This window comes from Mirounga angustirostris, unplaced genomic scaffold, assembly GCF_029215605.1.
Source record: "Mirounga angustirostris isolate CCGP_5_RB_7025 unplaced genomic scaffold, mMirAng1.0.hap1 SCAF_7, whole genome shotgun sequence".
NCBI classification, from domain to species: domain Eukaryota; kingdom Metazoa; phylum Chordata; class Mammalia; order Carnivora; family Phocidae; genus Mirounga; species Mirounga angustirostris.
This window is the reverse complement of record NW_026991715.1, coordinates 2,933,065-3,005,153: the sequence shown is the minus strand read 5'-3', so window position 1 is coordinate 3,005,153 and position 72,089 is coordinate 2,933,065. Positions and strand designations below refer to the sequence as shown.

Sequence of the window (72,089 nt, the reverse complement as noted above, 5' to 3'; positions counted from 1 at the left end):
GAACCACCCTGCGGGCCAGGCCACCAGACCTGCAGGTCCCTCCCCACTCAGAGGCGCCTCTGTTTGGGAGGATCTGGGTGGGTTTGCACACCTGCCCACTGTGCCCCTTGCCTTTCCTCTTCCTGTGCTCGAAGTTCTCGCACTGACGTTTAAGTTCATCAGTGAAGGAGGAACCCTAACCCCCGCCCCCACCCACCGCCCCAGCAACAGCAGAGGCCCAGCCCCAGGCGCTGTCACCTCCAGGACCTGCAAGCAGCACACCGTGACTTCCCGCACGTTCCCGGGGGGCTGCAGCTACAGGGCCCAGAAGACCCCAGCAGCAACCCAGGGTGAGAGGGGCGGGGCCAACTGCCTGCTGATTGGCCAGGATGAGAGGGGCGGGGCCAGCTGCCTGGTGACTGGCCAGGATGGGAGGGGTGGAGACAGCTGCGTGGTGACTGGCCAGGGTGAGAGGGGCGGGGCAAGCTGCCTGGTGAATGGCCAGAATGAGAGGGGCGGGGACAGCTGCCTGGTGATTGGCCATGATGAGAGGGGCGGGGCCAGCTCCCTGATGATAGGCCAGGATGAGAGGGGCGGGGCCAGCTGCCTGGTGACTGGAAAGGGTGAGAGGGGCGGGGACGGCTACTTGGTGACTGGCCAGGGTGAGAGGGGCAGGGACAGCTGCCTGCTGATTGGCCAGGATGAGAGGGGCGGGGACAGCCGCCTGGTGATTGGCCAGGATGGGAGGGGCGGGGAAAGCTGCGGGCTGATTGGCCAGGATGGGAGGGGCGGGGACAGTTGCCTGGTGACTGGTCAGGATGAGAGGGGCGGGGACAGCTGCCTGGAGAGGGGTCAGGATGAGAGGGGCGGGGACAGCCGCCTGGTGATTGGCCAGGGTGAGAGGGGCGGGCACAGCCGCCTGGTGATTGGCCAGGGTGAGAGGGGCGGGGACAGCCGCCTGGTGATTGGCCAGGGTGAGAGGGGCGGGGACAGCCGCCTGGTGACAGGCCAGGCTCAGAGGGGCGGGGCCAGCTGCCTGGTGATTGGCCAGGATGAGAGGGGCGGGGACAGCCACCTGGTGATTGGCCAGGATGAGAGGGGCGGGGACAGCCGCCTGGTGATTGGCCAGGGTGAGAGGGGCGGGGACAGCCGCCTGGTGATTGGGCAGGATGAGAGGGGCGGGGCCAGCTGCCTGGTGACTGGCCAGGATGGGAGGGGCGGGGACAGCTGCTTGCTGATTGGCCAGGCTGAGAGGGGCGGGGACGGCTGCCTGGTGACTGGCCAGGGTGAGAGGGGCGGGGACGGCTGCCTGGTGATTGGCCAGGGTGAGAGGGGCGGGGACGGCTGCCTGGTGACTGGCCAGGGTGAGAGGGGCGGGGACAGCTGCCTGGTGACTGGCCAGGATGGGAGGGGCGGGGACAGCCGCCTGGTGATTGGCCAGGCTGAGAGGGGCGGGGACAGCCGCCTGCTGATTGGCCAGGGTGAGAGGGGCGGGGACAGCTGCCTGGAGACGGGCCAGGATGGGAGGGGCGGGGACAGCCGCCTGGTGATTGGCCAGGATGAGAGGGGCGGGGACAGCAGCCTGGAGCCTGGCCAGGATGGGAGGGGCGGGGACAGCCGCCTGCTGATTGGCCAGGGTGAGAGGGGCGGGGACAGCTGCCTGGAGACGGGCCAGGATGGGAGGGGTGGGGACAGCTGCCTGGTGACTGGCCAGGATGGGAGGGGCGGGGACAGCTGCCTGGTGACTGGCCCGGATGGGAGGGGCGGGGACAGCTGCCTGCTGATTGGCCAGGCTGAGAGGGGCGGGGACGGCTGCCTGGAGAGTGGCCAGGATGGGAGGGGCGGGGACAGCTGCCTGCTGATTGGCCAGGCTGAGAGGGGCGGGGACAGCTGCCTGGAGAGTGGCCAGTGTGAGAGGGGCGGGGACAGCTGCCCGGTGATTGGCCAGTGTGAGAGGGGCGGGGACAGCTGCCTGGTGATTGGCCAGGATGAGAGTCACGGGGACAGCTGCCTGATGATTGGCAAGCAAAAAAGGGGCGGAGACAGCCGCCTGGTGATTGGCAAGGAAGAGCGGGACGGAGAAAGCTGCCTGCTGATTGGTGAGGGAGAGTGGGGCGGCGACAGCCGAATGGTGATTGGCCAGCGAAAGCGGGGAGAGGACAACTGCCCGGCTCCTGCCAGTGGGTGAGGGCGGGGACAGCCGCCTGCTCTTCGGGCAGGGACCGCAGGTGAAGAAGGCTGCCTGGTGACGGGCCAGGGATTGGGGGGCGGGGACATCGCCTCCTGCTCCGCCAGGGCCTGGTGGTGACTTAGGGGTCCTGGTGCAAGCAGTCACCAAAGCCAGGACCCCAGCGCTCCGGGGGGAGCGAGGGCTCCACCTCTGCGCCCCGCCCGTCCCCGGGGCGCCCGACCGCACACACGCAGCCAGGAGAAGCCCGGCCTCCCTCACTGTGCCGTGCATGCCGGCCCACGTCCCTGCTCCAACCCACGGTTTGCAGAATAGAGCCCACGCTCGTTAACAGGACACCGTGACCCACACGGAGAGCCGCCGACCCCCCTGCGCCCCTGCAGACGCTCCCCAGGCGGAGGCCGCCTGCCCAGCCCACTCCCCGCCCTCTGACACCCGCCCACACGCATCGTGGGCGCCCCGCCCCACGCTCTCCCTCGCTGGTCCCAGAGGCCGCCTCTGCCTGTCCACTCAGCATCCCTGCCTGGTCCAGCCGAGCTGGCTGCAAGCTTTGTGCACCAGGCCCCGAGCACCGCACCCCATACTGCCTTCCCAGAATGTGAGCCCAGAGGATGCAGACCGTGCACGGGACGCAGAAACCTCCCCCTGCCTCCTGGCAACGCACCGTGACCACGTACTTGGCTCCCAAGCGGTGCCCCCATTGCCAAACAGGGAAGAAGTGGCCGCATGGACCCTCCCACCCCAACACAGGCAGTGACTCTGTAAGACGCTTGGAAGATCAGGCCACGGAGCACAAAGAACCACCCAAACCAGAAAAGTAGGGCATCTGTACCCAGACGTGGGAAATTTTAGGCTACTACCCAGGCGCAAATCCCCCACTCCGGTAGAGGGTCCAGGTGTGGGGTGTCTGTGAAGGGAAATGCCGTTCCCTCTGTTGGGGTCTTACTCCCCAATGTCAGTGATTCAGGGCTGGATGCCAAGACCTGGCTGGTGCTTGCCGCCATCCAGAGGGCAGTACCCATGGTGGGTCACTGTGCCCAGATGCTGGTGCTTCCATGGCCTGCAGGCCTCTGGCCTGGGCTGGCTTCAGCCTGATGTCTTGGCTACACACCACCTGGGCAGCCTTTTATCATTTGGGGTATTTTCTCCTGAGTGAGCAAAGGATGCCAAGGCTAAAGACAAGAGGAAGACCAGCAGCTGGGAGAGCTCTCCATGGGAATCAAAGCCATCGATAAACTTTGAAAGAATGAGGTGAAAGCAAACCAGTTTCTTTTCATTAGATTTGTGGAGCAGCTGTAATTTGAATATAAATAATTAATTAGTACAACTTAACCACAGTTTTAATTATGTGTTCTGATCTATAATGTAAACAAGTCTGCTTTACGATAGCTTTATTGATTTTTACTTCATGCAACATTTTTCACATCTTGGTGGGTAAACTTCACCAAACCCATTAATAAACCATTGATTGTTATTTGTAAAGGGCAACTTCCTCATTTAAGTTTGGAACTGGAAAGAATAAAATTTCTAATATAGCCACTGTTATAGTTTAAAAGCTGATGTTTCCAAAAGCATGTGTGGAGACCTGCTCTGCTAGACTGGAAACCAGCAGCTGTTACGAGGAAAGAAAGTGCTGGGAATATGTCAACTTTCTTCTCGTGTGTTGAAATGTAAAATCATGATATCTGTATGACTGCTGATGGATTGTTGTTGCAAAGTATTATCATGGCATATGAACTATTGTTAGGGGGTGAAGAGAAACAATGTTTCCTAATATAAGTCCTCTGAAAATGTCCACATTGTACATAGATATTAGTATAGTGTGATTTTTTCTTTTTTGTTTTTTTATTATGTTATGTTAATCACCATACATTACATCATTAGTTTTTGATGTAGTGTTCCATGATTCATTGTTTGCGTATAACACCCAGTGCTCCATTCAATACGTGCCCTCTTTAATACCCATCACAGGGCTAACCCATCCCCCTCCCCCTCCCCTCTAGAACCCTCAGTTTGTTTCTCAGAATCCATAGTCTCTCATGGTTCGTCTCCCCCTCTGATTCCCTCCCCTTCATTTTTCCCTTCCTAGTATCTTCTTGGTTTTTTTTTTTTTAAGATTGAAAATTAAATCTTACTATCTACAAAAAAATAGATGAATGGATAAAGAACAGGTGGTATATATACACAATGGAATATTACTCAGCCAAAAAAGGGATGAGATCTTGCCATTTGAAACAACATAGATGGACCCAGAGGGTATAAACTTAAGTGAAATAGGTCAGACAGAGAAAGACAAATACCATAGGATTTTACTCCATTGTGGAATCTGCAAAGCAAAGCAGATGAATAAACAACCAAACAAAAAGCAGAAATAGACTTATAAATATAGAGAACAAACTGATGGTTGCCAGAGGGGAAGCGAGGGGGGCATGGGAGAAATGGGTGAAGGGGGGTGGGAGACACAAGCTTCCCCTAATGGGATGAACACGTCATGGGGATGAAAGGCACATCATAGGGAATGTGGTCAATGGTATTGTAACAGTGTTTTGGGTGACAGATGATAGTTACACTTCTGATGAGTATAGGACAAGGTAAAAACTTGTCCAATCACTATAATGTTCACCTGAAGCTAACAAAATATTGTGTGTCAACTATGCTTCAATAAAAAAAAAAAAATGAGTCAGAAAGTATATGTATAAAACAGAATTGCGTTTGTCTGAGACTTACAGAAACCCAAATGCAATCCAACTGCAATTAGCCTCACTCAGCCTGTCTAGAGGCTGAAGGTAACTCTGGGCTCTTGGGGACACCCCACTCTTCACTTCTGTGATAATTTTACTTCCAGTTCCCTTTTTTGCTGATTTCTGTTTCACTTTCCTTTGCCAGCTTTTTCCTGTGTGCCCCTTTGGTTGGGGTGACCACATGCTCTTCTCTTCATGGTCCTCATGGGGAAGCCCATCTATCCCCCAGCTTTATTTAGCACCTCTCTGCTCATTACTCTTCTCTCCCCTGAGCTCCAGACCCTTTGTATCTGCTCTGGGAGGAGACAGCTCCATCTGGCAGCTCACTCTTTCAAGAAGTAATTAATGGAAGCTTCCTGTGTGCCTGTGGGGAACAAATATGGAAGGTTCCTGAACACATTCCTTTTTTTTTTTTTTAATTAGTTTCAGGGGAAGATTTAGTAATACATCAGTTGCATGTAACACTCAGTGCTCATTCCATCAAGTGCCCTCCTTAATGCCCATCGCCCAGTTACTCCATCCCCCCACCCACCTCCTCTCCAGCAACCCTGTTTGATCCCTAGTTAAGAGTCTCTTATGGTTTGCCTCCCTGTTTTATTCTCATTTTCTTTTTCCTTTTCCCTTACCCTATGTTCATTGGTTTTGTTTCTTAAATTCCACATATGAGAGAAATCATATAGTATTTGTCTTTCTCCGACTGACTTATTCATGTAGCATAATACCCTCCAGATCCATCCACGTTGCTGCAAATGGCAAGATTTCATTCTTTTTGGTGGGTGAGTGATATTCCATTTTATATATATACCACATCTTCTTTATCCAGACTTCTAAAAGACCCAATTTCACATCCCACTGCTTATAATACTTTGCAGTAGACTCCTTAAGAAGACACCCTCCCCTCAGCCATATTTTCAACTACATCACAGCAGATTCAAGTCTCCACACCTCCTCCTTTCCAAACAGTGGTTGCTTTTCTACTTTTAGACTTGCAGCATTTATATTCTTAGATCCTTAGATTGATTTCTTGGGTGATCAGAATGATCTGATAACTATGTAACTATATTCAAGGGAGGAGACAAACGTAACTCCTCCCCCCAGAACTTTCAGATTGGAAGCTGGACATGAAGACTGTGAACTTGGTGACTGAATGGATTTTGTTGCCCCCCTTCTATGAGAGCTGAATGTCGTTTTGGCAAGCAGGTAATGACTTGTGACACAGTTTCATCCTTTCTAGGTTTAGGTTTATTGTGGGAAGTTGTACCAAACACAATGTCTACCCTTTTCTAGACTTATATTTAAGTTTTGATGGATGAGTTGAGAGTAGCATTTGCCCTAGTGCCATGTTGTCCGACTTACCCCACAAGTGTGACCTTTCATGGGGTCTAATGTCCCATGTCTTCATTAACATCGGTGTCAGTGTTTTAATCAACGGTGACTCTAAGTGACACATTTGGCTTTGTACTGGTTGCATCTTTCAGCCTCACCATGACTTTCACTATAAATACATCCCAAATATTAATGTTTCATCTTGAAGGGAAGTTAACCTGTTTTCCTTTAAAACATGGTTTCTAGGCAATGATGTCAGGAAGGTCACTGAGATAGCCATCAGTCATTGGCCAGCCTAACTGCATGGTGATTGGCCACCCGAAGGAAGCCAATGTGACAGCACCCTGGTGATTGGACAGGGCATGGTGGTGACATCACTAGAAGGCATTGTGATGCCCCAGGGCTGTTTTAAAAGCTCGGTAACAGCCAAGGCTGCACAGAGGAGAGAGATGGGGCTTCAGCTACAGCTCTTCCTGCCATTCCTAGCATTCTCTGACCTTTTCTCTGCCCCTGCCTGTGGTAAGTGCCCTGCCCACTCCTTCTGCCCTGGGCCTCTCACCAACACTTTGCACACCACCTTCATGTTAGCACCTACCTTTGTGCCCCTCTGTTGTCCTGAGACTCCTCAAACCTGCACACAGTGACCCCTGGACCAGTTTCCCACTGTGAGGCTGGCCCAGCTGCTCAGGGACACATTCCCATTTGGTACGTGGGAGTGGGACACTGGGAATCAGAGCACCGTGGATTCTCAGCCAGCTGGGCCCCACACCTCTGGGGTCACAACCAGGCTCAGCACATGAAAGCTGCATCCATGTCCTGAGGAAGCACTGGGCACACTACTACTCTGGAGCCCTCCAACCCAGCTCAGCACAGGGACCATGAATGCCCTGAACATCCAGCTGACCCAGATAAGCACACTGTGTACAATGCCTCCAAACACCTGGCAGAGGGAATTTTATGAAACAAGTAAGTACTGGGAGAAGGAATCACAAGATCATTGGACACAGTGAGAGTCCTTGGAACACAGGTCCTCAGACCATGAACTGTCTGAACCAGCTCAGCAGTAGACAAACTAATTACCCACACACCTCGCCAACCAGGAGACCACAGACCACAAACCCTCAAACACAGCAAAACACAGAGAAATTCAGTCCCCAGAACAGAGCACCCACCAGGAACCCAAACACTGGGAGCCCTCTGAACCCATTTGACACTGGGTAAGTGAGTCACACAGACACAGGGTGGAACAGGATCCCACATATCTCAAGCTTGCCAGTCAAGTGCAGCATAAGGCAAGTGAGTCTAGAGAACACTGGGCTTGCCAAGTGCCAAGAAACCATGAGTCCTGCATCCCAGCTCTGTATTGGGAAAATGATTCACCTGAACAGAAGCATTACCATATGACTTTGGACCTGAAGTCCAAAAACTCAGCTGTCTACTAGGCCAAGCAGGCAACCTGATAGCAGGCTCACCTTGTGCTCTTGGACCTGGAGACCAACAATGCAGCTCTCTTATAGGCCAAGCAGGCACCTGGACATAAGGTTCACCATGTGCCCTTGGACCTGGAAACCAACAACTTGTCTTTCTTATAGGCCAAGCAGGCACCTGGACAGCAGGCTCAACATGAGCCCATGGACCTGGAGACCATAACACAGCTCTGTGCTCTGCCAAACAGGCACCTGTACATAGGGTTCTCATGTGCCAAGGAGCTGGAGACCAACAATGCCACTTTGCTCCAGGCCAAGCAGGCACCTGGACAGCAGGATTTCCATGTACCCTTGGACCCAGAGATCAACAATGCAGCTCTAGGCTTGGCCAAGCAGACACCTGGACAACAAACTCACCTTGAGCCCTTGGACATGGATCATTCCTTCCCCCAGAGCACAGAGCACTCAAACACTGGGCTTGCCACTTGGTCTCAGATTATGAGACCTCCAAACCCGCTCAGCATTGCACCAATGTGTCCACTGGACCCATGGCCACCTGGGAGCCATCAAACCATGAGACCTCCATCCCAGCTTAGCACTGGGCAAAAAACCCCCTGGGACACCAGCCTGATCCAACGCCCTCAGACTGGGCACCTTCCAAATCTTCAGAGAAGTGGGCATTCAAGTTCCTTCCCACACGGGATTTACTTCAGCCTGAGGTCATTGTGGCCCACTACCTGTGCATTATTCATCCTTTAGGGGGGTTCTCCTCCTCAGAAGAAAATGACCCCATGCCCTAGAAGATGAAACAGTCCTGTGGTTTGAATATTAAAACTCAGGGCAGGAAATGAGGAGGAGGGCTGGGAGGACTTTATAGAGGAGACCCAGGCCCTGAGCACTGTGGAGTTGTTGTCTGAGATCCTCCAGTTGAAGGAGAGGTGCTCCATCCTCAAGGAAGAGGTGGAGGTCTTAAAACAAGAGCCCAAGCAATGCAGTGAGAGGCAAGCACTGCTCCATGAGGTGGAGAGGTTCTTCATTCAAATGAAGGTCTTCCTGGAAGTTTCTGTCTTCCACGCAGTGCCCAAGGGGTGACATCTGTGCACCCATCCACGATAGCATAGAGGGGGAGTTGGGAAAAGTGTGGTCATCTCCAGGAGTGGAGTTGTGGCATGAGTTTTAATATTTATCGGGGGACTAAATAAATACCTTAAAACCATCATTTCAGAATGAGGGATTTACCAGAAAGAACCCTTGGCTGATTGTGATGTGCAGCCTGGCTTGCAGTCACTACTGCCCCTTATGAGTCATCACATTCTCCTGATGCTGGGCGGGGATCTCCATGGCTCTGAGAAAGTGTCGGTGAAGCATGCAGAGCTGACCCTGAGCAAAACCTGCCTGTCCCCATCAACACTTTCAGACACACTGATCTCTACAACCCAAGCACAGCTGCTGACATCAGCACCATTCTGATTGGAAGGAATAGAGAAACGGTATGTCTGTACACAGGTATTTCTTTTTTTAAATTTTGTTATTATGTTAATCACCATACATTACATCATTAGTTTTTGATGTAGTGTTCCATGATTCATTGTTTGCATATAACACCCAGTGCTCCATGGAGAACGTGCCCTCTTTAATACCCATCACCAGGCTAACCCATCCTCTCACCCCCCTCCCCTCTAGAACCCTCAGTTTGTTTTTCAGAGTCCATCTTCTCTCATGGTTCGTCTCCCACTCCGATTGCCCACCCTTCATTCTTCCCCTCCTGCTCCCTTCTTCTTCTTCTTCTTCTTTTTTAACATACAATGTATTATTTGTTTCAGAGGTACAAGTCTGTGATTCATCAGTCTTACACAATTCACAGCACTTCCCAGAGCACATACCCTCCCCAGTGTCTATCACCCAGTCACCCCATCCCTCCCACCCCACCCCCCACTCCATCAACCCTCAGTTTGTTTCCTGAGATTAAGAATTCCTCATATCAGTGAGGTCATATGACACATGTCTTTCTCTGTTTGACTTAGTTCGCTCAGCATAATACCCTCCAGTTCCATCCACATCATTGCAAATGGCAAGATCTCATGCCTATTGATGGCTGCATAATATTCCATTGTATATATATCCCACCTCTTCGTTATCCATTCATCTGTCGATGGACATGTTGGCTCTTTCCATAGTTTCGCTATTGTGGACATTGCTGCTATAAACATCAGGGTGCATGTACCCCTTCGGATCCCTACATTTGTATCTTTGGGGTAAATACCCAGTAGTGCAATTGCTGGATCATATTGTAGCTTTATTTTCAACTTTTTGAGGAACCTCCATACTGTTTTCCAGAGTGGCTGCACCAGCTTGCATTCCCACCAACAGTGTAGGAGGGTTCCCCTTTCTCTGCATCCCCGCCAACATCTGTCATTTCCTGACTTCTTAATTTGAGCCATTCTGACTGGTGTGAGGTGATATCTCATTGAGGTTTTGATTTGGATTTCCCTGATGCCGAGCAATGTTGAGCACTTTTTCATGTGACTGTTGGCCATTTGGTTGACTTCTTTGGAAAAATGTCTGTTCATGTCTTCTGCCCATTTCTTGATTGGATCATGTGTTCTTTGGGTGTTGAGTTTGATAAGTTCTTTATAAATTTTGGATACTATCCCTTTATCTGATATGTCATTTGCAAATATCTTCTCCCACTCCATCGGTTGTGTTTGGTTTTGTTGACTGTTTCTTTTGCTGTGCAAAAGCTTTTTATCTTGATGAAGTCCCAATAGTTCATTTTTGCCCTTGCTTCCCTTGCCTTTGGCGATGTTTCTAAGAAGTTGCTGTGGCTGAGGTCAAAGAGGTGGCTGCCCATGTTCTTCTTTAGGATTTGGATGGACTCCTGTCCCACATTGAGGTCTTTCACCATTTGGAGTCTATTTTTGTGTGTGGTGTAAAGAAATGGTCCAGTTTCATTCTTCTGCATGTGGCTGTCCAATTTTCCCAACACCATTTGTTGAAGAGACTGTTTTTTCCTCTGGACATTCTTTCCTGCTTTGTCAAAGATTAGTTGACCCTAAAGTTGAGGGTCCATTTCTGGGCTCTCTATTCTGTGCCATTGATCTACGTGTCTGCTTTTGTGCCAGTACCATACTGTCTTGGTGATGACAGCTTTGTAATAGAGCTGGAAGTCCGAAATTGTGAAGCCGCCAGCTTTGCTCTTCTTTTTCAACATTCCTCTGGCTATTCAGGGTCTATTCTGGTTCCATACAAATTTTAGGATTATTTGTTCATTTCTTTGAAAAAAGTGGGTGGTATTTTGATGGGGATTGCATTGAATGTGTACATTGCTCTAGGTAGCATTGACATCTTCACAATATTCGTTCTTCCAATCCATGAGCATGGAACGTTTTTCCATTTCTTTGTGTTTTCCTCAATTTCTTTCATGAGTATTTTATAGTTTTCTGAGTACAGATCCTTTGCCTCTTTGGTTAGATTTATTCCTGGGTATCTTATGGTTTGGGGTGCAATTGTAAATAGGATCGGCTTCTTAATTTCTCTTTCTTCTGTCTTGTTGTTGGTGTATAGGAATGCCACTGATTTCTGTGCATTGATTGTATATCCTGCCACTTGACTGAATTCCTGTATGACTTCTAGCTGTTTTGGGGTGGAGTCTTTTGGGTTTTCCACATAAAGTATCATATCATCTGCAAAGAGTGAGAGTTTGACTCCTTTGCTGATTTGGATGTCTTTTATTTCTTTTTGTTGTCTGATTGCTGTGGCTAGGACTTCTTATACTATGTTGAATAGCAGTGGTGATAGTGGACATCTCTGCCACGTTCCTGACCTTAGGGGGAAAGCTCTCAGATATTCCCCATTGAGAATGATATCCACTGTGGGTTTTTCATAGATGGCTTTTATGATATTGAGGTATGTACCCTCTATGCCTATACTCTGAAGAGTTTTGATCAAGAAAGGATGCTGTACTTTGTCAAATACTTTTTCTACATCTATTGAGAGCATCATATGGTTCTTGTTCTTTTATTAATGTATTGTATCATGTTGATTGATTTGCGGATGTTGAACCAACCTTGCAGCCCAGGGATAAATCCCACTTGGTCGTGGTAAATAATCCTTTTAATGTACTGTTGGATCCTATTGGCTAGTATTTTGGTGAGAATTTTTGCATCCATGTTCACCAAGGATACTGGTCTGTAATTCTCCTTTTTGATGGGACCTTTGTCTGGTTTGGGGATCAAGGTAATGGTGGCCGCCTAAAACGAGTTTGGAAGTTTTCCTTCCATTTCTATTTTTGGAACACTTTAAGAAGAATAGGTATTACTTCTTCATTAAATATTTGGTAGAATTCCCCTGGGAAGTTATCTGGCACCGGGCTCTTGTTTGTTGGGAGATTTTTGATGACTGCTTCAATTTCCTTAGTGGTTATAGGTCTGTTCAGGTTTTCTATTTCTTCCTGGTTCAGTTTTCGTAGTTGATACATCTCTAGGAATGCATCCATTTCTTCCAGGTTATCTAATTTGCTGGCATAGAGTTGCTCAGAATATGTTCTTATAATTGTTTGTATTTCTTTGGTGTTGGTTGTGATCTCTCCTCTTTCATTCATGATTTTGTTGATTTGGGTCATTTCTCTTTTCTTTTTCATAAGTCTGGCCAGGAGTTTATCAATCTTAATTCTTTAAAAGAACAAGCTCCTTGTTTCGTTGATCTGTTCTACTGTTCTTTTGGTTTCTATTTCATTGATTTCTGCTCTGATCTTTTTTATTTCTATTCTCCTGCTGGGTTTAGACTTTATTTGCTGTTCTCTCCCCAGCTCCTTTAGGTGTAGGGTTAGGTTGTGTATTTGAGACCTCTCTTGTTTCTTGAGAAAGGCTGTATTGCTATTGCTATATACTTTCCTCTTAGGACTGCCTTTGCTGTATCCCAAAGATTTTGAACAGTTGTGTTTTCATTTTCATTTGTTTCCATAAATTTTTTAAATTATTCTTTAATTTCCTGGTTGACCCATTCATTCTTTAGTAGGATGCTCTTTAGCCTCCATGTATTTGAGTTCTTTCTGACTTTCCTCTTGTGATTGACTTCCAGTTTCAAACCATTGTGGTCTGAAAATAGGCAGGGAATGATCCAACTTTTTTGGTACCAGTTGAGACATGATTTGTGACCTAGGATGTGATCTATTCTGGAGAATGTTCCATGGGCACTAGAGATGAATGTATATTCTGTTGCTTTGGGATGGAATGTTCTGAAAATATCTGTGAAGTCCATTTGGTTCAGTGTGTCATTGAAAGTCGTTATTTCCTTGTTGATCTTTTGCTTAGATGATCTGTCCATTTCAGTGAGGGGAGTGTTAAAGTTCCCCACTATTATTGTATTATTGTTGATGTATTTCTTTGCTTTCATTATTAATTGCCTTATATAATTGGCTGCTCCCATGTTAAGGGCATAGATATTTACAACTGTTAGATCTTCTTGTTGGATAGACCCTTTAAGTAGAATATAGTGTCCTTCCTCATCTCTTATTACAGTCTTTGGTTTAAAATCTAATTTGTCTGATATAAGGATTGACACCCCAGCTTTTTTTGGTGTCCATTAGCATGGTAAATGGTTTTCCACCCCCTCACATTCAATCTGGGGGTGTCTTTGGGTCTAAAATGAGTCTCTTGCATACAGCATATTGATGGGTCTTGTTTTTTTATCCAATCTGATAGCCTGTGTCTTTTGAAAAGGGCATTCAGCCCGTTTACATTCAGGTTAACTATTGAAAGTTATGAATTTAATGCCATTGTATTTCCTGTAAGGTACTGTTACTGTATATTGTCTGTGTTCCTTTCTGCTCTCTGTTACTTTTAGGCTCTCTCTTTGCTCAGAGGACCCCTTTAAATATTTCTTGTAGGGATGGTTTCGTGTTTGCAAATTCCTTTAGTTTTTGTTTGTCCTGGGATCTTTTTATCTCTCCTTCTATTTTCAATGACAGCCTAGCTGGATATAGTATTCTTGGCTGCATATTTTTCTCATTTAGTGCTCTGAAGATATCATGCCAGTCCTTCCTGGCCTGCCAGGTCTCTGTGGATAGGTCTGTTGCCAATCTAATGTTTCTACCTTTGTAGGTTACGGATCTCCTCTCCCAAGCTGCTTTCAGGATTTTCTCTTTGTCTCTGAGACTTGTAAGTTTTACTATTAGATGTTGGGGTGTTGACTTATTTTTATAGATTTTGAGAGGGGTTCTCTGCGCCTCCTGGATTTTGATGCATTTCCTTCCCCAAATTATTAATGTTCTCTGCTATAATTTGCTCCAATATACCTTCTGCCCCTCTCTCTCTTTCTTCTTCTGGGATCCCAATTATTCTGATGTTGTTTCATCTTATGGTATCACTTATCTCTCGAATTCTGCCCTCGTGATCCAGTAGTTGTTTATCTCTCTTTTTCTCAGCTTCTTTATTTTACATCGTTTGGTCTTCTATATCACTAATTTTCTCTTCTGCCTCATTTATCCTAGCAGTTAGCATCCCATTTTGTATTGCACCTCATTAATAGCCTTTTTGTTTTCGACTTGGTTAGATTTTAGTTCTTTTATCTCTCCAGAAAGGGTTTCTCTAATAACTTCCATGTTTTTTTCAAGCCCAGCTAGTATCTTTAAAATCATCATTCTGAACTGTAGTTCTGACATCTTACTAATGTCCATATTGAGTAGGTCCCTGGCAGTTGGTACTGCCTCTTGTTCTTTTTGTTGTTTTGATTTTTTCCATCTTGTCATTTTGTCCAGAGGAGAATAGATGAATGAGAGAACAAAATGCTAACAGGGTAATAACATCCCCAGAAAATATACACTAAAGAAATCAGAAAAGTTCTGAAACTGGGGGGAAACAAAGAGAAAGAAAGAAAGAAGAAAAAGGATAAAAAAAGGAAAAAGAAAGAGATAAAAACAAACAAAAACAAAAACAAAACAAAAAAACAGAATATGGTCAAATATGATCAAGCTGGTGCATAGATCAGTGCCACACACTAGATTTTGGGTGTATTTGGTCTGTTAGAAGAAAGTGTCTCCCAAAATTTTAAAGAAAGAAAAACTTACATATGTACAAAAATCAGGGTTAATATGATGAAGGGATGGAATATGACTGTAAAGATGAAAATTATAAAAGATTTTATAAAAGAAATTGATGATAAGAAGTTGGTTGAAAAAAGAAAGAAGAGGATTTAAAAAAAAAGGGAGAGAATGTGATCAGGCAGGCGACCAGAACAAAGCCATACACTAGAGTTTTAGGGTATATTTTGATCTGTTAGAAGAAACTGTATCTCAAAATTTTAAAGGGAGAACAACTTATATATATATGCCAAAAATACGGGTAATGACTATGAAGGGATAGAATATGACTCTAAAAATGAAAAATAATAAATATTTTTTTTAAAAGGGATTGATAAGATGTTGGTTGAAAAAGGGAAAAAGAAAAATTCAAAAAAAAAAAGACAGTTAAAAATAATTAACTTTGAAAGACTAAAGAAACATTGTAAAAAAGCCATGAATTCTATGTGCAGTATTCCCCTAGCGCTGGAGTTTTGCCGTTCTCATTGATCGGTAAACTTGGTCTTGGCTGGCTGTTCTTGCTGATCTTCTGGGGGAGGGGCTTGTTGCCGTGTTTCCCAAATTTCTTTGCCGGAGGCGGAATTGCCCCTCCCTTGCCAGGTCCGGGCTAAGTAATCTCCTGGGTTTGCTCTCAGGAGCTTTTGTTCCCTGCAAGCTTTCTGGACAGCTTTAGAGGACTAGAGTGAAAATGACGGCCTCCCAATCTTTACCCCAGAGGAGCCAAGAACTCAGGGGCCCCACTCCTCAGTGAGCCCCCAGAGAAAAGCAGTCAATCACTCCCATCTCCCCAGGCTCCAGCCGCACTCCATGCTCACCCAGCCTGTGACCAAGCATTTCTATCTCTGGCACACGACCCGGTGTGGAGTCTCCAAACCCAGCAGATCCCTGCAGTGCACTCCCACGCCGCTCCTCCTAAGGGAGGAAGGGAAGTCTCCCCAGATCTGCTGCTTGTTGAGGCCCTGCTGGAGGAGCAGTGGCCCGACTGTGCCGCAGATCATGGTTTATGGCAACCCCGAGCTGAGAGCCCGCTCTTGGCTCCGTCTCTGCAGCTGGCTTCCCTGCTCCAATACCTGGGAGTTCTGCCCCTCTCAGGCACCCCCGGTCTTTCTGTGACCCCGAGGGTCCTGAGACCACACTGTCCCACGAGGGTTCCACCCCCTGCTTAGCCACTGGAGCAATGTCCCTCAGAGGAGCCGTCTTCTAAAAGTTGCAATTTTGTGCTCCACGGCTCTATCACTTGCTGGTAGCAGCTGACGGAGGCCCCCTCCCCGCTGTCTATCCTCCCAAATATTGCCTCAGATTCACTTCTCCGCATGTCCTACCTTCCAGAAGTGTTTGCTTTTCTGTTCAGAGAGTTGTTGCTATTCTTTTCTTTGATCTCCTGTTGAGTTTGTAGGTGTTCAGAAATGTTTGATCCCTATCCAGCTGAATTCCTGGGACCAGACAAAATCCAGGTCTCCTAATCCTCTGCCTTCTTGCTCTGCCCCCCATAAATATTCATTTTTACTGCTTTTGTGTGTCCTAATCTTTCATTTGGGATAAATTTCTCTGCCTCTTTATCTCTCTCCCTCTCTGTGTCTGTTTCTCAGTGTTAAGAAAGTCACCTGTGTCTTCACTATTGAAAATAGTCACTTCATGAAGAAGAGGTCCTGGAGTGCCCTGAAGTGCAATGTCCCCTTTTCACCAAAACCTGGCACTTCAGGAGAGTATCCTATGTGTGTTTCTTATGCCCTGCTGTTGTGTCTGAGTCACTTTTCCTTTCAGCACAGTTGTCTGCACTGACTCTTTGCCTGTTGTGGGCTATACTTGATTTCTGTGGTGTTAATGAGATACAAGCAGACCAGCTCTGAGGTGGCACACCCACCAGGTAACTTGGGAGTGGAGTGCAGTATTAGCAAAATATGTGCTCAAACAGTAATCTTATGCCTTATCCCTCAAAGTAGTTCAGTGGCTGGGGGTTTTGTTCAAGGTGCAATGGGTGGGAAACTATGTGTAGCTGGGCCCTGTGCAATGGTAGCTAGGGGTGCATGTCTGGGCGTGGTGTGCTATGACTGTTGGGATGCATGAGTGGGCAAAGCATGCAACAGCTCCTGGAAGTGTGTGGCTGTATTATGCATCTTTTCCAACCACAATGCTATAAAACTAGAAATCAATCACTAGAAAAAAGTCTGGGGTAAAAACACAAATACAAGAGGCTAAATAAATGCTACTAAACAGTGAATAGGTCAACCAAGAAATTAAGCAGGAAATCAAAAAATGCATGGTAACAAATGAAAATAAAGACATAACAGTCCAAAATTGTTGGGATGCAGCAAAACCTGTTCTCAGAGGGAAGATTATAGTAATATAGACCTACCTCAAGTGATAAGAAAAATCTCAAATAAACAACCTAAACTTACATCTAAAGGTGGTATGAACAAAAGCCCAAAATTAGTAAAGGAAGGAAATAATAAAGTTTAGAACATAAATAAATGAAATAAAAACTAAAAACACAATAAGACAGATCAATGAAACCAACATCTTCTTTTTGAAAATAACAATGAAATTCATAAACAATTTGATAAGCCAAACTCATCAAGAAAAAATGAGACAAGTCAAGTAAATAAAATCATAAATGAAGGAGGAAAAATAACACCTAACATCACAGAACACAATGGCTTACAAGACATTACTAGGAAAAATTATATGCTAACAAATTGGGCAATCTAGAAGAAATGGATAAATTCTTAAAACCATATAACTTTCCAAAACTGAATCAAGAAGAAATAGAAAATTTGAAAAGACTGATTACTAGTAATAAAGTTGAATCAGTATCAAAAAGCTCCCAACAAACAAAAGTCCAGAAACAGATGGCTTCAGATGTGAATTCTAATAAACATTTAAAAAAGAGATAGTGCCTATTCTTCTCAAACTATTCCAAAATAAATAAATAAATAAAAGAAGAAAGAAATTCAAATTCAGTCTATTAAGCCAGCATTATCTTAAAACCAAAACCAAATAAAGACTAATGAACATAGATGCAAAATTCCTCAACAAAATATTGGCAAACCAAATCCAACAATACATTACAAAAAATAATTCACCACAACAAAGTAGAATGTATTCCAAGGATACAAGTGCAGTTCAATATTCACAAATCAATCAATGTTAATTAATAAGAGAGAAGATAAAAACCACAGACCATTTCAATAGATGCAGAAAAAAAACATCTGGCAAAATGCAACATCCCTTCATGATAACAGCTCTTCACAAAGTAGGGCTAAAGGGAACATAACTCAACATAATAAAGGGCGTCTATGAAAAACCCATGGCAATTTCATACTCAGTGGTGAAAAACTGACAGCTTTGCCTCCAAGATTAAGAATAAAACACAACTACCATATGATTTCACTCATATGTGGAATTTAAGAAACAAAACATGAACATAGGGGAAGGGAGAAAAAAAAGCAAGCCATAAGAGATTCTTTTTTTTTTAAGATTTTATTTATTTGTCAGAGAGATAGCACAAGCAGGAGGAGCATCAGGTAGAGGAAGAAGCAGGTTTCCCACTGAGCAAGGAGCCTGATGTGGGACTCAGTACCAGGACCCTGAGATCATGACCTGAGCCAAAGGCAGAGGCTGAACTGACTAAGCCACCCAGGAGGCCCAACATTCTTAACTATAGAGAACAAACTGAGGGTTGATGGAGGGAGATGGGTGGGGGATTGGGCTAAATGGGTGATGGGGATTAAGGAGGGCACTTGATGTGATGAACACTGGGTGTTAAATATAAGTGATAAATCCTATTCTACTCCTGAAACCAATTATACCATATATGTTAACTCAATAGAATTTAAATAAAAATTTGAAATATCATATGATTTCACTCATATGTGATGTTCAAGAAACAAAACGGATGAACATAGGGGAAAGGAAGGAAAAATAAAATAAGAAGAAATCAGAGAAGGAGGCAAACCACAAGCGACTCTTAACTGTAGGGAACAAATTGAAGGTTGCTGGAGGTTTGGTGGAGGGATGGGGTAACTGGATAAAGGAAGGTACTTGATGGAATGAGCCCTGGGTGTTATATGCAACTGATGAATTACTAAATTCTACCCCTGAAGCTAATAATACAGTGTATGTTCACTAAATGGAATTTAAATATTTTTTAAAAAAAATAACTTGAAATAAATTTAAACAAGACACAAAAGTCCACTCTCACCACTTTTATTTATTTATTTATTTATTTTTATTATGTTCAGTTAGCCAGCATATAGTACATCATTAGTGTACAAACTAATGCTTACGTTGGGGGGGGGGGTAGGAGGATGGCATAACCACGTGATGGGTATTAAGGAGGGCACGTGTTGTGATGAGCACTGGGTCTCACCACTTTTATTAAACTTAGTAGTGGAAGGCTTAGTCACAGCAATTAGGCAAGTAAAAGACAAAAACATTCACATTCGTAAGGAAGAAATATAACTTTTACTATTTGCATATGACATGACACTATGTGTAGGAAACCCTGAAGACCACCAATAAACTTCTAAAACTAATAAAAGGAATTCAGTAAAGTCACAGGATACAAAATTAATATACAACAATATGTCGCATTTATACACACTAATAAAGAAGTAGCAGAAAGATAAATTAATAAAGCAATTCCATTACAATTGCACTAAAAAGAATAAAATACCCAGGAATAAACTTAATGAAACAGATGAAAAACCTGTACTCAGAATTATAAAACATTGATGAAATTGAAGATGACACAAACAAATGGAAAGATATTCCATGTTCATGTACAGGAAGAATCGGTATTACTAAAATGTCCATACTACCTAAAGCAATCTATAGATTGAATACAATCCCTATCAAAATACCAAAAACACTCTTTATAGAGCTAAAACTAAACTAAAATTTGCATGGAACCACAAAAGATCTCAAATAGCCAAAGCAATCTTGAAAAAAAAAAATGGACTCTGAGAAACAAACTGAGGGTTCTAGAGGGGAGGGGGTGGGGGGATGAGTTAGCCTGGTGACGGGTGTTAAGGAGGGCACGTTCTGCATGGAGCACTGGGTGTTATACGCAAACAATGAATCATGGAACACTACATCAAAAACTAATGATGTAATGTATGGTGATTAACATAACATAACAAAATAAAATAAAATCAAAGAGACATGTAAGGGACTTCCAAAATTCCTGTGAAAACTAAGAAAAATAAATCCCAAAGATGAGAAAAAGAATTAAAAAAATAAAACTGGAGGTATTGTCATCCCAAATTTCAAGGTATACAATCAAAACAGCATGATACTGGCACAAAAGTAGACACACAGATCAATAGAACAGAATAGAGAGCCCAGAAATAAACCTACACTTAAGTGGCCAATTAATCTACTACAAAAGATGCAAGAATATACAATGGGGAAAAGACAATCTTTTCTTTTTTTTTTTTTAAGATTTATTTATTCATTTGAGAGAGCAAGAATGAGAGAGAGTACATGAGAGGGGGGAGGGTCAGAGGGAGAAGCAGGCTCCTCGCTGAGCAGGGAGCCCGATGCGGGACTTGATCCCGGGACTCCAGGGTCATGACCTAAGCTGAAAGCAGTTGCTTAACCAACTGAGCCACCCAGGCGCCCAAGACAATCTTTTCAACAAATCGTGTTGGAGAATATGGACAGCTACATGCAAAAGAATGAAACGGGACCACTTTCTTACATCATACACAAAAATAAATTCAAAACGTATTAGAGACTTAAATATAACACCTGAAATTGTAAAACTCCTAGAAGAGAACATTAGGCAGTAATTTCTTTGACATCAGCTATAGAAACAGTTTTCTAGATATGTCTCCTAAGGCAAGGGAAATAAAATGAAAATTAAACTATTGGGACTTCATCAAAATAAAAACTTTCACACAGTGAAGGAAACCATTGATGAAACAAAAAGACATGGGAAAACTGGGTGGCTCAGCCAGTTGAGTGTCTGCCTTCAGCTCAGGTCATGATCCCAGGGTCTTGGGATCAAGTCCCATATCAGGCTCCTTGCTCAGCAGGGAGCCTGCTTCTCCCTGCCACTTCCCTTGCTTGTGCTGTCTCTCTGATAGATTGATAGATGATAGATAGATAGATTATAGATAGATAGATAGATAGATAGATAGATAGATAGATAGATAGATGATAGATGATAGATAGATTATAGATAGATAGATATAGACAGATAGATGATAGATTACAGATAGATAGATAGATAGATAGATAGATGATAGATAGATAGATAGACAAAGATGTAAAAAAAAAAAAAAAAGCAACCTACCAAATGGGAGAAGATATTTGCAAATGATATATCCAATAAAGGGTTAGTATCCACAATATATAAAGAACTTATACAACTCAACATCAATAATAATAATAATAATCTGGTTAAGAAATGGGCAGGAGACATGAATATACATTTTTCAAAGAAGACATATAGATGGCCAAAAGACATGAAAAGATGCCCAACATCAGTAATCATCAAGGAAATGCAAATGAAAACTAGAGTGAGATATCATCTCACACCTGTCAGATGCCTAAAATCAAAAGGGTGAGAAAGAGCAAGTGTTGGTGAGAATGAGGAGAAAAAGGAACCCTCATGCACTGTTGGTGGGGATGCAAGTTGGTGCAGCCTCTGTGGAAGACTGTATAGAGGTCTCTCAAAATATTAAAAATAGAGGGGCACCTGGGTGGCTCAGTCAGTGTCTGATTCTTGATTTTGCCTCAGGTCATGATCTCAGGGTCCTGAGATGGAGTCCCATGTTGGGCTCTGGAGTGAGTCAGGCTCTGGGCTCAGCAGGGCATCTGCTTGAGATTCTCTCTCTCTTCTTCTCCTTCTGTCCCTCCCCCCACTTGTGCTATAAGTAAGTAAGTAAATAAATAAATAAATAAATAAATAGTCTTTAAAAAAAATAGAATTACCATATGATCCAGTAATGCCACTGTTGGATATGCATCCAAAGAAAACAAAAACACTAATTTTAAAAAATATATGTATTCCTATGCCTACTGCAGCATTGTTTACAATAGCCACAATATGGAAGCAGCTCATGTTTCCACTGATAGGTGAATGGAGAAAGATGTGGTGTGTGTGTATATGTGTGGGGTTTTTGTGTATGTGATGGAATATTATACAGTCATACATAATAATGAGATTTTGCTATTTATAATCACATGGATGGACCTTGAGGGCAAATTGCTGTGAAATAAATCACTCAGAGAATGTTAAACACCATGTGATTTTGGACATATGTGGAATTTAAGAAACAAAACAAATGAAGAAGCAGAAAAAAAAAAGAGATAAACAAAAAAACCCAGATTCTTAAATATAGTCAACAAACTGGTGATTGCCAGAGGGAAGATGGGTAGGATGATGGGTGAAATAGATAAAGGAGATTAAGAATACACTTGTCTTAATGAGCACTGAATAATCTGTAGAATTGATGAATATTGGGGCACCAGGGTGGCTCAGTGGTTAAGCATCTGCCTTCGGCTCAGGTCATGATCCCAGAGTCCTGGGATCAAGCCCCACATTGGGCTCCCTGCTCGGCAGGAAGCTTGCTTCTCCCTCTCCCACTCCCCCTGCTTGTGTTCCCTCTCTTGCTGTGTCTCTCTCAGTCAAACAAATAAATAAAATCTTTTAAAAAAATTGCTGAATATTGTACACCCAAAATAATATAACACTGTATGTTAATCATACTTCAATTAAGAAAAAACACACACACACACAAAGGCATAGAATCTAGGCAGAGTATTACCATTCTAATTATGCCTCTGTTTCTGAACAATTAGAAGTGATAATTTATTCCCTGACTTCTTATTCTTTATTTGAAATTATTATCACATTTGGACCTGCAGGATTCTGCGACAAAATTCCTCCTCATCTCACTGAATTCATATATTTATTTTGATGCATGTTTGAATACACAGCATTTTTGCAAGCTAAAGACCATACAACCAATGTTTGCTACAATTCAGTGAAGTAGTGTTTACAAAAAACTCAGCGAAATAGAGTGTTTACAAAAAAAAAAGTTCCAAGAATCAAGATGCAAAAGTTACTCCTTTCCAGAAAAGAAGTGCTTTCTTCTTTTCTTTTTTTAGCTTAACTTCAATTAGCCAACATATAGTACATCATTAGTTTTTGATGTAGTGTTCAATGATTCATTAGTTGTGTATAACACCCAGAAAAGAAATGTTATAAACAAAGGCCATTTAGGGTGAAGTCATGGGAAACAAATCATCAATGCTGTAACATAAACAACAAGAGGAGTTTGACTAAACTTCCGTCTGGAATATAAATCTCCAAGTTATGAAAATATCTTTTATATAGAGAAATGTAGAGTTACACTAACAATAGTAAAAGTTTTTATTTATATGTATTTTCAAGCCCTAGAATATTCTATAGCTGAGCTTTTTCTTATGAATCAGACTTTATTGTTAGTTAGTCAGAACTAGTTTATTGGTTCAACTACAAAATAATAGAACCAGGGTCATTCCATCTACTTTATCCTCTACCTGAATGTATGGCTTTTGCCCTCATGTGGATTATGCCCCTCTACACATCTCTATCACATTCAGTGTAGGAGGAAATTAAAATTCTGCCTAATAAGTTTGCCTAAATTTATTTCATCTTGGGCACAACTTTGGAAAAAAGGAAGACATCAGTCCATCTAGAGATACAGGAAAGCTGAGAACTAAATGTGTTTTTCACAAATAAATAAAATGACTAGTTTAAAACATTTCTCAAATATTTTTATGTAAAGTATTGACCTTATGTTGCTACTGGAAATGGCAAAGTTGGGACTAGACACATGTATTCTATAGTATATTATAGAATGTTGTATAGGTAATTAACCAAAAGAAAATGGGAGAAAATAATCCAAATAGGCTTTTATTAAAACATTTTTTGTGTTTTTTACCACACACAAAAGAGATGTTCATCACAGTAGTGTTTAAAAAAAAAAAACAAAACTTTTTTAAATAATCATGTAAAATTTATTCCCAGAATCTTTCCTAGAACTTTCTTTAGTGCCCGTTTAACCTCTTTATTTCTCAAAGTATAGATAAGAGGGTTGAGCATGGGGGTCACCACAGTGTAAAAGAGGGAAACAAACTTTCCCTGGTCCTTGGGTCTACTCTTGGCTGGCTGCAGATACATGAAGATGATGGTTCCATAGAAGATTATGACAACCATCAGGTGGGAGGAGCAGGTCCCAAATGCTTTCTTTCTTCCAGAAACTGACTTAATCCTCAAAACTGCTTGGGCTATGGAGCCATAGGAAACCAAGATGATGGAAACAGGTATTATAAGGAAGATGATGCTAGCTACAAAAAGCTCAGCCTCATTGAAAGTGGTGTCCACACAAGCCAACTTGATGAGCACAGGGACCTCACAGATGAAATGATCCACTTGACGATGTCCACAGAAAGGTAGCTGCAGGGTGAGAGTGGACTGTACTAGAGTAGTGACCACCCCACTGAGCCATGCCAAAGACGCCAGGGCCATGCAAAAATGGGGATGCATTAAGACAGTGTAGTGGAGGGGACGGCAGACGGCGATGTAGCGATCATAGGACATCACAGCCAGGAGGACACACTCTGTGGATCCCAGGGCAAGAGAGACATAGAGCTGAACCACACAGCCACTGTAAGTGATGTTTTTCATAGGATTCCACAAGTTTACCAGGAGCTGAGGAATAACACTGCTGGTAAAGCTGATATCCAAAAAGGAGAGATGAGAAAGGAAGAAATACATTGGTGTATGAAGCTTGGATTCCAGACGAGATACCAGAATGATGGTGGTATTCCCGAAAATGGTTAATAAATAAAAGATCAAAATGATCACAAATAAAACCTTCCATAACTGAGGGTAATCAGAAAACCCCAAAAGGATGAAACCTGTTAGTTTGCTCTCATTGGTACTCCTCATCATCCCCATGTGCAAAGTTTTTCCCAAAGGCTGGTACAGCTGAGGAAGATGACATATTACATATGGTCAAATGAGACAGTGTCACCTTCCCCAAAAGTATTCTATGTTAAATTCTTAGAACCTATGTCCTTACATCTAGTGACTTAGATCTTTTTTCCTACTATGTGTTTTGTAAATAAATACACATCCTCTTAATGTCTTACCTCTTCTCTGATGCTCTCTAAAATAGAGAAGAGTGACAATTGTAAAAACATCATCATCAAGCTCCAATAATTAGAACATACACTACTGGCATAAATGTAGACATATAGATCAGTGGAATAAAATAAAGAGCCCAGATATAACCCATTTATATACAACCATTGGATCTCCAACAAAGTTACCAGGAATACATAATGGGGAAAAGATAGTCTTTTCAATAAATGGTGCTGGGAAAGCCAAATATCCACATGCAAAAGAATGAAGCTGGATGTCTAGCTTACACCATATGCACCATTAATCAACTCAAAATGTACTGAAATCTTAAATGTAGGATCTAAAATTAAAACTCCTAGAAGAAACATAAAGGAAATTTCATGACATTGGTCTTGGCAATGATTTTATAGATATGATACCAAAACCACAGAAGGAAAAATCTAGGAAATGGGAGAAAATATTTGCAAAAAAAAAATCCAAAAGGAGTTAATATCCAAAAAATATAAGAATCTCAAATGAAACAATAGCAAAATAAATAAATAAATAAAACTTGATTAAAAAGTAGGCAAAGTTTTGAATGGGCATTTCTCCAAACAAGACATACAATGTTTAAAAGGTATAGGAAAAAGTGCTCAGCATCACTAATCATCAAGATAATGCATATAAAAAATGCAATATCACATCACACCAGTAAATATGGATGTTATAAAAAACAAAAGATAGGAAACATTGACAAGGTTGTGGAGAAATTAGAATTCTCATACAGTGTTGGTGGGAATGTAAAATGGTACAGTCTTTATGAAAAACAGAATCAACATTCCCCCCAAAATTAAAAATAAAACTGTCATATGACCCAACAATCCTATTTCTGGTATATATCCAAAAGAATTGAAATCAGGGTCTCAAAGAAATATCTTTATCTTTGTGTTCATTGTAGCATTATTTACAATAGACAACTTAAGCATCCATCTATGGGTGAATGGAGATGTTGTTTATTACTCATCCTTAATTAATGGAATATCATTTGATATTAATGTAATGTGATTCAGCCTTAAAAGAGAAATCCTGCAATGCACAATACGGATGGACTTTGAGGGCATTATGCTAAGTGAAACAAGCCAGACACAGAAGGAAAAATACTCCTCTTAAATGAGGTGTATAAAACAGTTAAACTTACAGAAACAGAAAATAAAATGGTGGTGGCCAGGGGATGGGAGGAGAGGAAAACAGGAAGTTGTTCGATGGTTATAAAATTACAGTCATGCAAGACGAATAAATTCTAGAAAAGTATTGTTCAACATATTGCCTGAATTTAATAATACTGTATTACATACTTAAAATGTGTTAAGTGGGCAAATCATGTTAAGTATTATTATTTCACACACACACACACACACACACATATACACAGGACACAAAGTAAACTAGGAAACTTTTGCAGCTGATTTATTGCCTTGATTATGGTTAATCGTTCATAAATATGTCAGATTCATCAACCGTATACTTTAAATATGTGAAGATTTTTGTGTATCAGTTATACGTCAATATAACTGTGCGTGTGTCATGGAGGAAACAAAATTATGTGTTGTAGAAAATAAATTAGACCATCATTTCCATCCAATCAAATTTACCTCTTTATATTAATGTTTTTCTAATTACAGAAAGACAGAAAACACTGTTAATTTCAATAGAAGAAAAAAAGCAGGTTTTATTTAAGCAATTTTCAATCAAGAGGGAATAAAACCATTTTTTATCATCCAAAAATAGAGGAAGTTAGTTATAAGTTTATAAAAATATAAACTCAACACTCAAAAAACAAATAATACAGTCGAGAAATGGGCAGAAGACATGAACAGATATTTCTCCAAAGAAGACATACAAATGACCAACAGAAACATGAAAAAATGCTCCACATCACTTGCCATCAGGGAAATACAAATCAAATCACAATCAGATACCACCTCACACCAGTCAGAATGGCGAAAAATAACAAGTCAGGGAACAACAAATGCTGGTGAGGATGAAGAGAAAGGGGAAACCTCTTACTCTGTTGGTGGGAATGCAAGCTGGCACAGCCACTCTGGAAAGCAGTATGGAAGTGCCTCAAAAAGTTAAAAATAGAGCTATCCTATGACCAAGTAATAGTACTTCTAGGTATTGTATCTAAAGGATACAAACATAATGAATTGAAGGGGCACTTGAACCTCAATGGTTATAGCAGAAATGTCCACAAACTGGAAAGAGCCCACATGTCCTTCAACAGATGAAAGGATAAAGAAGACCCTCCTACACTGTTAGTGGGAATGCAAGCTGGTGCAGCCACTCTGAAAAACAGTATGGAGGTTCCTCAAAAAGTTGAAAATAGAGCTACCATATGATCCAGCAATTGCACTACTGGGTATTTACCCCAAAGATACAAATGTAGGGATCCAAAGGGGTACATGCATGCTGATGTTTATAGCAGCAATGTCCACAATAGCCAAACTGTGGAAAGAGCCAAGATGTCCATCAACAGATGAATGGATAAAGAAGATGTGGTATATATATATAATAGAATATTATGCAGCCATCAAAAGCAATGAAATCTTGCCATTTGCAATGATGTGGATGGAACTGGAGGGTATTATGCTGAGCGAAATAAGTCAGAGAAAGACTTGTATCATATGACCTCACTGATATGAGGAATTCTTAATCTCAGGAAACAAACTGAAGGTTGCTGGAGTGGGGGGTGGGGTGGGAGGGATGGGGTGACTGGGTGATAGACACTGGGGAGGGTATGTGCTACGGTGAGCACTGTGAATTGTGTAAGACTGTTGAATCACAGACCTGTACCTCTGAAACAAATAATACATTATATGTTAAAAAGAAGAAGAAGAAGAAGATAGCAGGAGGGGAAGAATGAAGGGGGGAAATCGTAGGGGGAGATGAACCATGAGAGACGATGGACTCTGAAAAACAAACTGAGCATTCTAGAGGGGAGGGGGGTGAGGGGATGGGTTAGCCTGGTGATGGGTATTAAAGAAGGCATGTTCTGCATGGAGCACTGGGTGTTATACGCAAACAATGAATCATGGAACACTACATCAAAAACTAATGATGTAATGTATAGTGATTAACATAACATAATAATAATTTTAAAAAAGAAAGCATAAAGAAGATGTGTGTATATATACACACACAATGGAATATTATTCAACCTTCAAAAAGAATGAAATCTTGCCATTTGCAATGATGTAGATGGAACTAGGGGGAAGTATGCTAAGTGAAATAAGTCAGTCAGAGAAACACAAATACCATATGATTTCACTCATTTGTAGAATCTAAGAACAAAGCAGATGAACACAGGGGAAGGGAAGGAAAAATAAAATAAGATGAAAACAGAGAGGTAGGCAAACCATAAGAGACTCTTAACTGTAGGGTTCAAAATGAGGGTTGCTGGACGGGAGGTGGGTAGAGGGTTGAGGTAACTGAGTGATGGGCATTAAGGAGGGCATTTGTTGTAATGAGCACTGGGTGTTGTATGTGCGTGATGAATCACTGAAGTCTACCCCTGAAACTAATAATACACTATGTGTTAACTAAATTTAATTTAAATAAAAATTAAAATTAAAAAAAAAGAATGAGAGTGCATGGCAGAGACCATATAAGTATATGTTGTTAACACACAATGACTTAAACAGAAGCTTTGCACTCTCTTTTTCAATCAATATCTTTTTTTTAAGATTTTTATTTATTTATTTGAGAGAGAGAGAATGAGAGACAGCGAGTACATGAGACGGGGGAGGGTCAGAGGGAGAAGCAGACTCCCTGCCGAGCAGGGAGCCCGATGTGGGACTCGATCCAGGGACTCCAGGATCATGACCTGAGCCGAAGGAAGTCGCTTAACCAACTGAGCCACCCAGGCGCCCTTCAATCAATATCTTATCAAGAGCATTTTTGGGGGGGCGCCTGGGTGGCTCAGTCATTAAGCGTCTGCCTTCGGCTCAGATCATGATCCCAGGGTCCTGGGATCGAGCCCCGCATCAGGCTCCCTGCTCAGCAGGAAGCCTGCTTCTCCCTCTCCCACTCCCCCTGCTTCTGTTCCCTCTCTCGCTGTCTCTCTCTCTGTCAAATAAATAAATAAAATCTTAAAAAAGGAGCATTTTTCCCTAAAACTAAAAAGCAGAAATAAAAAAATCTGCCTAAATTAGAGGAATTCTGTATAGTCATATGTCCCTGTATATGCAGATATACAGGAAGCTGCTCACAGCAGTGGCGTATAGGAGTGGTGGACCTTTGGGAAAGAGATGAGACTTTGCCATTCACCGTTTTATTCTTTTGACTGTGTACCACAAATAGTAATTACTCAAATGTGAATAAAATATATTCCCTAATTTAAAAAGATGGAGTGAAAAAACTGATCATGTATAGCAAGTAGTTTTATAAAACGTACCTCAGTTTTAAGTATATAAAAGTGTATTTAATATATATTAATTAATATGTTCACTATAAATAAATGTGCTTAATGGCGGGAAAAAAGCATCCAGGGGAAGAAAAGAATGAAAAGGAAAGACAAATGGTCCTAGTATATTTGAGAAAAGACAAACCTAGATCACTATGTACATCCAAAGAAGATGAGTATTTAAGAAATATAAAAACACTGGACCTAGGTTTTGCACATCTCAAAAAATATATAATACAAAACAAGACCAAGGACAAAGACAAAAAGGAAAAGGTGGGACCTTCAAGAAACAAAAGTTTGGTGACGAACATACACTTGAAGAAGAATTTCTCCAAAAACCAGTATAAATATTTGGGAAGCAAACAGTAGTTCTTCACACTCAAGAAATTTAAGACAACAGGGACTTACTAAACCAAATGATTCAAAACAACAGTTGATTTTAAAAGGGAAACTGGCTGTAGAAAACAATACAGGACATACAGAGTGGTTACATCCTAATTTGTATTTAGGAAGTGAAAACAAAGAGCTGAATAAAAGATATGCCTGAGTAACTTGGCCAGAGGTAATAAAGGAGAAAGAAGGAGTTACAATGAAAGATGGCATGAAAGAGTAAAAAACATAATATACCTTAAGGCTTCCAAAGTTAGTAAATTTTGACATCAAACACTCACAGTTTAACACTATGAAAGCTAACATGCAACCTAAAGTACTAATTCTCACAGTTACTTTATAACTATATGTTACTCCACAATGAGACATAGCCCTGTTAAATTCCCAGGCACCAAGTAACATAAAATAAACACAAAATATGCAACACATTGGTCATTTAATAAAGTTTGTGTCATTGATCAGGTATTAAGCTTTAATGAAAAACTCCACTATGTGGAAAATAGAAATTTTCCTCATTATATTATCTAACTCATTGCTGTAAAAAATAAATAATAGAAATTTAGGTGAAAGAGGATGCCAACTTCAAATGGGGATTATTAAATGAATTATTTTTTTAAAATTTGAATATGAAAATGTAAGCATACTTTTTAATACTTCTTTTAAACAAGATAAAATGAATAAAAGAAGATAAATAAGTTAGAAAAATGCCAGAGAGGGGGTGGAGCAAGATGGCAGAGGAGTAGGAGACCTGGATTTCATCTGGTCTCAGGAATTCAGCTGGATAGGGATCAAACCATTCTGAACACCTAGAAACTCAACAGGAGATCAAAGAAAAGAATAGCAACAACTCTCTGAACAGAATAGCGAACACTTTCTGGAAGGTAGGACATGCGGAGAAGTGAATCCAAGGTGATATTCGGGAGGATAGATGGCGGGGGAGGGGGCCTCCTTCAGACGCTACTGGCAAGTGATAGAGCCACAGACACAAAATCAAAACTTTTAGAAGTCTGCTCCGCTAAGGGACATCGCTCCGGTGGCTAAGCAGGGGGTGGAACCCTCGTGGGACAGTATGGTCTCAGGACCCTCGAGGTCACAGAAAGACCAGGCAGGCCTAAGTGCGGCAGAGCTCCCAGGGATAGGAATGGGGAAGCCGGCTGCAGAGACAGAGCCGAGGCACGGGCTCTCAGCTTGGGGTTGCCATAAATGGTGATCCGTGGCACAGTCAGGCCACTGCTCCTTCAGCAGGGCCTCAACAAGTGGCAGATCTGGGGAGATTCACGTTCCTCCCCCAGGAGGAGCAGCGCAGGAGTGCACCACAGGGATCTGCTGGGTTTGGAGACTCCACATGGGGTTGGGTGCCAGAGATAGAAACGCTTGTTCACAGGCCAGGTGAGCACTGAGAGCGGCCGGAGACTGGGGAGACGGGAGTGACTGACTGCTTTTCTCCGGGGGCTCACTGAGGAGTGGGGCCCCGAATTCTTGCTTCCTCCGAGACAGAGATTGGGAGGCCGCCATTTTCACTCTCATCCTCCAAAGCCAAACAGAAAGCTTGCAGGGAACAAAAGCTCCCGAGAGCAAACCCAAGCAGATGACTTAGCCCGACCAGCAAGGGCGGAGCAATTCTGCCTCCAGCAAAGACATTTGGGAACCATGGCAACAGACCCCTCCCCCAGAAGATCAGTGAGAACAGCCAGCCAAGACCAAGTTTACCGATCAATGAGAATGGCAGAACTCCAGCGCTAGGGGAATACTGCAAATAGAATTCATGTCTTTTTTACCATGATTCTTTAGTCTTTCAAAGTTAATTTTTTTTAACTGTCTTTTTTTTTTTTGAATTTTTCTTTTTCCCTATTTCAACCAACGTCTTATCAATCCCTTTTTTAAAAAACATGTTTATTTTTCATTTTTAGAGTCATATTCTATCCCTTCAGAGTAGTTACCTTTATTTTTGACATATATATATATAAGTTGTTCTCTCTTTAAAATTTTGAGATACAGTTTCTTCTAACAGATGAAAATATACCCTAAAATTCCAGTATATGGCTTTGTTCTAGTCGCCTGCTTAATCACATTCTCTCCTTTTTTTTCTTTATTTTATTCAAATCCTCTTCTTTCTTTTTTCAAACGACTTCTTATCTTATCAATTCCTTTTATAAAATCTTTTATAATTTTCATCTTTACAGTCATATTCCATCCCTTCATTGTATTAACCCTGATTTTTGTACATATATAAGTTATTCTTTCTTTAAAATTTTGGGAGGCACTTTCTTCTAACAGACCAAAATACACCCAAAATCTATTGTGTGGCACTGATCTATGCACCAAGCCTGATCATATTTGATCATATTCTGGGGTTTTGTTTTGTTTTGTTTTGTTGTTTTTGTTTGTTTTTATATTTTTCTTTTCCTTTTGTTTTCTTTTTCTTTTTTCTTTCTTTCCCTTTCTTTTCCCCCAGTTTCAGGTCTTTTCTGATTTGTGTAGAGTATATTTTCTGGGGTTGTTGCTGTTACCCTGTTAGCATTTTGCTCTCTTATTCATCTATTCTCCTATGGAAAAAATGACAAAACAGAAAAAATCACCTCAAAAAAAGAACAAGAGGAAGTACCGACTGCCAGGGACCTACTCAATACGGACATTAGTAAGATGTCAGAACTAGAGTTCAGAATGACGATTTTAAAGATACTAGCTGGACTTGAAAAAAGCATGGAAGTTATTAGAGAAAACCTTTTTGGAGAAATAAAAGAACTAAAATCTAACCAAGTCGAAATCTAAAAGGCTATTAATGAGGTGCAATAAAAAATGGGGGCACTAACTACTAGGATAAATGAGGCAGAAGAGAGAATTAGCAATATAGAAGACCAAACGATGTAAAATAAAGAAGCAGAGAAAGAGAGATAAACAACTACTGGATCACAAGGGCAGAATTCGAGAGATAAGTGATACCACAAGATGAAACAACATTAGAATAATTGGGAGCCCAGAAGAAGAAGAGAGAGAGGGGCAGAAGGTATATTGGAGCAAATTATAGCAGAGAACTTCCCTAGTTTGGGGAACGAAACAAGCATCAAAATAAAGGAGGCACAGAGAACCCCTCTCAAAATCAATAAAAATAGGTCAACACCCCGACATCTAATAGTACAACTTACAAGTCTCAGAGACAAAGAGAAAATCCTGAAAGCAGCTCAGGAGAAATATGTAACCTACAATGGTAGAAACATTAGATTGGCAACAGACCTATCCACAGAGACCTGGCAGGCCAGAAAGGGCAGGCATGATATATTCAGAGCACTAAATGAGAAAAATATGCAGCCAAGAATACTATATCCAGCTAGGCTGTCATTGAAAATAGAAGGAGAGATAAAAAGCTTCCAGAACAAACAAAAACTAAAGGAATTTGCAAACACAAAACAAGCCCTACAAGAAATCTTGAAAGGGGTCCTCTAAGCAAAGAGAGAGCCTAAAAGCAACATAGACCAGAAAGGAACACAGACAATATACAGTAACAGTCACCTTACAAGCAATACAATGGCACTAAATTCCTATTTTTCAATAGTTACCCTGAATGTAAATGGGCTAAATGCCCCAGTCAAAAGACACAGGCTATCAGATTGGATAAAAAAAAAAAAAAAAAGACCCATGGATATGCTGCTTGCAAGAGACTCACTTTAGACCCAAAGACACCCCCAAGTTGAAAGTGAGGGGGTGGAAAACATTTTACCATGCTAATGGACACCAAAAGAAAGCTGGGGTGGCAATCCTTATATCACACAAATTAGATTTTAAACCAAAGACTGTAATAAGAGATGAGGAAGGACACTATATCCTACTTAAAGGATCTATCCAACAAGAAGATCTAACAATTGTAAATATCTATGCCCCTAACATGGGAGCAGCCAATTATATAAGGCAATTAATAACAAAAGCAAAGAAACACATCAACAATAATACAATGATAGTGGGGAACTTTAACGCCCCCCTCACTGAAATGGACAGATCGTCTAAGCAAAAGATAAACAAGGAAATAAAGACTTTAAATGACACACTGGACCAAATGGACTTCACAGACATATTCAGAACATTCCATCCCAAAGCAACAGAATACACATTCTTCTCTAGTGCCCATGGAACATTCTCCAGAATCGATCACATCCTAGGTCACAAATCAGGTCTCAACTGGTACCAAAAGATTGGGATCATTCCCTGCCTATTTTCAGACCACAATGCTTTGAAACTAGAACTCAATCACAGGAGGAAAGTTGGAAAGAACTCAAATGCATGGAGGCTAAAGAGCATCCTACTAAATAATGAATGGGTCAACCAGGAAATTAAAGAAGAATTTAAAAAATTCATGGAAACCAATGAAAATGAAAACACAACTATTCAAAATCTTTGGGATACAGCAAAGGCAATCCTTTTTCTTTTTAAGATTTTATGTATTTATTTGACAGAGAGAGACACAGCAAGAGAGGGAACACAAGCAGGGGAAGTGGGAGGGGGAGAAGCAGGATTCCCGCTGAGTATGGAGCCAATTGTGGGTCTCGATCCCAGGACCCTGGGATCATGACCTGAGCCAAAGGCAGACGCTTAACGAATGAGCCACTCAGGCGCCCCAGCAAAGGCAAACCTAAGAAGAAAGTATATGGCAATACAAGCCTTTCTCAAGAAACAAGAAAGGTCTCAAGTACACAACCTAACCCTACACCTAAAGGAGCTGGAGAAAGAACAGCAAATAAAGCCTAAACCCAGCAGGAGAAGAGAAATAATAAAGATCAGAGCAGAAATCAATGAAATAGAAACCAAAAGAATAGTAGAACAGATCAACAAAACAAGGAACTGGTTCTTTGAAAGAATTAACAAGATTGATAAACCCCTGGACAGACTTATGAAAAAGAAAAGAGAAATGACCCAAATCAACAAAATCATGAATGAAAGAGGAGAGATCACAACCAACACCAAAGAAATACAAATATAAGAACACATTATAAGCAACTCTATGCCAGCAAATTAGAAAATCTGGAAGAAATGGATGCATTCCTAGAGATGTATCAACTACCAAAACTGAACCAGAAAGAAATAGAAAACCTGAACAGACCTATAACCACTAAAGAAATTGAAGCAGTCATCAAAAATCTCCCAGGGGCGGAGCAAGATGGCGGAGGAGTAGGAGACCTGGATTTCATCTCCTCTCAGGAATTCACCTGGATAGGGATCAAACCATTCTGAACACCTACAAACTCAACAGGAGATCGAAGAAAGGAATAGCAACAACTCTCTGAACAGAAAAGCGACCACTTTCTGGAAGGTAGGACGTGCAGAGAAGTGAACCCAAGGCGATATTCGGGAGGATAGACAGCGGGGGAGGGGCCTCCGTCAGCCACTTCTGGCAAGTGATAGAGCCTTGGAGCACAAAATCGGAACTTTTAGAAGTCGGCTCCACTGAGGGAGTTCACTCCGGTGGCTAAGCGGGGGCTGGAACCCTCGCGGGACAGTGTGGTCTCAGGACCCTCGGGGTCACAGAAAGACCAGGGGTGCCTGAGAGGGGCAGAGCTCCCAGGTAACGGAGCAGGGAAGCCAGCTGCAGAGGCGAAGCCCAGGCGTGGACTCTCAGCGCGGGGTTGCCAAAAACCGTGATCCGCAGCACAGTCGGGCCACTGCTCCTCCAGTAGGGACCCAACAAGCGGCAGATCTGGGGAGACTCCCCTTCCTCCCCCGGGAGGAGCAGCACGGGAGTGCACCGCAGGGATCTGCTGGGTTTGGAGACTCCACCCGGGGTCAGGAGCCAGAGATAGAAACACGCGGTCACAGGCTTGTTGAGCACAGAGTGTGGCCGGAGACCGGGGAGACGGGAGTGACTGACTGCTTTTCTCTGGGGGCTCACTGAGGAGCGGGCCCGCCCCCCCCCCCCCCCCGGGGCAGAGATTGGGAGGCTGCCATTTTCAATCTCCGCCTCCAAACCTATATGGAAAGCTCACAGGGAACAAAAGCTCCCGAGAGCAAACCCGAACAGATGACTTAGCCCGGACCGGGCAAGGGTGGAGCAATTCGGCCTCTGGCAAAGATATTTGGGAACCACGGCAACAGGCCCCTCCCCCAGAAGATCAGCAAGAACAGCCAGCCAAGACCAAGTTTACCGATCAATGAGAATGGCAGAACTCCAGCGCTAGGGGAATACTGCACATAGAATTCATGTCTTTTTTACCATGATTCTTTAGTCTTTCAAAGTTAATTTTTTTAACTGTCTTTTTTCTTTGTCTTTTTTTTTTTAATTTTTCTTTTTCCCTTTTTCAACCAACATCTTATCAATCCCTTTTTAAAAAAAACATTTTTATTTTTCATTTTTAGAGTCACATTCTATCCCTTCATAGTAGTTACCCGTATTTTTGGCATATATATATAAGTTGTTCTCTCTTTAAAATTTTGAGATAGTTTCTTCTAACAGATCAAAATATACCCTAAATCTCTAGTATTTTGATCTTGTATTTATTAACCATTTTCAGGAATACCACCATCATTCTGGTATCTCGTCTGGAATCCAAGCTTCATACACCAATGTATTTCTTCCTTACAGTCATGCAAGATGAATAAATTCTAGAAAAGTATTGTTCAACATATTGCCTGAATTTAATAATACTGTATTACATACTTAAAATGTGTTAAGTGGGCAAATCATGTTAAGTATTATTATTTCACACACACACACACACACACACATACACACAGGACACAAAGTAAACTAGGAAACTTTTGCAGCTGATTTATTGCCTTGATTATGGTTAATCGTTCATAAATATGTCAGATTCATCAACCGTATACTTTAAATATGTGAAGATTTTTGTGTATCAGTTATACGTCAATATAACTGTGCGTGTGTCATGGAGGAAACAAAATTATGTGTTGTAGAAAATAAATTAGACCATCATTTCCATCCAATCAAATTTACCTCTTTATATTAATGTTTTTCTAATTACAGAAAGACAGAAAACACTGTTAATTTCAATAGAAGAAAAAAAGCAGGTTTTATTTAAGCAATTTTCAATCAAGAGGGAATAAAACCATTTTTTATCATCCAAAAATAGAGGAAGTTAGTTATAAGTTTATAAAAATATAAACTCAACACTCAAAAAACAAATAATACAGTCGAGAAATGGGCAGAAGACATGAACAGATATTTCTCCAAAGAAGACATACAAATGACCAACAGAAACATGAAAAAATGCTCCACATCACTTGCCATCAGGGAAATACAAATCAAATCACAATCAGATACCACCTCACACCAGTCAGAATGGCGAAAAATAACAAGTCAGGGAACAACAAATGCTGGTGAGGATGAAGAGAAAGGGGAAACCTCTTACTCTGTTGGTGGGAATGCAAGCTGGCACAGCCACTCTGGAAAGCAGTATGGAAGTGCCTCAAAAAGTTAAAAATAGAGCTATCCTATGACCAAGTAATAGTACTTCTAGGTATTGTATCTAAAGGATACAAACATAATGAATTGAAGGGGCACTTGAACCTCAATGGTTATAGCAGAAATGTCCACAAACTGGAAAGAGCCCACATGTCCTTCAACAGATGAAAGGATAAAGAAGACCCTCCTACACTGTTAGTGGGAATGCAAGCTGGTGCAGCCACTCTGAAAAACAGTATGGAGGTTCCTCAAAAAGTTGAAAATAGAGCTACCATATGATCCAGCAATTGCACTACTGGGTATTTACCCCAAAGATACAAAAGTAGGGATCCAAAAGGGTACATGCACCCCGATGTTTATAGCAGCAATGTCCACAATAGCCAAACTGTGGAAAGAGCCAAGATGTCCATCGACAGATGAATGGATAAAGAAGATGTGGTGTATATATATACAATGGAATATTATGCAGCCATCAAAAGGAATGAGATCTTGCCATTTGCAATGACGTGGATGGAACTGGAGGGTATTATGTTGAGTGAAATAAGTCAAACAGAGAAAGACATGTATCATATGACCTCACTGATATGAGGAATTCTTAATCTCAGGAAACAAACTGATGGTTGCTGGAGTGGGGGGTGGGCTGGGAGGGATGGGGTGACTGGGTGATAGACACTGGGAAGGGTATGTGCTCTGGTAAGCGCTGTGAATTCTGCAAGACTGTTGAATCTCAGATCTGTACCTCTGAAACAAATAATGCAATATATGTTAAGAAAAAAAAGAAGAAGAAGAAGAAGGTAGCAGGAGGGGAAGAATGAAGGGGAGTAAATCGGAGGGGTAGATGAACCATGAGAGACGATGGACTCTGAAAAACAAACTGAGGGTTCTAGAGGGGAGGGGGGTGGGAGGATGGGTTAGCCTGGTGATGGGTATTGAGGAGGGCACATTCTGCATGGAGCACTGGGTGTTATGCACAATCAATGAATCATGGAACACTACATCTAAAACTAATGATGTAATGTATGGGGATTAACATAAGAATAAAAAATTTTAAAAAAATTAAAAAAAAAAATCTCCCAACAAACAAAAGACCAGGGCCAAATGGCTTCCCAGGGGAATTCTACCACACATTTAAAGAATTAATACCTATTCTTCTGAAACTGTTCCAAAAAAGAGAAATGGTAGGAAAACTTCCAAACTCATTTTATGAGGCCACCATTACCTTGATCCCAAAAGCAGACAAAGGAGATTCTTAAAAAGGAGAATTACAGACCAATATCTTTGATGAACATGGATGCAAAATTTCTCACCAAAATACTATCCAATAGGATCCAACAGTACATTAAAAGGATTATTCACCATGACCAAGTGGGATTTATCCCTGGGCTGCAAGGTTGGTTCAACATCCACAAATCAATCAATGTGATACAATACATTAATCAATAAAGAACAAGAACCGTATGATCCTCTCAATAGATGCAGAAAGTATTTGATAAAGTACAGCATCCTTTCTTGATCAAAACTCTTCAGAATATAGGGATAGAGGGTACATACCTCAATATCATAAAAGCCATCTATGAAAAACCTATAGTGAATACCATTCTCAATGGGGAAAAACTGAGAGCTTTCCCCCTAAGGTCAGGAACGTGGCAGGGATGTCCACTATCACCACTGCTATTCAACATAGTATTGGAAGTCCTAGCCACAGCAATCAGACAACAAAAAGAAATAAAAGGCATCCAAATTGGCAAAGAAGAAGTCAAATTCTCACTGTTTGCAGATGATATGATACTTTATGTGGAATACCCAAAGGACTACACTCCAAAACTTCTAGAACTCATACAGGAATTCAGTCAAGTGGGATATAAAATCAATGCACAGAAATCTGGCATTCCTATACACCAACAACAAGACGGAAGAAAGAGAAATTAAGGAGTCCATCCCATTTTCAATTGCACCCAAAACCATAAGATACCTAGGAATAAATGTAACCAAAGAGGCAAAGGATCTGTACTCAGAAAACTATAAAATACTCATGAAAGAAATTGAGGAATCATTTCCAAAGAAATGGAAAAACGTTCCATGCTCATGGACTGGAAGAACAAATATTGTGAAGATGTCAATGCTACCTAGAGCAATCTACCCATTTAATGCAATCCCTATCAGAATACCATCCACTTTTTTCAAAGAAATGGAACGAATAATCCTAAAATTTGTATGGAACCAGAAAAGACCCCGAATAGCCAGACAATGTTGAAAAAGAAAAGGAAAGCTGGCAGCATCAAAATTCCGGACTTCAAGCTCTATTACAAAGCTGTCATCCTCAAGACAGTATGGTACTGGCACAAAAACAGGCACATAGATCAATGGAACAGAATAAAGAGCCCAGAAATGGACCCTCAACTCTATGGTCAACTGATCTTCGACAAAGTAGGAAAGAATATCCAATGAAAAAAGACAGTCTCTTCAACAAATGGTGTTGGGAACATTGGACAGCCACATGCAGAAGAATGAAACTGGACCATTTCCTTACACCACACACAAAAATAGACTCAAAATGGGTGAAAGACCTCAATGTGAGACAGGAGTCCATCAAAATCCTAAAGGAGAACACAGGCAGCAACCTCTTCAACTTCAGCTGCAGCAACTTCTTCCTAGAAACATCGCCAAATGCAAGGGAAGCAAGGGCAAAAATGAACTCTTGGGACTTCATCAAGATTAAAAGCTTTTGCAAAGCAAAGGAAACAGTCCACAAAACCAAAAGAGAACTGACAGAATGGGAGAAGATATTTGCAAATGACATATCAGATAAAGGGCTAGTATCCAAAATCTATAAAGAACTTATCAAACTCAACACCCAAAGAACACATGATCCAATCAAGAAATGGGCAGAAGACATGAACAGACATTTTTCCAAAGAAGACATCCAAATGGCCAACAGACACATGAAAAAGTGCTCAACATCTCTTGGCATCAGGGAAATCCAAATCAAAACTTCAATGAGATACCACCTCACACCAGTTAGAATGGCTAAAATTAACAAGTCAGGAAATGACAGATGTTGGCGGGGATGTGGAGAAAGGGGAACCCTCCTACATTGTTTGTGGGAATGCAAGCTGATACAGCCACTCTGGAAAACAGTATGGAGGTTCTTCAAAAAGTTGGAAATAGCGCTACCATATGATCCAGCAATTGCGCTACTGGGTATTTACCATAAAGAAAGAAATGTAGGGATCTGAAGGAGTATGTGCACCCCGATGTTTATAGCAGCAATGTCCACAATAGCCAAACTGTGGAAAGAGCCAAGTAGTCCATCGACAGATGAATGGGTAAAGAAGATGTGGTGTATATATATACAATGGAATATTATGCAGCCATCAAAAGGAATGAGATCTTGCCATTTGCAATGACGTGGATGGAACTGGAGGGTGTTATGCTGAGTGAAATAAGTCAATCAGAGAAAGACATGTATCATATGTCCTGAGTGATATGAAGAATTCTTAATCTCAGGAAACAAACTGAGGGTTGCTGGAATGGTGGGGGTTGGGAGGGATGGTGTGGCTGGGTGGTAGACATTGGGGAGGGTATGTGCTATGGTGTGCGCTGTGAATTGTGCAAGACTGTTGAATCACAGATCTGTACCTCTGAAACAAATAATACATTATATGTTAAAAAAAAAAGAAGAAGAAGAAGAAGATATGAGGGGAAGATTGAAGGGGGGAAATCGGAGGGGGAGATGAACTATGAGAGACTGGACTCTGAAAAACAAACTGAGGGTTCTAGAGGGGAATGGGGTGGGAGGATAGGTTAGCCTGGCGATGGGTATTAAAGAGGGCATATTCTGCATGGAGACGGTGTTATATGCAAATAATGAATCATGGAACACTACATCAAAAACTAATGATGTAATATATGGTGATTAACATAGCATAATAAAAAAAAAAAAAGAAAAATGCCAGAAAATAAAACCTAGTAAAAACAAAGATAATATTTTACATAGCATAAAAAACAAAAGTAATCATAAATATTAATATAATAACCTCCAAAAAGTATAAAAAATAGCATATTAAAAATGACACAAAATTAACAAGATAATTTTTAAAATAATTCAGCAACAGCTTAATAATTTAATAATTTTCATATAAAACAACAAATTAAGAGGTTATATTGTAAACAGTTTGTATGTTTTGTCACAAAACTGTAAAACACCTGCTTTACAAAATACTATCACTGTTTTCTTAATTAAAGCAGAAAATATCTGTAAACAAAGACAAATTTCCTTAAATATACAGTGTTACAATGGAAACTATGAGATTGTCTATTTGGGAACTGAATAAATCATGCTAATCATTGCCTGTTTTACCAAAATCCAAAGGAGTTTCTTTCAGAGTTCAACCAGACTTCCTTCCAGTCCCCCCAGATGTTGACCCCGTCCCCTTATGCTCTGTTTCTCCTTTCTGTGCAAACTAGTCTTCCTTGTCGCTCAACACACACTATAGCCTGGCCCCTAAACTATCGTATAAAGCTGAATTTTGCATTTGGCAACAGAAAAGACCTTTTAACATGAGCACTTTTAGTCCCTTTGTCCAGACCCTATCCACAGTGACATGCAGCATCCCATGGGACAGGGTTCTCTACACATTTGCAGATAATGCTTTCTGTGTCCCCATAGTCAACCACCACCTTTAAAGACCACTGATAGTGCCAATCTCAGAACATGAAATAATCCTAATCAATGCTATTTGGGGTATACCTCCAGCCTATCTACCTCAGAGTATAGCAAACTTGTGGGTGTTTCCATATCACACAGTGTCCAGCCTGATAATCATATGAGCATTGATAAAGCCCCTGCCCTGTCTTGTGCTGGATGCCCCCACAGCTACTCACCCCCACTTGGAGCTTGTTCCTCCCTTGAGAACCTGTTCACAGGATTCCAGCTCTAGAGTCACTCTCTCAGTCTGTTATTCTAGGTTGACCCTATCAGAAATACTACACGGATCACCAAATGCTGTGAACTCCTACATCATGTCTTCTTCTCTAAGTGAAATTATTTTCACTTTGAGAATGTGTGCCATCCATTATTTCACTGTGTGATTGTAGAGCATGAGTTGAAAGTACTGTTATAGTGATGAACCCACATATTATTAATCTCCTCTAAGTACTTTCCAGTATACAAATGTTGCTATGAACCATTTAGCCTGCTACTCTATTCTGGTAGACTTTTTTCCTTTCTAAGATCCAACAACAAAACACAAAAACAGGAACTTATTTTTAAACATACTAAAAACAAATTTCTCATCCTAATAGAATAACCCTACACCAAAAGACACAAATATTGTCAGCTAACTAGATGTACCTTTTAATAACAAGAAAAGTTGCACTCAAAAGCAATATTTAAAACTGAGTTCAGAGGCACCTGGGTGGCTCGGTTGGTTAAGCAACCAGCTCTTGGTCTGGGCTCAGGTTGTGTTCTTGGGGTCATGGGACTGCCCCAGCATCAGGCTCTGCACTCAGCAGGCAGTCTGCTTCTCTCTCTCTGCCCCTCCCCCTGCTCACTCAAAAATAAATATAAATAAATAAATAAAATCTTTTTAAAAAATGAGTTCAAATGCTCTCTCAAAAATGAGATTATGAGTTGTGCCATGAAAGGAGGGAGCATGCTGATGTAAAATACAAGCATCTTCATTGTCTATAGAATCAAATGTAGCCCCAGAGCAGGTCAGCAAACTGCGGCTGCAAATAGACAAAGGAGCAAAGAGGGTGGTAAGCGGGCATGTGTGTCATATGTTAACCTCCTTCTGGACCTGAATTTTTGAGAATTTATTTGTAATCATAATTAAGATCAATTCGTTGAGCGAATAATGTATATCCTCACTTAATTCCCTTAATTCAGTGAGATTGTCTCCATACCCTGGTAAGATGTTTCACAAATGTGTATCACATGCAAAAATATTTGGGTAGGATAATTTTTTTTTCAGTTTGAAGAATATAGAAAGCTCAGGAAAGAACAATTTAAACCCAGTCTTTGCTGTCTTTGAGCAGAAGGGATATTGGATATTAAAAAGAGAGAGAATGAAATAAAAATAATTTTATGAGAATTTCCTGTTTGGTTTTGCATAGTCAAAGACAACATGAAAAGACTACCCTGAAATTCACAGACCTCACGATTCTGAGTTACTTTAATTTCATAGTTTGATCTACGTGCAATAAAACATACAACCTGACCATCAATGTAAAAGTACCTATTTCAGGCGAAGGACATTCATTCTGGACTCAGGAGTTACTTTCTTGTCTGCAGTATCTTCAGCTGCCTGTGTCTTGAGAGGAAATAAAAAGGTGTCCCCAGGTTAAGGTCTCAGAAAGGACCAGCTAGGAACTACATGTAGGGTTCTGAGAAAAAGAGGCATCTGGTTGTTGTAGACTCCAGTCACTGACTGAGACCTAAACCAGAGAGCAGTATGCCCAGAGAGATGATACATAATCTTTCTCCGCTGCATGGAAAGTTATGCAAAGATGTTGAAGCCATCATCGAGAGTTGGGACCACAGGTGAAGTTTGACCCTCAGTTATGCTTGCAAAGTAACACAATGGCTAGAACGCTACTCTCTGGGGCCTGAATCTCTCTGCAACCGTTCCAAAAGTGGTTGCCTCCTGGTCCACGCAGTTTGTGGTACAACATGGAAGTGTTCAGTCCAAGTAAGGTAAAAAATTAAATGGTTTCTAGATTAGATGTCAGGACTTGCTTGGGAACATGTCAGAAGATGAGCTAACCTCAAGGACTACACTTCTAAGAAAAAGTACTTGGAAGTTAGAAACCCCAGTGACTTACCTCTGCGATGAGGAAATGGCTTAAGCTAGGAAAGAGGGGAAAAAAAGGTCCTGTTGATGTGGCCTAATCACATCCCCAGAAGGGTAAGAGAATTACCATCTTCCCTCCATGGAAAACGTGTAGCTCATTAAAATGTCCATAGGAGAGGATGCTGGGACGTGGTCATGCTCAAGAGCCCTGCAGTCCTAATTTTCCCCTATCACGTAAGGATTCACTAAGTAAGACATCAGGAGCTTACCCTGACACTTTCCAAAACATTACCAATTAAATTCATCCTGATTATCCCATCGTAATTCAGTAGGTGGTAGAAAAATGCTAGCTTTCAGTAATCACACAGAGTTCAGAGAAATTACAGTAATTCAGGGAAATAACCTTAAGAGTAAATCCCTTGAGTAATTGGCTCACAATATCATGGTGTCTATGGACTGAGTTCCAGTAGGACACCAAGTGCCAGACATTATTGCACTGTGCTATTCTCACTATAGTAAACTGTCCCTTTACATTTTTGAGCAGAAAAATTAATACTTCTTATTTATCTTTTCTACCCTTAAAACACTTTATTTGTCCTATAGAAGTAAAAATAAATTGTTGATTTATTGTTATTCAAAATAGGATAGTTCACATTTTTCCTTGGTTATCTAAGTCTCTGATCATGCTTACCAACAATTCCCAAACTGTGCCTAAGAAATCTATTTTCATTTCTCATATGTTTTACTAGATCATTAAGCCCTGTTTATTTGGAGTTCAGAGATGTCTGTGCATTCCTCAGCACAAAGGAAAACAGTCTATTTCCAACCATCTCTTGTTATATCTTATATATCCTCTGACTCCTCTAATAATTTTAAAGAAAATGGCCTCTCTGTCATCTAAAATGGATTGTAGCATTTGAAGACTGTTTGGCTTCTGTTACAAGCTGTCAGCCTCTTTAAGATTGACCCATGTATTTTTTTCCTTTCTTATATACATATTAACTTATTTGTAATTTAACAAATAAAAATGTAAACTCTTTCCTCCTTCTTCAAGTTGATGTACCACTGTTTCTTTATTTTATTTATTTATTTTTTAAATTTTATTACGTTATGTTAGTCACCATACATCATTAGTTTTTGATGTAGTGATCCACGATCCATTGTTTTCGTATAACACCCAGTGCTCCATGCAGTACGTGCCCTCCTTAATACCCATCACCCGGCTAACCAATCCCCTCACCCCCCTCCCCTCTAAAACCCTCACTTTGTTTCTCAGAGTCCATAGTCTCTCATGGTTCATCTCTCCCTCTGATTTCTCCCCCTTCATTTTTCCCTTCCTTCTCCTAATGTCCTCCATGCTATTCCTTATGTTCCACAAATAAGTGAAACCATATGATAATTGACTTTCTCTGATGGACTTAATTCACTTACCATAATCTCCTCTAGTCCCATCCATGTTGATGTAAAAGTTGGGTATTCATCTTTTCTGATGGCTGAGTAATATTCCATTGTATATATGGACCACATCTTCTTTATCCATTCATCTGTTGAAGGGCATCTTGGCTCTTTCCACAGTGTGGCTATTGCAGACGTTGCTGCTATGAACACTGGGGTGCATATGGCCCTTCTTTTCACTACATCTGTGTCTTTGGGGTAAATACCCAGTAATGCAATTGCTGGGTCATAGGATCATAGGGTAGCTCTAATTTAAAATTTTTGAGGAACCTCCACACTGTTTTCCAAAGTGGCTGTACCAACTTGCATTCCCACAAACAGTGTAAAAGGGTTCCCCTTTCTCCACAACTTCTCCAACATTTGTTGTTTCTAGCCCTGTCCATTTTTGCCATTCTAACTGGTGTAAGGTGGTATCTCAATGTGGTTTTGATTTGGATTTCCCTGATGGCTAATGATGATGAACATTTTTTCATGTGTCTATTGGCCATTTGTATGTCTTCTTCAGAGAAGTGTCTGTTCATCTCTTCTGCCCACTTTTTGACTTGATTATTTGTTTTTTGGGTGTTGAGTTTGAGAAGTACTTAATAGATTTTGGATACCAGCCCTTTATCTGTAGAGTCATTTGCAAATATCTTCTCCCATTCTGTGGGTTGCCTCTTTGTTTTGTTGACTGTTTCCTTTGCTGTGCAGAAGCTTTTTATCTGGATGAAGTCCCAAAAGTTCATTTTTGCTTTTGTTTCACTAGCTTTTGGAGATGTATCTTGAAAGAAGTTGCTGTGGGCGATGTCAAAGAGGTTACTGCCTATGTTCTCCTCTAGGATTTGGATGGACTCCTGTCTCACATTGAGGTCTTTCATCCACTTTGAGTTTATCTTCGTAAATGGTGTTAGAGAATGATCGAGTTTCATTCTTCTGCATGTGGCTGTCCAATTTTCCCAGCACCATTTATTGAAGAGACTGTCTTTTTCCATTGCATGTTTTTTCCTGCTTTGTCAAAGATTATTTGACCATAGAGTTGAAGGTCCATATCTGGGTTCTCCATTCTGTTACTTTGGTCAAGTTTCATTCTTCTGCAATTTTCCCAGCACCATTTTTTAAAGAGACTATTTTTTTCCATTGTATATTTTTTCCTGCTTTGTGGAAGATTATTGGACCATAGAGTTGAGGGTCTATATCTAGGCTCTCTATTCTGTTACTTTGGTCTGTATGTCTGTTTTTGTGTCAGTACCATGCTGTCTTGGTGATCACAGCTTTGTCATATAGCTTGAAATTGGACAATGTGATGCCCCCAGCTTTTTCTTTTTCAACATTCTCTTGGAGATTCGTGGTGTTTCCTGATTCCATACAAATTTTAGGATTGTTTGTTCCAGCACTTTGAAAAATGTCATTAGAATTTTGATCGGGATGGCATTGAAGGTATCGTTTCCTCTGGGTAGCATAGACATTTTAACAATGTTTATTCTTCTGATCCATGAGCATGGAATTTTTTCCATCTTTTTGTGTCTTCTTCAATTTCTTTCATGAGTGTTTTGTAGTTCTTAGAGTATAGATCTTTTACCTCTTTGGTTAGGTTTGTTCCGAGGTATCTTATGATTTTTGGTGCTATTGTAAATGGAATCATTTCTTTAATTTCTCTTTCTACAGTTGCGTTGTTAGTGTATAAGAAAGCAACTGATTTCTGTGCATTGATTTTGTATCCTGCCACATTAGTGAATTGCTGGATGAGTTCTAGTAATTTGGAGATGGAGTCTTTTGGGTTTTCCTCATAAAATATCATGTCGTCTGCGAAAAGAGAGAGTTTGACTTCTTCTTTGCCAATTTGAGTACCTTGTATTTCTTTTTGTTGTCTGATTGCTGTTGCTAGGACTTCTAGTACTATGTTGAACAACAGTGGTGAGAGTGGGCACCCTTGACGTGTTCCTGATCTTAAGGGAAATGCTCTCAGCTTTTCCCCATTGAGGATGATATTCGCTGTGGGTTTTTAATAGATGGATTTTATGAGCTTGAGGGATGTTCCCTCTATCCCTATACTCTGGAGAGTTTTAATCAGGAAAGGATGTTGTATTTTGACAAATGCTTTTTCTGCATCAATTGAGAGGACCATATGGCTCTTCTCCCTCCTCTTATTAATGTGTTCTATCACACTGATTGATTTGCGACTGTTGAACCACCCTTGCATCCCGGGGATAAATCCCACTTGGTCGTGGTGGATGATCCTTTTAATGTATTGCTGGATCCTATTAGCTAGGATTTTGTTGAGGATTTTGGAATCCATATTCATCAGGGATATCAGTCTGAAATTCTCCTTTTTGATGGGGTCTTTGCCTGGCTTGGGGATTAAGGTAATGCTGGCCTCATAGAATGAGTTTGGACGTTTTCCTTCTGTTTCTATTTTTTGAAACAGCTTCAGTAGAATAGGTATTATTTCTTCTTTGAATGTTTGGAAGAATTCCCCAGGGAATCCATCAGGCCCTGGACTCTTGTTTTTGGGGAGGTTTTGGATCACTGCTTCAATCTTGTTACTGGTTATTGGCCTATTCAGGTTGTCAATTTCTTCCTGTTTCGGTCTTGGCAGCTTATAGGTTTCCAGGAAGGCCTCCATTTCATGCAGATTGCTCAGTTTATTGGCATATAGTTGTTGATAATAATTTCTAATAATTGTTTCTATTTCCTTGGTGTTAGTGGTGATCTCTCCCCTTTCATTAATAATTTTATTAATTTGGGTGCTTTCTCTCCTCTTTGGATAAGTCTGGCCAGTGGTTTATTGATCTTATTAATTATTTCAGAGAACCAACTTCTAGTTTCATTGATCTGATCTACTGTGTTTCTGGTTTCTAATTCATTGATTTCTGCTCTAATTTTAATTATTTCTCTTCTAATGCGTGGCTTAGGCATCGTTTGTTGCTTTTTCTCTAGTTCTTTAAGGTGTAGAGGTAGTTGGTGAATTCGGGATTTTTCTATTTTTTTGAGTGAGGCTTGGATGGCTATGTATTTCCCCCTTAGGACCGCCTTTGCAGTATCCCATAGGTTTTGGACTGATGTGTATTTGTTCTCATTGATTTCCATGAATTGTTTAAGTTCTTCTTTGATTTCCTGGTTGACCCAAACATTCTTGAGCAGAGTGGTCTTTAGCTTCCAAGTGTTTGAATTTCTGCCAAATTTTTTCTTGTGATTGAGTTCCAGTTTTAAAGCATTGTGGTCTGAGAATATGCAGGGAATAATCTCAATCTTTTCATATCGGTTGAGACCTGATTTGTGACCCAGTATATTCTGGAGAAAGTTCCATGTGCGCTCAAGAAGAATGAGTATTCTGTTGTTTTAGGGTGGAATGTTCTGTAAATATCTATGAGGTCCACCTGGTCCAATGTATCATTCAAAGCTCTTGTTTCCTTGTTGATTTTCTGCTTAGATGATCTGTCCATTGCTGAGAGTGGAGTATTGAGGTCTCCTACATTTAACGTATTATTATCAGTATGACTCTTTATTTTGGTTAACAGTTGGCTTATGTAGATGGCTGCTCCCATGTTGGGGGCATAGGTATTTACAAGTGTTAGATCTTCTTGTTGGATAGACCCTTTAAGAATGATATAGTGTCCTTCTGTGTCTCTTATTACAGACTTTAGTTTAAAATCTAATTTGTCTGATATAAGAATTGCTACCCCAGCTTTCTTTTGAGGTCCGCTGGCATGGAAGATGGATCTCCATCCTTTTACTTTCAGTCTGGATATCTCTTTAGGTTCAAAATGAGTCTCTTGTAGATAGTATATGGATGGGTCCTGTCTTTTCATCCAATCTGCAACCCTGTGCCGTTTTATGGGAGCGTTTAGGCCATTCACATTGAGAGTGATTATTGAAAGATATGAATTAATTGTCATCATATTGCCTGTGAAGATGTTGTTTTTATAGATTGTCCCTGTAAATTTCTGTTGTAGATCACTCTTGGGGTTTTTCTCCTTTTATAGAACCCCGCTTAATATTTCTTGCAGGGCTGGCTTAGTGGTCACATATTCTTTCAACTTCTACTGGTCGTGGAAGCTCTGCATCTCTCCATCCATTCTAAATGAAAGCCTTGCCAGATAAAGTATTCTTGGCTGCATGTTCTTCTCCTTTAGTACCCTGAATATATCTTGCCAGGCCTTTCTGGCTTGCCAGGTCTCTGTGGATAGGTCTGACGTTATTCTGATGTTCCTCCCTCTGTACAGAAGGAATCTCATCCCCCTAACTGCCCTTTAGATGGTTTCCTCGGTTCTAAGATTTGCAAGTTTTACTATTACATGCTGGGGTGTTGGCCTGTTTTCCTTGATCTTAGGAGGGGTCCTCTTTGCCTCTAGGACTCGAATGTTTGTTTCAGTCCCCAGATTAGGGAAGTTCTCAGCTGCGATTTGCTCAAATATATCTTCTAGCCCTCTCTCTCTCTCCACTCCCTCGGGGATTCCAATTATTCTGACATTGGAACGCCTCATGTTGTCACTTATTTCTCTGATTCTATTTTCATGGATTCTGAGTTGTTTTTCCCTGGCCTCCTCTTTTCCCTTTTTATCTATTATACTGTCTTCCAGATCGCTTATTCTCTCTTCTGTCTCAGTTACCCTAGCTGTTAGATTATCTAGATTGGATTGGATCTCATTGATAGCATTTTTAAGTTCTGCCAATTCACCTTTTACTTCTGCCCTTAGGGACTGTATGTTGCCATTAATTGATTTCTCCATTCTAGCCATTGTCTTCACAATTGCTAGCCTGAATTCCATCTCTGACATCTTGGTTATATCTGCATCCATTTGTAAATCTGCAGCATAAGTCATAATCTCTGAGTCTTTTCTATTTTGGGGGCTCCTCCTCCTAGTCATTCTGTTGATGGGTGTTTGAGGGAATGTATAGAGTCCAAGTTATTGACCAGAACCCAAGCAAGATGCACCTGTTTTCTTGGGACCTTAGGGTTGCTGGCCTCTTGTTTTCCCAATCTGTGTTCTGGGGGAGGGGCCTGCCGGGCTGTTACTCAGGCAACCCTGTTTGGGAGGAGTTGCCCTGTGCCCCTGTGGCAGGGGATGGGCTCAGTGGGAATCAGTCTTTGGGGCTTTTGTTCTCTGGTGCCTTTCCCTGGGGGCTTTCTGCGTCTCTTCTGTGAGTCAGAGCAGAAGAGACTGTGTCCAACCCTCTGCCTCAGAGCAGAGAGACCTCAGTCTGTTCTTCAGTGAGCTCTCCAGGCTACACCATCTCCGTTTCTGTCCGTGCTGCTATAAACTGCAGCGTCCTGGGTTGTGTGCCCCTCTGCAGCACTCCCAGTCCTGCTTCCAGGTTGGGGCATGTCTCTGCCCTTTGTGCTTCTAAAACCGCCAGCCGCTCCCAGTTCGTGCTTGCCCGCGTGACTCCAGCGCTTGGGGTTCTGTCCCGGGGAACAGAACAAGAACAAGCAGTTCTTGTGTGCGCGACTCCGCCACTCGGGGATTCCACCCCAGGGATTGCAGTTCACCGTCGGGACCCCAGCGCACCGGGTTTCCATCTCGGAGGTTGCAGTTTGCATGCGTGTGACCATCGCTCCGGGTTTCTGTCCGGGTGGCTGCGGTTCACGTGTGCGTGACCCCGCAGGTCTGGTTTTCCACCCCAGCGGCTGCCCTAAAGTCCTTTCCTGACACTACCGGTCTGCGAGTCTGTGCCCCCTCTGCAGCGCGTGAGGCTGTCACTCACCGGCGGTATAGGGTCCCCATGGCCAGGCACCCTCCCGCTGCCGTTTATCCTCTGATATCTGCCCGCAGAATCACGGCTCTCCACTTCGTACCTCAAAACCAACTGCCTGCAATATTCTGTTTGTAGAGATCCAGATCTTCTTACATCTCAGGCTGGTTCCGTGGGTGCTCAGAGTGGTCTGGTAGATATCCAGCTCAATTCCGGGGACCAGTTGAAATAGGGTCCCCTACTCCTCCACCATCTTTCCCCCCTCCCTCCGATGTACCACTGTTTAGATAAAGTTGCTTTGCAACCATATCAATTTAGAATAAAAAATCCAAATAAAATAAAAACACATAGCCACTAAGCTTATAACTTGATTGAGATAGATTTGATTTTACAATCAGCTTTCTGAAAGTGACTTACTCGCCCAATATTGACTTATTTTGTTAGATAAGAGATACTATCACATAGTAAAAATCTACCAATTAACGGAATTGGACCACCAGCATATAAACTCTATAAAGGCATAGGTACTGTTCTCTTCACATCTGTGCCCACAATACCTCACTAATTGTTGGACAAATAAATGTATTTCTTAAAGCAGATAAGACAAGCATAAGTTCTGTGGTACCCTAAAAATTGGTGCACCTATTAATGTAAGATAGTGGGTATGATGGAAGAGGTGATCAATTAATTAAATAAATATCTCTCCATCTCGTAAGGAAGCCATCTCAGTAGTACACAGGTAACAGGAAATTAAGATGGAAAGAATTGGGTAAACCAGAGAGATAATTAAAAATCCACAGAATTGTGTATAGGTTATATACAGTTGGTGAAAGAAAGGGCGGGATTTAGGATGATGCATGCTCCATTTTGTGATATTGAGAATAGTGAGAAAGAGCCAAAGGCCGGGAGCTTTTGATTTAGTTGTGATGTGCTCATTTTGAAGCTGTTTAATATGCCCAGATGAAGTAAAATACATACCTGAACATGAGAATATGGATAGAAACTGTCTTTGTTGAAATACAATTCTGGGAGTCACCTGCAAATATATTCTGTTTTAAATTGTGATTAAGTCGGGGCGCCTGGGTGGCTCAGTTGGTTAAGCAACTGCCTTCGGCTCAGGTCATGATCCTGAAGACCCAGGATCGAGTCCCGCATCTGGCTCCCTGCTCGGCGAGGAGTCTGCTTCTCCCTCTGACCCTCCTCCCTCTCATGCTCTCTGTCTCTCACTCTCTCTCTCTCAAATAAATAAATAAAATCTTTAAAAAATAAATAAATAAATAAATAAATAATAAATAAATAAATTGTGATTAAGTCAAAACATAGTTATATGAAAACAATGAAGCGTGGATCACTGCATCAAAAATTAATGATGTATTGTATGGTGACTAACATAACAGTAATATAAAATTTAAAAAACAACAACAACAACATAGCTGCCATTCTCAAAAACCTACTAAGGAGAGAAATACAAAAAGTCAGAAACTTTAAAAAAATAATAATAATAATAAATAAAAAGTCAGAAACTTGCCAAGCAGGGGGAGAGTGCAGCAATAGAGATGAGCTCAGTGTGTGATGGAGACTTGACCACAACCTCAGGGTCCAGTAATCCATGGTCTGTTGAAAGAGCAATGCCACTGAAGTTTAGGATTTCCTCTTTCTCTTTTGAGCAAATGGTCAAAAGACCTTGATCTCTGCAAAATAATTATAACAATACCCATCTAGCATACAGTTGTGGCTATTAAATAAAATAAACTTTATGAATAAACCTTTTTAAAAGTCAAATGCTTAAGACAGTGATCTAATTTTAATTTCAGTTGTTCACTATTATACATTCCAGTTCATAGATGGTATGCAAATTGTTCAGGTCACACAGCTATTATGTAGTGAAATGAGCCTTCAAACTCAGGTTTGTCCAACTCAAAAATTCAAGCACTACTGAATTTTTTTTCTACCAAAACCCACTATAGGTTTATGAACATAACCAAATAATTTGAGTCATCATCCATTAAATTAATCAGTCATAATAACGGCCTCCTAAAAAAATTCTTGATAATCATGTTTCACTAAGTCATAAAGTTCTTCCAAGAATTTTTTTCAGTGCCTCCTTCACTTCCTTATTTCTCAGGGTATAGATGAGGGGGTTGAGTATGGGGGTCACCACGGTGTAAAAGAGGGAAACGAATTTTCCCTGGTCCTTGGACCTACTCTTGGCTGGCTGCAGATATATGAAGATGATGGTTCCATAGAAGATTATGACAACCATCAGGTGGGAGGAGCAGGTCCCAAATGCTTTGTGCCGTCCAATGGCTGACTTGATCTTCAGAACTGCTAGGGCAATGTGCCAATAGGAGATCAGGATGAGTGATAAAGGCACCACCAGGAATAAAACACTAGCCACAAAGAGCTCTGCCTGGTTGAAAGTGGGGTCCACACAAGCCAACTTGATGAGCACAGGGACCTCACAGAAAAAATGATCCACTTGGCGATGGCCACAGAAAGGCAGCTGCAGGGTGAGAGTGGACTGTATGAGGGTGGTGGCCACCCCACTGAGCCATGCCACAGATGCCAGGATATGACAGAGTCCAGGGCGCATGGCAAAGGCATAATGTAGGGGACGGCAGATGGCGATGTAATGATCATAGGACATCACAGCCAGGAGGACACACTCTGTGGATCCCAGGGCAAGAGAAACATAGAGCTGAACCACACAGCCACCGTATGTGATGGACTTATCTGAACCACCCAGGTTGACTAGAAGCTGAGGAGTAATGCTGCTGGTGAAACAGAGGTCCAGGAAGGAGAGATGGGAGAGAAAAAAGTACATGGGAGTGTGCAGTTTAGAGTCCACGAGGGATACTAGGATGATAGTGGCATTGCCTAGGAGTGTCATCATGTACAGAAACAAGATTACCCCAAAGAGAACAAGCTCTAACTGAGGCCAGTCAGAGAAGCCTACCAAAATGAACCCAGGGAGTGTGCTATCATTAGTCCACCGCATTACTCTCTGATTATTAACTGCTGAGTGATAAGGTCATATTAAACAGAAACTGCAGGGATTTTATGTAAATTCCTTTACAATTAAGATCTAAGTGTTGAAAAATAAGACTTCAGATGTAGGTAAAGATAAAGAGAATATTGAGTGCGATGTCATTGATTGTCCCATGAAGTGGCATACCTGGTGTGTTGATCATAGGTTTTCCATCTATTTTGAGGACAAAACAAAAGTCAAAATGCTTCAAAGATAAAGTTTTCCCACTGTTTCATAACTATCTTTTTTTTCAATATAAAGGTAATGGAATTGTGTAGGAAATATGGGAATTGCAAACACCATACTGCATTCTCAGAATCGATCAAATGGATGGATATATTAGGTAGGAACATGAGGAAATATTCCAGAATGTACAAGATATCACCTGGGTAAGCAGTGTGTTATGAGAATGCTGAGTAGGGAGAGGAGTCTATAGAGGGAAGGTTGAGATTAAGTTCAAGTGCTAGATTACATCTTGCTCTTAAAAAATGAGAAGGAGAGGGGCGGAGCAAGATGGCGGAGGAGTAGGAGACCTGGATTTCGTCTCCTCTCAGGAATTCAGCTGGATAGGGATCAAACCATTCTGAACACCTACAAACTCAACAGGAGATCAAAGAAAAGAAGAGCAACAACTCTCTCATCAGAAAAGCGACCACTTTCTGGAAGGTAGGACGTGCGGAGAAGTGAATCCGAGGCGATATTCAGGAGGATAGACGGCGGGGGAGGGGCCTCCGTCTGCCGCTTCTGGCAAGTGATAGAACCGGGGAGCACAAAATCGGAACTTTTACAAGTCTGCTCCGCCGAGGGACGTCACTCCGGTGGCTAAGCAGGGGGTGGAACCCTCTGGGACAGTGTGGTCTCAGGACCCTCGGGGTCACAGAAAGACCGGGGCTGCCTGAGTGTGGCAGAGCTCCCAGGCAATGGAGCAGGGAAGCCGGCTGCAGAGGCGGAGCCCAGGCGCGGGCTCTCAGCTCGGGGTTGCCATAAACCGTGATCCGCGGCATAGTCGGGCCCCTGCTCCTCCAGCAGGGACCCAACAAGCTGCAGATCCGGGGAGACTCACCTTCCTCCCCCAGGAGGAGCCGCGCGGGAGCGCACCGCAGGGATCTGCTGGGTTTAGAGACTCCACCAGGGGTCGGGTGCCAGAGATAGAGGCGCGCGGTCGCAGGCCGGGTGAGCACGGAGTGCGGCCGGAGACCAGGGAGACGGGAGTGACTGACGGCTTTTCTCTGGGGGCTCACTGAGGAGCGGGGCCCCGAGTTCTCGGCTCCTCTGGGGCGGAGATTGGGAGGCCGCCATTTTCACTCTCCGCCTCCAAAGCTGTATGGAAAGCTCACAGGGAACAAAAGCCCCGGAGAGCAAACCCAAGCAGATGACTTAGCCGGGAGGGGGCAAGGGCGGGGCAATTCCGCCTCCGGCAGAGACATTTGGAAACCACGGCAACAGGCCCCTCCTCAGAAGATCAGCGAGAACAGCCAGCCAAGACCAAGTTTACCGATCAATGAGAACGGCAGAACTCCAGCGATAGGGGAATAATGCACATAGAATCCGTGGCTTTTTTACCATGATTCTTTAGTCTTTTAAAGTTAATTTTTTTTAACTGTCTTTTTGTCTTTTTATTTCTTTTTGAATTTTTCTTTTTCCCTTTTTCAACCAACATCTTATCAATCCCTTTTAAAAAAAAAATTTTATTTTTCATTTTTAGAGTCATATTCTATCCCTTCATAGTAGTTACCCATATTTTTGGCTTATATATATAAGTTGTTCTCTCTTTAAAATTTTGAAATAGTTTCTTCTAACAGATTAAAATATACCCTAAATCTCTAGTATATGGTGTTTTCTATTCCCCTGCCTGATCACATCCTCTCCCTTTTTTTTTCTCTTTTTCTTTTATCTTTTTAAAATCCTCTTCTTTCTTTTTTCAAACAACTTCTTATTAATTCCTTTTATAACATTTTTTATAATTTCCATTTTTACAGTCATATTCCATCCCTTCATCATATCAACCCTTATTTTTGTACATATATAAGTTTTTCTTTCTTTAAAATTTTGGGAGGCACTTTCTTCTAAAAGACCAAAATACACCCCAAATCTAGTGTGTGGTACTGATCTATATACCATATAGATCATATTTGATCACATTCTGGTTTTTCTTTTGTTGTTGTTGTTTTGTTTTGTTTGTTTTTGTTTTTATCTTTATCTTTTTCTTTTTTTCTTTTTCTTTTTTCTCTCTTTCCCTTTCTTATCCCACAGCTTCAGGTCTTTTCTGATTTGTTTAGAGTATATTTTCTGGGGACGTGGTTACTCTGCTAGCATTTTGTTCTCTCATTAATCTATTCTCCTCTGCACAAAATGACAAGATGGAAAAAATCACCTCAACAAAAAGAACAAGAGGTAGTACCAACTGCCAGGGACCTACTCAATACGGACATTAGTACGATGTCAGATCTAGAGTTCAGAATCATCACTTTAAAGATACTAGCTGGGCTTGAAAAAAATATGGAAGTTATTAGAGAAACCCTTTCTGGAGAAGTAAAAGAGCTAAAATCCAACCAAGTAGAAATCAAAAAGGCTATTAATGAGGTGCAATCAAAAATGGGGGCGCTAAGTGCTAGAATAAATGAGGCAGAAGAGAGAATCAGTAATATAGAAGATGAAATGATGGAAAATAAAGAAGCTGAGAAAAAGAGATAAACAACTACTGGATCACGAGGGCAGAATTCGAGAGATAAGCGATAAAATAAGATGAAACAACATTAGAATAATTGGGATCCCAGAAGAAGAAGAAAGAGAGAGAGGGCCAGAAGGTATAATGGAGCAAATTATAGCAGAGAACTTCCCTAATTTGGGGAAAGAAACAGGCATGAAAATCCAGGAAGCACAGAGAACCCCTCTCAAAATCAATAAAAATAGGTCAACTCCCCGACATCTAATAGTAAAACTTACGAGTCTCATAGACAAAGAGAAAATCCTGAAAGCAGCTCGGGAGAAGAGATATGTAACCTACAAGGGTAGAAACATTAGATTGGCAACAGACTTATCCACAGAGACCTGGCAGGCCAGAAAGGACTGGCAGGATATCTTCAGAGCACTAAATGAGAAAAATATGCAGCCAAGAATACTCTATCTAGCTAGGCTGTCATTGAAAATTGAAGGAGAGATAAAAAGCTTCCAGGACAAACAAAAACTAAAGGAATTTGCAAACACAAAACCAGCCCTACAGGAAATCTTGAAAGGGGTCCTCTAAGCAAAGAGAGACCCTAAAAGCAACATAGACCAGAAAGGAACACAGACAATATACGGTAGCAGTCACCTTATAGGCAATACAATGGCACTAAATTCCTATCTTTCAATAGTTACCCTGAATGTAAATGGGCTAAATGCCCCAATCAAAAGACACAGGCTATCAGACTGGATTAAAAAACAAGATCCATCGATATGCTGTCTGCAAGAGACTCATTTTAGAACCAAAGACACCCCCAGATTGAAAGTGAGGGGGTGGAAAACCATTTACCATGCTAATGGACACCAAAAGAAAGCTGCGGTGGCAATCCTTACATCAGACAAATTAGATTATAAACCAAAGACTGTAATGAGAGATGAGGAAGGACACTATATCCTACTTAAAGGATCTATCCAACAAGAAGATCTAACAATTGTAAATATCTATGCCCCTAACATGGGAGCAGCCAATTATATAAGACAATTAATAACAAAAGCAAAGAAACACATTGATCACAATACAATAATAGTGGGGGACTTTAACATCCCCCTCACTGAAATGGACACATCGTCTAAGCAAAAGATCAACAAGGAAATAAAGACTTTAAATGACACACTGGACCAAATGGACTTCACAGACATATTCAGAACATTCCACCCCAAAGCAACAGAATACACATTCCTCTCTAGTGCCCATGGAACATTCTCCAGAATAGATCACATCCTAGGTCATAAATCAGGTCTCAACTGGTACCAAAAGATTGGGATCATTCCCTGCCTATTTTCAGACCACAATGCTTTGAAACTAGAACTCAATCACAGGAGGAAAGTCAGAAAGAACTCAAATACATGGAGGCTAAAGAGCATCCTACTGAAGAATGAATGGGTCAACCAGGAAATTAAAGAAGAATTTAAAAAATACATGGAAACCAATGAAAATGAAAACACAACTGTTCAAAATCTTTGGGATGCAGCAAAGGCAGTCCTAAGAGGAAAGTATATAGCAATACAAGCCTTTCTCAAGAAACAAGAAAGGTCCCAAGTACACAACCTAACCCTACACCTAAAGGAGCTGGAGAAAGAACAGCAAATAAAGCCTAAACCCAGCAGAAGAAGAGAAATAATAAAGATCAGAGCAGAAATCAATGAAATAGAAACTAAAAGAACAGTAGAACAGATCAACGAAACTAGGAGCTGGTTCTTTGAAAGAATTAACAAGATTGATAAGTCCCTGGCCACACTTATCAAAAAGAGAAGAGAAATGACCCAAATCAACAAAATCATGAATGAAAGAGGAGAGATCACAACCAACACCAAAGAAATACAAACAATTCTAAGAACATATTATAAGCAACTCTATGCCAGCAAATTAGATAACCTGGAAGAGATGGATGCATTCCTAGAGATGTATCAACTACCAAACTGAACCAGGATGAAATAGAAAACCTGAACAGACCTATAACCACTAAGGAAATGGAAGCAGTCATCAAAATCTCCCAAAAAACAAAAGCCCAGGGCCAGATGGCTTCCCAGCGGAATTCTACCAAACATTTCAAGAAGAATTAATACCTATTCTTCTGAAACTGTTCCAAAAAATAGAAACGGAAGGAAACCTTCCAAACTCATTTTATGAGGCCAGCATTACCTTGATCCCAAAACCACACAAAGACCCCATCATAAAGGAGAATTACAGACCAATATCCCTGATGAACATGGATGCAAAAATTCTCACCAAAATACTAGCCAATAGGATCCAACAGTACATTAAAAGGATTATCCACCATGACCAAGTGGGATTTATTCGTGGGCTGCAAGGTTGGTTCAACATCCGCAAATCAATCAATGTGATACAATACATTAACAAAAGAAAGAACAAGAATTATATGATCCTCTCAATAGATGCAGAAAAAGCTTTTGACAAAGTACAGCATCCTTTCTTGATCAAAACTCTTCAGAGTATAGGGATCGAGGGTACATACCTCAATATCATAAAGGCCATCTATGGAAAACCTACAGCAAATATTATTCTCAATGGGGAAAAACTGAGACCTTTCCCCCTAAGGTCAGGAATGCGGCAGGGATGTCCACTATCACCACTGCTATTCAACATAGTATTGGAAGTCCTAGCCACAGCAGTCAGACAACAAAAAGAAATCAAAGGCATCCAAATTGGCAAAGAAGAAGTCAAACTCTCACTCTTTGCAGATGATATGATACATTATGTGGAAAACCCAAAAGACTCCACCCCAAAACTGCTAGAACTCATACAGGAATTCAGTCAAGTGGCAGGATATAAAATCAATGCACAGAAGTCAGTGGCATTCCTATACACCAACAACAAGACAGAAGAAAGAGAAATTAAAGAGTCGATCCCACTTACAATTGCACCCAAAACCATAAGATACCTAGGAATAAACCTAATCAAAGAGACAAAGGATCTGTACTCAGAAAACTATAAAATATTCATGAAAGAAATTGAGGAAGACACAAAGAAATGGAAAAACGTTCCATGGTCATGGATTGGAAGAACAAATATTGTGAAGATGTCAATGCTACCTAGAGCAATCTACACATTCAATGCAATCTCCATCAAAATACCATCCACTTTTTTCAAAGAAATGGAACAAATAACCCTAAAATTTGTATGGAACCAGAAAAGACCCCGCATAGCCAGAGGAATATTGAAAAAGAAAAGCAAAGCTGGTGGCATCACAATTCCGGACTTCAAGCTCTATTACAGAGCTGTCATCATCAAGACAGCATGGTACTGGCACAAAAACAGACACATAGATCAATGGACCACAATAGAGAGCCCAGAAATGGACCCTCAACTCTATGGTCAACTAATCTTTGACAAAGCAGGAAAGAATGTCCAATGGAACAAAGACAGTCTCTTCAACAAATGGTGTTGGGAAAATTGGATAGCCACATGCAGAAGATTGAAACTGGACCATTTCCTCACACCACACACAAAAATAGACTACAAATGGTTGAAAGACCTCAATGTGAGACAGGAGTCCATCAAAATCCTAAAGGAGAACACAGGCAGCAACCTCTTCGACCTCAGCCACAGCAACTTCTTCCTAGAAACATCGCCAAAGGCAAGGGAAGCAAGGGCAAAAATGAACTATTGGGACTTCATCAAGATAAAAAGCTTTTGCAAAGCAAAGGAAACAGTCAACAAAACCAAAAAACAACCGACAGAATGGGAGAAGATATTTGCAAATGACATATCAGATAAAGGGGTAGTATCCAAAATCTATAAAGAACTCATCAAACTCAACACCCAAAGAACAAAGAATCCAATGAAGAAATGGGCAGAAGACATGAACAGACATTTTTCCAAAGAAGACATCCAAATGGCCAACAGACACATGAAAAAGTGCTCAATATCGCTCAGCATCAGGGAAATCCAAATCAAAACCTCAATGAGATACCACCTCACACCAGTCAGAATGGCTCAAATTAACAAGTCAGGAAACGACAGATGTTGGCGGGGATGCGGAGAAAGGGGAACCCTCCTACACTGTTGGTGGGAATGCAAGCTGGTGCAGCCACTCTGGAAAACTGTATGGAGGTTCCTCAAAAAGTTGAAAATAGAGCTACCATACGATCCAGCAATTGCACTACTGGGTATTTACCCCAAAGATACAAAAGTAGGGATCCGAAGGGGTACATGCACCCCGATGTTTATAGCAGCAATGTCCACAATAGCCAAACTGTGGAAAGAGCCAACATGTCCATCGATAGATGAATGGTTAAAGAAGAAGTGGTATATATATACAATGGAATATTATGCAGCCATCAAAAGGAATGAGATCTTGCCATTTGGAACGACGTGGATGGACCTGGAGGGTATTATGTTGAGTGAAATAAGTCAAAAAGAGAAAGACATGTATCATAGGATCTCACTGATATGAGGAATTCTTAATCGCAGGAATCAAACTGAGTGTTGTTGGAGTGGGGGGGGGTGGGAGGGATGGGGTGACTGGGTGATAGACACTGGGGAGGGTATGTGCTCTGGTAAGCGCTGTGAATTGTGCAAGACTGTTGAATCTCAGATCTGTACCTCTGAAACAAATAATGCAATATATGTTAAGAAAAAAAAAAAAAACAAGAAGAATAAGAGGGTAGCGGGAGGGGAAGAGTGAAGCGGGGGAAATCGGAGGGGTAGACGAACCATGAGAGACAGTGAACTCTGAAAAACAAACGGGGTTCTAGAGGGGTGGGGGGTGGGAGGATGGGTTAGCCTGGTGGTGGGTACTGAGGAGGGCACATTCTGCATGGAGCCCTGGGTGTTATGCACAAACAATGAATCATGGAAGACTTCATCTAAAACTAATGATGTAATGTATGGGGATTAACATAAGAATTAAAAAAAATGAGAAGGAGAGCAAAGACGATAGAATTGCACAATGGTAAGAAATGAGTATAGAAATGGGAAGTACACTATAGAATGCCATCAAAAAGAAAGGAACTAAATTTGAGGTGTGTATATTGCCTATGCTACATAACAGAATATGATACCTACAAGGTAAATTTGAGTCACTTTTTCAGTGACCATAAACATCAGTAAGAATTATTTGGATAGCAGAGGTTTTTGTTAGGAGGGTGTTTATTTGATTTGAATTGTCCTTTTCAAGATAAATATGGCTACACAACATAGATTTGGGGGGTAACTAGAGGGGAGGTGGGCAGGGGGATGGGTGAGGTAGGTGATGGGTATTAAGGAGTATACTTGTCATGATGAGCATCAAGTGTTGTATAGAACTGTTGAATCACTAAATCCTAAACCTGAAACTAATATTACACTCTATGTTAACTAGCCAGAATTTAAATAAAAACTTGGGGGAAAAAAAGAAACAATATAGAAGATTTTTAAAAAGAAGACACTCTAGTCCAGAAACAATGTAGGCAGTTAATATAACAGTGAACAAACACCACGTTATGAATTTGGGAGAGAATGAAGGTGATGTAAATAGAATGCAAGAAATGCCACAGAGAGTTAAGTGACAATCATTAAGATTTAACTACTAATGGAATATTGGACGAATGAATAGGAAAAAGTTAAATTATTGAAGCTTTACATACGATGAAAAAGGGAAATGGAGTAATTAAGAACAGCCTGCATCATTCAGTCCCAAGTTACTTGGTGATGCCAGGAAGAATCAGACTGATAATTTCTACAGAGTCCAAGGACAGAATTGACGACCATTGTTTTGATGTTCTCCTTGGGATAAAGACTTGGACTCAGAGTCTCACTTAAGCAACAACACATGGATAGCAGCTACTCATTTGACAGCCCTCACAATTTAGACTCTATGTAAACATGTAATTCATATATATCTTATATAACTATGATAATTGCATAGAAACATAATTAGGGAAGCTCAATTAAAACAAGCACTACCCCAGTCAAAACCCTGCATGTCTGAAGAACAATATGGTGAATTAATAATTGTGATCTCCAATCTCTTAAAAAGCAAATGCAGTTGAAAGGAGTTCACTGAGTTCATTAAGATCCTAAGTCTTTATTCTGAAGTTATGTTTCAACAATCCTATTGAACTTTTAAATTTTTGCCGACTATATTTCTTTATACAACCAAGTTTGCCATCTCAGTTCAAGTTTTAAAATTTTTTCTTTTATGGTCTGAAAATGGACTTAAAACTAATGTCCTTCCACCGGAACACAACTGAAGCCATATTTATTGTGCTTAGACACACATGCCATCATTCCTTCTCCCCATGTTGAAGGCAGTCTATAAAGCATGATGAAAATTCAAGGACTTTGGTAACAGAAAAAGTTTAGATTTAATTCTTGGTCTTCCACCTTTTGGTTGTGCACCCTGAGTAAATCAGTAGGTATCACTAAGCTTTGGTTTGTCTGTCTGTGACATGGAGATGATAAATAGTTCCTGTTTCTAGGGATAGTGTAAGGAAAGTATGAGGTGGCAGCTCACACTACCTGTGCTGTCGTTGGGAATGAAGGTGCATGAAAAAACAGTGTATTCAGTGTGTGAATCAGAATATTAAATGGTAAGGTCAGAAGTCCTTCATATGGCTTACAAGCCCCTCTGTATTTGCCTAAACCTAGCTTGCCAGGTTTTGATGCCTCCTTCCAAGCCACAGAAGGAGGTACTGCCAGTCCTCCAAACTCAGAACATGATGTTCCATGGCCAAGTTCTGTCATGTGCTGTGATTTTCATAGTGTTCACTCACGGCATCTGCCCAGACATTTTTACACAGCCTTTAAGACTTGGTTCAAGTAATGTTTTCTGGGAATCTTTATAGAAAAGTCACCTTTTCCAGTTCATTTCTACATCACTCTGTAGGTACTTCTATATACATTGTTAGCATTAAAGGATATTGAATGTCATATCTCACTGATCTTGATGACCTTAATATGTAGCACAGTCTCCAAAAAATGATTGTGAAATCAATATGTGTGTATGTGTGTAAATGAATTGAAATAAAAATGAAGATTTTTATCACTTATTTCATTATATATATCTTTTATCTGCCAACATTAATACTGATCTTTTATCTTTGTCATGGATTTCATTATAAATATAATATATAATTAATAATATAATATATAAAACATATAATGAAACCGATGATAAAAATAAAATATCTATAAAAATATGATATACAGTCATGTGCACATTATATTATAAACAAATATTTATATATAGTCATGTATACATTGTTATATTAAAATAAATGTAATGAATATATAATGTATATTTTATATATAGTAAAATAAATGATAAAAATAACAGATAATAGATGAAGAGAAATAAAACTTTGGAAATAGATAAAAAGAAAGGGTTAAAATAGAGAATATAAGGATAAAATAAAAAATACATTCAGGTTAAGGGTTTCCCTACTTTTTCATCACTATCAAATTTATTTATATATAATTTATATATATGTATATAAAATTATATGTGATTGTCAAACACTGCTCCATTCAACCATACACACACTGAGGGTATGTTTTTCCATCTTTTCAACAGCATGTTTTAAGGTACTTTATAGATCTTAGATGGATAATTATAACTTATTTCCCATTGGGCATTATGTCAATTAATGTATCCACCAGTATTTATTGGATATATACTGTGTTCCAGGCCCTCTGCTAGATATCAGGGATATGAAATTAAAAGGGCATGAATTTGCGGTGCCTGGGTGGCTCAGTCAGTTAAGCATACGACTCAATTTCTGCTCAGGTCATGATCTCAGGGTCATGAGATCAAGCCTTGCATCAGGCTCCACACCCAGCATGGAGCCCACTTGAGATTTTCCCTCTTCCTCTGCCCCTCCCCCTGCTCATGCACACTCTCTCTATATAAAAACAAAACAAAAAGGCATGAATTTTGCTATCAAGAACTTTCTTGGCTATCAGAAACAGAAGCAAACTAAAACAAAAAAAAAAAGTAAGAACAATAGGAAGCTTTAGGTGCAACTGCATGGCAAATCTTACTCCACTCTACAATGACTAATAGAAGAGACAAAGAAGGAGATGAATGAAAGACCTCAGAAAGCAGATTTGAGTTGAGTTTTTAAGACTATGAAGTGTTCTTGAGTTGGACAAGGTTGTTCCAGGAGGAGAAAGCAGTTTGATTGATGATACAAAGTCTTGAAATAATTGAGCATCATCTTTCATCACTCCTGGAGGTTGTGTGTGCTGCTGGAGCTAAGATTATAAGGGAGGGAGGGGAAAAAGGGAGACTAAAACCAGCTTTAGATTGATTTTAGGCCATGCGCTTTAGGTACTAGAAATCCAAACAACATTTTACAAACTATGTGGAAAATTTTACCAAAAGGAATGTTATGAAATGACTTTGAAGACCTTAGTGGCTGAGTGAGAGTAACGGGATCTGAAATGGCAGGATGGGAAGGATATGGATATAGGGACCACTGACCTCCAGTTTCATTTCCCACTGTCTCTGACCCAATTTATGTCTTTATCTAAAAATAAATGCATCTTGGGGCATCTGGGCATCTGCCTTCAGCACAGGTCATGGTCCCGGGGTCCTGGGATCAAGCCCGCACTGGGCTCCCTGCTCGGCGGGAAGCCTGCTTCTCCCTCTTCCACTCCCCTGCTTGTGTTCCCTCCCTCACTGTCTCTCTCTGTCAAATAAATAAATAAAATCTTCAAAAAAAATAAAAATAAATGCATCTCATTGCTGCTTTTGAACAGGACATTCTGATAAGAGAATTCCAAGTGGGTTTTCTGTTTATCTACAAATATTGATTACATAATATACAGAGACCTAGAAGTCTGGCTCTTCCATCCTCATGTAAATAAAATATTAGCTAAGGATGTCACTCTTCAGGAGTTCTACTAGGAGGGTTATTGGGTGTAAAACAGCCTCAGGTAATTTCTATGAATGCTCCCTGCACCGTAGTAACACATAGACAAGTAAAGAAGTATGCAGGGAGGAGAATAAAATAAGGGGGGGAAAGGTAATAGACATGAGACAAGCAATAAAATGTAAGTGGTTTAACAGGTATCAATAGATAGCAGTACAGAGAGAAAGCATGATGCATTTCTGAGAGTTAAAGCATAATTCATGTGGCTGTTCTTAAACTTTTTAAGGTTCTTTAGGATATCATAAATATAAAGCTCAGATTAACAGCTTTACCAGCTGTGTACATCAGTGTTTGTCTGCACTCCCTAACTCAAATACCCTGTTATGTTTTCCTCCTTGCTGTAAGAATATGTGAGTTTATCCAGGGGAGGGTTACCAGTTGGGTACAACCCATATCCATTTGGAAAGTGACCTGAAAGTGAAGAGACATATCTCTCTGAAGTGTGGGGCACAGAGAGAACTTCCAAGACAAATGTCCAGGTCTGACCACAAACCAGGCACTCAGAAAATAAACCCAGCACTGGGTGTTATATGCAACTAATGAATCATTGAACACTACACCAAAAACTAATGATGTACTATATGTTGGCTAGTTTAAATTTAAAAAAAAGAAGAAGAAAAGAAACCCATTGGTGCATCTCACATTGTTGAACAGCTTCCTTCTACATAACAATACACCACCTGGTTTCCATGCTTTGCTACAGAAAACTTCCACCTGCTCTTACCTTTCTTTTGGAACAGAAAAAAAGGTGTTCTGGAGTGTTAATGCTGTATTTATCCTGCAGGAATGCTAGGACTACAACCTGTGCTGCTGCCCAGGGATTCACTAGATGGTTGATGAGATACGAATCCACGCTCAGGCTGATCACTAACCTTGGGAAATGATCTTATGTCCCTAAAACTAAGTATCTCCATATATAAAGTGAGGATAGTAATATCAGTGTCTGCAAGCACTTAGGACATGTTGCCATGAAGAATGATAAATATCTGAGCATCTGCACTGAGAGTCCACAGTCCATCCCTGAGCTCATGGTGATCATGATATAAGGCACATTTACAGAGGGCTCACCATACACCTCAGATTCTGGTCCAAGGACTTATCTTTCTTGAACCCACTGAGTCTCTCCACGATGAAAGTAGGGGTGTTACTATTCCTATCAACGCAGATGAGGGAACTAAGACTCCGAGTGGAGAAGAGACATGCCCAAGTTGACCTTAGTGCCAAAGCCAGAATCTGAGCACGGGTGCTTGCATTCCCAAGCCCCTTGCACTGTGCTGGCCTCCTGGATTCCTGCTGAGATGGAAGAAATGGACATGCTTGTAACTGCTGGGCAGGAACCGGTACCTTCTAAGTCATCTCTCTGTCATGCTCTTCATAGTGCTTTGCTTCCTTGTAAGCTATTTGTTTTGCCGAATGTTAGCTCTGCTTTGAATTACAGCTTTGAGCTTCCAAGTTTGTGCTGGTCACTTAGAGAGCTCTCAGATATTTCACGTTTAAACACCTGACATTTACACTGCAAGACTGCAGACAGGACACAGTGTCTCCTTGGTGACATACCAATTCTCATTTCAAATATGCATATCTGAATGTGCTGCTTTGGGTTATAGAGACAAAGAAAGATTGTAAAAGAATATATAGAAAAGGCCAGTGACAGGTGGAGTTCTGATATTTGGAATAGCGGAAAAGGAATGAGGGGCATAAGAAATAGAATCTTGAGATAACTGGGAGATATGATCCAGTTTACAGCTTCTGGAGCTGAAGATACTTTCCTAATCATCTGAATAAACCCTGGCATGAATGAGGCCTTTGTTTAGGGTTTAATCTCAAGGTGGTATCTTTAGGTTCAGAACTGTGCATCACAGGACAATGTGTGGAGAGGGGTGGCAGTCCAGAAAATGTTTCTATTGCTCAACACAATGGACCCTTAGGCACTATGTCTTAGCATATTTTACTCAAATTAATATATAATGGGGTTATCTGGTTAGATTTTGTGAAACACTTAAACGTTACTTATGGGAGAAGGGGGTATTGGAAAAATCTTAGCAAAATCACTCTTGAAACCTGATAATAAAAGACTATGTATAATTGTTTCTCTGAGCTTCCCAGTGTGAAGCTCATAGCTGACCCTTGCTATGATAGGAGACTCACATCATTCCTGCAAGAAACATTTGGTCTGATCTAATAACTAGTTTTCTTCTTTTTTTTTTCTTTTTCTGACGAATGCCCCCTTTTCTTTCCTGAAGTAGAATAAAAGAATGGAGAAGAAAATTGAACTGTGAAAGGACTGGGTTATAAAAATTTAATCCTTCAAACTAATGGTCACCAGAGGGGAGGTTGGGTGGGTGGATCAGTTAAATGGGTGATGGGCATTATGGGTGATGAGCACTGGGTGCTGTACTTAAGTGTGGAATAACTAAGTTCTACACCTGAAACTAATATTACACTGTCTGTTAATTAACTGGAACTTAATAAAAACTTTAAAAAAAAGCTCAAAAAATGAAAAAATAAAAATGTAATTCTTATCATAACCCAAATCTAAGCATTGCCCAGGGCAGAGGGAATCTTTGCTACTATCTCATCTAAATGAAAAATAGTACTATGAAGGAAATACAATTTAAAATGCAGTGTTTTAAGCCCACAAAACATAAGAAGAGGACCTTGTGTTTTCATAAATTTACCAAGGGAATGGGACTTTGGAAGCCAGTCAGTAGGCAATCTCTCACAAACCTGCTGGCATTTCTCATTGGAAATGCATTACCCAGTTACCTTTTCTCTGCTCCATGGTGACATTAGTCCAATCTGCCACCAACTCATTGTAGATTCTCAGAATCATAGTTTCATCTCTATATGCTTCTGTTTTCACCTCTGGAAGAAGGAAATGAAAATTAAAATAACTTCTGTATATGCTTTAAAGAAAAACTAAAATAATTTAATTTTTAAAGTCATAAAGTTATTATGTCAATAAACTGCATTATATATAAATTTATGGTTCACAAATGGAGATTCTGCAAATGCTTTAGAAAGCTGTCTCTGAAGCAGTAAAGTTATAATCAAAATTTGGTTGAAATTTAAATGAACTCCCTCACTTTATCCAAATCTAAACACATGAGCATTTCTCTTCGGTCAGCATGATAGTCCAACCAGAGTTCTAAGAAACATACTTAAAAGCTATCCTTCCAGATGATGTAATACCTAATTTTGAAGAATTTCAAAAAAAAATGCTATCTTTAGAATAATCCATATTTGGAGCAGTACAATATTTGTAGTAGGTAATGGTATTTTTCTTCCCTTGATGTTCAGACGATAGAGACAATTTATTCTGAAGCTGCCAATTTCCCTGAAGTGTGGATGCTTGCATACTCTAGAGAGAGGTCATGAGTCTGTCTTCTGGGTATCAGGCACCATGAGGAAATACTTATTAAATTTAAGATGGCCAAGGAGACCAGTGCATTATAAACCTTACTCATTTTTTTTATCATTTGAATCATTATCTTATAGCCTAGGAAATTTCAGTAGTATTTCTAGAAGCGCTCAATTTTGAACACATGCAGTCTTTCATGCCCCCAGCCAGCCAGCTAGCCAATGAGCCCTCTATCCATCTTGTCATGTTAACATTTCATTTAATGATTTCTCATTCGATTCTTAAAATATCCCAAAGTTCCTTTTTTTCACTTTTGTTGTTGTTGTTTCAAATTTTTATTTAAATTCTAGTTAGTTGGGGCTCCTGGATGGCTCAGTCAGTTAAGCATCTACCTTTGGCTCAGGTCACGATCTCAGGGTCTGGGGATTGAGGCCCAGGTCAGGCTCTCTTCTCAGCGAGGAGTCTGCTTCTCCCTCTCCATCTGTGCTCACGTGCTCTCTCTCATGCTCTCAAATAAATAAATATTTTTTTAAAAATTCTACTTAGTTGACATATAGGCTAATATTGGTTTCAGATGTAGAATTTAGTGATTCATCACTTACATACAACTCCCATTGCTCATCATAACAAGTGCCAACCTTAATGCCCATCACCTATTTAACCTATCACCATCCCTCACCCAACTCCCCTCCAGCAGGCCTCAGTTTGTTCTCTATTGTTAAAAGTTTCTAATGGTTTGCCTCCCAAAGTTATGTTTGGCTGTTAATAACAACTTTAATAAACATCCTGATGGGAAACAATGCAAATAACCAAACAAGCCTTTATATATCTATACAATAGAATACCACATACAAATAAAAAAGGAGAAACAATGGATACACCTTAACACAGTACAGGGCCCAGCATGATTCGTCTCAGCTTGCTTCCTCAACTCCACTTCCTGGAGTTTCGTGTTGTTTTGTTTTGTTTTACATTTCTCATATTTTAATTTATTCCTTATTTTGAGGCATTTTTAACTGTTTTCCTTAACATAAAAATGTTATTCTCAGTGTATCTATTCCTTATAGTTCATTCCTTATATACATTTTCCATACTACCAATCTGAAACAAATCTCTTTTTTATCATGCCCTTTATTATTTTTTTAGAGCACCTAAAAACAATTAGTAAATTGCACAAGGTGTTTTTCTAATTCCTGGCTATGGCCTTAGATTCTGAATTTTGTGATGGTGTCTTAACAATTGTTAAAAGAGGTCTTAAAGGATGGTGGAGGAGTAGGGGACCCTATTTCAACTGGTCCCCGGAATTGAGCTGGATACCTACCAGACCACTCTGAGCACCCACGAAACCAGCCGGAGATGTAAGAAGATCTGGATCTCTACAAACAGAATATTGCAGGCAGTTGGTCTCGAGGTAGGAAGCAGGGAGCTGTGATTCTGCAGGCAGATATTGGAGGATAAATGGCAGCGGGAGGGTGCCTGGACGTGGGGATCGAACACCGCCGGTGAGCGACGCTGGGGACTGGGCACAGACTCGCAGACCGGTATCGGTGCGGAAAAGACTTTAGGGCAGCCCCCGGGGAAGAAACCCAGAATGGTGAGGTCCCACGGGGGAACAGGGAGCGGCTGGCGATTTTAGAAGCACAAAGGGCAGAGACATGCCCTGACCTGGAGGCAGGACTGGGAACACTGCAGAGGGGCACACAACCCAGGCTGCTGCAGTTTATAGCAGCACAGACAGAAACGGAGACAGTGTGGCCTGGAGAGCTCACTGAAGAACAGACTGCGGTCTCTCTGCTCTGAGGAGGAGGGTTGGAAATGGTCTCTTCTGCTCTGACTCATGGAAGAGACACGGAAAGCCACCAGGGAAAGCCGCCAAAGCACAAAAGCCCCAAAAACTGATTCCAGCTGAGCCCATCCCCCGCCACAGGGGGACAGGGCAACTCCGCCCAAACAGGGTTCCATAATAACAGCCCAGCAGGCCCTTCTCCCAGAAGACACGCTGGGAAAACAAGAGGCCAGCAACCATAAGGTCCCAAGAAAACAGGAGCATCTTGCTTGGGTTCTGGTCAATAACTTGGACTCTACACATTTCCTCAAACACCTATCAACAGAATGACTAGGAGGAGGACCCCCAAAATAGAAAAGACTCCGAGATTATGACTTATGCTACAGATTTACAAATGGATGCAGATATAACCAAGATGTCAGAGATGGAATTCAGGCTAGCGATTGTGAAGACAATGGCTAGAATGGAGAAATCAATTAATGACAACATAGAGTATCTAAGGGCAGAAATGAAAGGCAAATTGGCAGAACTTAAAAATGCTATCAATTAGATCCAATCTAATCTAGATAATCTAACAGCTAGGGTAAGTGAGGTAAAAGAACGAATAAGCAACCTGGAAGACAATATAATAGATAAAAAGGGAAAAGAGGAGGCCAGGGAAAAACAACTCAGAATCCATGCAAATAGAATCAGAGAAATAAGTGACATCATGAAGCGTTCCAATGTCAGAATAATTGGAATCCCCGAGGGAGTGGAGAGAGAGAGAGAACTGGAAGATGTATTTGAGCAAATCATAGCTGAGAACTTCCCTAATCTGGGGAATGAAACAAACATTCGAGTCCTAGAGGCAGTGAGGACCCCTCCCAAGATCAAGGAAAAAAGGCCAACACTCTGACATGTAATACTAAAACTTGCAAAATGTAGAACCAAGGAAACCATCCTAAGGGCAGTTAGGGGGAAGAGATTCCTTATGTACAGAGGGAGGAACATCAGAATAACGTCAGACCTATCCACAGAGACCTGGCAAGCCAGAAAGGCCTAGCAAGACATACTCAGGGTACTAAATGAGAAGAACATGCAGCCAAGAATACTTTATCTGGCAAGGCTGTCATTTAGAATGGATGGAGAGATGCAGAGCTTCCACGACCAGCAGAAGTTGAAAGAATATGTGACCACTAAGCCAGCCCTGCAAGAAATATTAAGCGGGGTTCCATAAAAGGAGAAAAACCCCAAGAGTGATCTACAACAGAAATTTACAGGGACAATCTATAA

The 72,089-nt window shown here is 41.0% G+C and overlaps 2 protein-coding genes across 2 annotated transcripts; both read right to left on the bottom strand.

Annotated features, from left to right (window-relative positions):
• Positions 1-23,740: 23,740 nt before the first annotated feature.
• Positions 23,741-24,694, bottom strand: LOC123841234 (olfactory receptor 2G2-like). Its single transcript, XM_045870882.2, has one exon. It carries the CDS (start codon positions 24,692-24,694, stop codon positions 23,741-23,743), a length of 954 nt encoding a protein of 317 aa, XP_045726838.2.
• A 28,415-nt stretch (positions 24,695-53,109) lies between these two features.
• LOC123842254 (olfactory receptor 2G2-like) lies at positions 53,110-54,039 on the bottom strand. The gene has a single exon (XM_045871630.2). The coding sequence runs from the start codon at positions 54,037-54,039 to the stop codon at positions 53,110-53,112; it is 930 nt and encodes a 309-aa protein (XP_045727586.2).
• Positions 54,040-72,089: the final 18,050 nt, after the last annotated feature.

Coding starts and splice junctions, on each gene's coding strand:
- LOC123842254 (XM_045871630.2), bottom strand. CDS start 54,039: ATGCGGTGGACTAATGATAGCACACTCCCTGGGTTCATTTTGGTAGGC.
- LOC123841234 (XM_045870882.2), bottom strand. CDS start 24,694: ATGGGGATGATGAGGAGTACCAATGAGAGCAAACTAACAGGTTTCATC.